Source organism: Nematolebias whitei, chromosome 22, assembly GCF_014905685.2.
Source record: "Nematolebias whitei isolate Nwh7 chromosome 22, NemWhi1, whole genome shotgun sequence".
NCBI classification, from domain to species: Eukaryota; Metazoa; Chordata; class Actinopteri; order Cyprinodontiformes; family Rivulidae; genus Nematolebias; species Nematolebias whitei.
The window spans coordinates 8,402,284-8,474,372 of NC_056519.1; the positions used below are offsets into that span (position 1 = coordinate 8,402,284).

Here is a 72,089-nt window from a genome sequence, read left to right on the forward strand (position 1 = left end):
TAGCCGATAGCACAACTTGTTGAGTGAGTTTTACCACAGACACTTGGACGTTGTGTTAGCTCCGTTAGCATCATTGGTCTTACGTCACAATGGATAGACAAAAACTTTGAACTTAAAAAGTCTGTCCTTCATGCACAGGAGTGCAGAGGATCCCACACTGCAGCTAGGAACCCGCAACAAGCCTCCACAAGTGAAACAGCATTGCAGGTGACTAATGCTAATAAATAACGTTTAACACTTTTCATTTAATATAAGTTAAAGTGCTATGCGTATCATATGGCTGTTACTGAATATATGTCACCAGCTCTTACAGCTGTTGCACAATTTTTATAGCAAATAAGCCTAAACAAGAGGGCTATGTTCTGACAAAGGAACGTATATAAAATATCTGTATCGCATCAGATATCGGCTAAAAAATTCCAATAGCGTGCAGCCCTAATTTCCATCCCATGTGGTACATGAGGTGGAACGAAATCATGTACTCAGGATCACAATTGCACTCAAGAATAGCAAAAATATAAAGTATAAAAAGAAACAGTATATAAAGATCTAAAATATACTCTAAGATATACGCTAAATGAATGCCAAATGGTATGATAAAAGATCTAAGATATATGCTAAACGCCAATAATGTAAAACAATATGGCGTAACAACAGCAGCCCGAACATGAGTCTGTGGTGAGCAGATGGGTATGAATGAACACAGAATCACCTTCTGGATCACCTTCCCCCCTTTGGAAACATAGGACTCTCCCTCCTCTCCAACGCCATCTATGAAACAACCACAAATAAAGATTGCCTGCAAACAAGTTCCATTATTCAAGAATTCAGAAAATTACAAATACTCACGTTGTCCCTCTTTCCCTTTCAACTTATTTTGACAGCAAGGTGACACGTAGCTCCTGGACCTGTGTTGTAAACCCTGTTCCTGTTAGCATCTATGCTAACTGCTTTTTATATTAACTAACCTGGAGTCATTCAGAGCAACGGGAGTCCTGCTACATCATTGCTGACTGGCTTAAAATAAATTACAAAGTTTATTTTTTATTACTGCTTTCTTGTGTTCCTCTCTTTTCTTTTTCTTTTCTGCGGTCTTGTTTTTTTTTTTTTTTTTTAAACATTACAACACGGAATCACTGAAGCCCCGCCCCCAAGCACTGACCACTGACCAATGAAAACTAAGCACAAGTTAAATGACAGGAGCCCCAACAAATCAAAACTCTTCTCAGTGGTGCGCGCTTCTTTTGAAATATGTACAATTAAAATACATTAATTTATTTTAAACAATATGATTGTTAAACAGTTTCCCAGCATTCTTTTTACTGTGTTTGTTTTTTATGTTTTATTTGTATGAGCGTTAAGATTATGTGTTATGCCGTTGTGAATAAAGAGCATGTCGTTTTATGGATTTTCTGTAAATTATACAGATTTTTCCCAATTTTTCATGACTATACATGTACAATGAAAGTCTTGCGGATTTTTCAAAACTAGTTTTAAATTTATTTTATATCTCAGAGCCAGCCGGTAAGCAAATGCTAAGGTCTTCCTCCTCTCCCGCAACTTTGGCTGTTGCCTCTTATCACCACATTCTGTGCCATGTTTCATTTTGAAGCTAATCTTAATAGAAAATCTGTGTGTGTACTACACAACTTTGTTAGATGTAGTTTATTTAGTAACAGAACTACTTACATATGTTCCTCAAGCATCTTTTGGTCAGGGCACGTGTTGTACTCAATAAGAAAATTATACTATTAAAAAAATAACATTTTATCTGGGTATAGTTGATTTCGTCTGTAGTCACTGGTTTACTTGGGTTTGTGAAAGCAACTTGTTAGATTTGTCAGGATAGCCTGCTTTGTTACTATATGTGGTTTTATGGTGCAGAGGACATTTTGTGATAAAAGTACAGAATGATGCAATCAAGACAAACTCGTCTAACGGTCTTGTATTCATTAAACATTGTCGCTTTATCATGATGAATTCACACAAACAAGTGGTGTAAAGAATAGAATAGAATAGAATAGAATAGAATAGAATAGAATAGAAACAGCCTTCATTGTCCCACGGATGGGAAATTCAAGAGTGTAACAGCAGCAACAGATAAAAAAGATTTCACACAAAAGTTCCTAAATGTTAATAAACAATACAATATATAAAGAAATAAGATAAACAATATCAATAATAATGTTCAATATGTGTTTGAACATTGATAAGGACAGACTATTTACAATCCAGTATTATAGGCAGAGTGTGTGTTTTAGCAGAGGTCAGCATGTATTTAATCCTTATTGAGTTTGTTGGGAGCAGTGATGGTTGTACAGTGTAACAGCTGCTGGGAGGAAGGACCTGCAGTAACGCTCGTTTGTGCATGTGAACTAACTGGATGTCTGATTCTATATTTATCCTCGAATCTCAGGTAATTCCGCAATAGAGAGACTTTGTTCAGAACAAATTCTCGTGCTTTCACACACCAAAAGTCATTGTTTGAGTGTTTTTACAACCATGATTGTTGAATACAACCAGGATCACCTAGCGAGGTGTTTTCTGGATTGTGCTGTGAATAGTTCAGATGTATAGATCTACATTCAACATAATATTTATGTTGTTGTAAATAAAGTTTGTCGTCTGAGAGTACTAAGGCTTTTTTGTGTGAATTTTAAGGATTTCTGAAGGTAGACATCCAAAGGGGTTGCCATGTTTAATGTGGCATGAGTGAGAATCCATACATGGTTATTGACCCCTTCGAAATTCCATTGGGTTTTCTCTCAGTCAATGATGGACCTGTTCCAACACATTTGGGACTCTCAGCTACTACAACACCAATTGTTATAAAAATATCTGTAAAATTCACTGGCTAGTAGCTATTTTTGTGAAGGATACAGTTGTTTAGTTGTGGTGGCCATCTTAAATTGGGTTGACTTCAAAATGTAAATCAGTTGCAGTTGTTCAGCCAGTGATTACTTTCTTGGGCGTTTCAATTAAACCTATCCACAGATTCATGAGGTACTTTGCTAGTCATCTGGTAAGTAACTGTTCAGCATGACAGGTAGTAATTGTCCACAGAAATGCACATCTGCAGAAAAAAACAAAAATGGTGCACTCACTTATGCTTCTGTGCCAGTGTGTGTTGGAGTAAGGTTGGACTCAGCTTATCCACAAAGGCTTTAGAAGGGGTTGACTGTTTTATTGCCTAATCCAGTTTAGGAGATGAATCCAGCTCATAATCTAATATTCTTATAAATGATTTTGGCTGTATACATGAATCCCTGACCTTAGCTTTTGCCTTTAGCTTGCAGGCTACAGCAAAGAAAAACAAAGAACGCTTTCACTACATCTTGTTGCTCATATGTGCCAAATGGTTATCGCCCTTCGCCGAAGGTGATGTTTTCATGCATCAGTGGACAGAATTTATCGAAACTCAGAAAGTAACCACTGGATGTGCATCTAAAATTAAATAAGTGGAACCAACCCCATTCAGGACGACTGCTAATGCTAAAATAGTTGTAACTCAAGTCAGTTTTACAGTTATTACGTGAACAGTTGCTGTAGTAGTAGCTGAGACTTATTAAGAAAATATACTCTGAGATAGTAACAACCAACTACAACCTGGAGCAGCTGATTAACATCTCAAAGCTCAACTATCTCAACTAAAGCCCCAAATCCCAAATGAGTTGAAAAGGAGGCACCGTGAATGAATTCCCGTCAACCTGGTGGCGGTGCTCGAGTACCTGACTCAGCTCGTGACAACAGGAGGACCGGGATCATCTGGCACCTTCAGCTGTCCGACGAGGAGCTCGGCAGACTGCTGGGAGGAGAGACCATCGCTCAGGGAGGAATTCTGCCGGGCATTCGGGCAGTCCTGCTGCCCAGGATCGAGACGCCCGCCGGATCTGATAGCAAGCTGGATCCTGGTGGATGGATCGGTATCTGTGGCCAGACTTTACAGATTCGCTGCAGGAGATCTTTCCTGCACACAGCCATCAGCATCTATAACAACTCTTGAATGAAACCAGGATGATGAGCTACGACAACACAATTTCCCTTTGGGATTAATAAAGTATTTTTGAATTGAATTTAGTCAAGACCAAGACCAAACTACGAGGAATGCAAGACCATTAAACATGTCAAAGTTAAAACCTTTACTGGTTGTATTTGAAAGCGGCCAGAAGCTGCAGTAAAAATGGACGTTACTGTAGCTGTAGTCGACTGGTCTTGATAAAATATAATAAAAATCCTGAGTCTAAGACTGAGCAAAAATCAATCTCGAGAAAAGACCGAGTGCTACAACACACTCTGTGCTCCACACTACAAATAAAACTGTCAGCCTGTTAGCAAAATATCACAAACAGCTAGAGATTTTAGTGATACTCTGACAGCACTCATAGACTGTACTTGTAAAACTCATTTCACATTTAGAGTTAATAGACTTTAAGATGGCCATTACAGCTAATCAACATTAGCTAATTATTATTTTTTTTACAAAGATTGAGCTTAAATTTGGTGTTGTAGTTGGACAACACATACTTTGAGCATGACATCTTGCAATATTGCAAAAAAGTCAGATGTTTTTTTTATTCAAGTTTGACTAAAACAGCTCAAAAGCCATCAAATTTCAGCAAACATTAGTCTAAAACTCTGGCTAGAAATTCCAAGATTGATTTATTTTCCTGTGTTATTTGAAATGAATAAAACGCTGTTGTTATATCAGTTTTTTATTTTATTTATTAAAGCTTTGTTCTGCCATTTTAAGACTTTGGAAACTAAGATAAACATTTTTAAAGGCAGCATTGAGATGCAGGAACAAAACATATAAAATACTCCAAAACGAAGATAAACAAAAAAGTTTTTACATTCATTGCACTAACACAAAGTATTGCGAGTTTTGATAATGAATTATTTGAAGTGAACTCAGCATGGACGATACGAATGACTAGAAAAATCCAACCGAACTGAATTTAAACAGAACAACTTTTGGTTGGATTTATGGTAAACAAACAGAATTAGGCACATTACAGCCAATGGCACTTGGTGTTGCAACATATGTGTATACAAACACTAAATATGACAAGATCCATTAAACCAAACCAGTTGAAATAGTTTGTTAGAAGGCTTTAGAATGACTTAACAGCTTTGGTCAGGCTTAAAATATGCACATTTCTAAACAGTGGATGCAAAGAAAACCGCAAAATGATCCAAAATCCTTCAAGGCAATATATTATAAATAATGACACATACAACTTTTCCCAAAAATGTAAATAGTTTTTTTTTTTTTTGACTGACAAACAACGAAGGAAATAAGGCTAGAAACAATAGTAGCGATTAAAAGATATAACTCCCTGCTCCTAATTATCATTTTTGATTGACTGCAACCTTTTACCAAAACAATTTGTTGGAATAAATGTTTTGAATGATAAAACAAAAACAGACTAAGGCAGCCCTTTTCTATGATCATCGGCACAATGTCTTATAAACTTAACAAAAGAAAAATTAATCACGAGTTTGAAGACAAAACATTTTTATCCGATCTTCTTGATCAGAAGATTTTACTCTCTAAACATATTAGAGAGTAGAAGTATATAAACTGTTTATATAAACACTTTGTACCCACAAAAATGTAGCTACTGTATGTATCTGACACCTTCCCACGCTGCCTATGAGTGTACTAGTTTAATACCCTGTCCGGTGTCCAGTACAGCTGGAGGAAACCAAGATAATTTACACCTCCTGAAGCAACGCAAGAAGATGCTACACAACCAGAACAGGTTGAGGCCACAGCACCAGTTGGACAGGTAAACTAAAGGATAGGTAGCTTTGGGAAAGTGGGTCTTCCAGTGCTTGGCCACGTCACTTCCTGTGGGAAGATGAAGAGTGTAGTCACTCCATCTTTTAGACACACCGTACATCGCCATCACTGTCCTTCCCTTGTCAGACCATAGGGTGTCACAGTTAGGGTTGCAGTTAAACTCTACCCACTCAGAGGTAAAGTCGCCAAGCAAGGGCCCTTCTCCTGCCTCTGGGTCAAGCCTAGAGGCCGACAGCTCAGCCCCTTGCACCGCCATGTAGACGTTATCCACCCGACGCACATCTTTGACCCAAGGGAGCGAGTTCTCCGTGTCCAGGATGATGATGAGTCGGGAACCATGGCCGGCATTTTTCTCCTTCCACATCTCCAGCAACTGAGCCAGTTGGAGACTTTCGCCTCCTGAAACCGAAGAGTTTGGTTTGTGAGTAAAAGGTGCATGTAAAGACATAAAGATTAAATCCCATTTCATCCGTTCTGCCTAGCCTTACGTTTTGTGCTTTCTGACTTGAGCTTGGAGTCAGAATGTCTATTAATGTTATGAAAACATACTTATTTGTGAAGTAATTTTGTGTCCTTGTTTTGGAATAAAAGATAAAGTAATATACCTATGATTGCTGCTACTACAGTAGTCCCTCGACAGTTTGTGGTTTGACTTTTGTGGACTCACTCTTTCACGTGTTTTCAACGCAAGATTGTACATGACACACGATTGGAGATGGGGGAAGACAGACCCCACCCCCGCGCCTCCTTTCTCTTTCTCTGTTGTGACAGCCTCAGAAAGAGAAAGGAGGGGGTGGGGGTGGGGCGGGGTCTGTCTTTCCCCATCGCTACTGCTCAGGGATCAGGGATAAACAGATGAGATGAACAAATGAAGAATATTGGAAAAAATGCTTAGGTGGAAAAATAAAGAGTGAATCAGTTTTTTAAAAAGATAGAGTGGCTGAGCACGGTTCACTCGGGTATAAGACAGACCCACCTTCCCGCCCCCTCCTTTCTCTTTCCAAGGCTGTCTGTCACAGCGAAGAAAAAGAAAGGAGGGAGCAGGAGGTGGGGTTTGTCTTTCCCCATCGCGTCCCAGAGACAAACAACAGGCGGGCGTGCAACAGTCTCAGAAAAAGAAAGGAGGGGGCGGGGTGTGTGTGTCTGTCTTATACGTGAATAAGCCGCACTCAGTCACGCTAACTCTTTTTAAAAACTTTTTTGCTCTTTCACTGTGCTCTTTTAAAGCATTTAGATATTAGAACCTTGTTAAGAACATTGCAAGGGTTTAGAAAGCCTTAAAATACATATAAACACTAAAATAAATATAATGTCCATACTTCGCAGATTTTCACCTATCGCGGTGGTGAATGGAAAGTAACCCCCACGATAAGTAAGGGACTACTGTATCTTGAAGAAAGCTCCAGACAGCAAGACTGAAACTACGCAGTACTGCATTATAATTGTACAAATTAGTCTCAGCTGTCAGTCTTAGAGTCTAGCACGTAAAATATCCAAAAGCACTACACCGTGGGACTTCAAATTATGGGCTGAGGGGTAGAGGTACGGCTGACACCAAGAAATGGGACTCAGACAAAAAGTAAACAAGATTTAAGAACAAGCTATAGTACATAAAAGCCAACTCTTGTCATATGTCTTCATTTTTCTAAACAAAACAACAGTTTGGAAACAGTTTTGCTGTATCACTTCGAGTATTGTGCATCAGTTGTGGTCACTTGAATATAGTATACACTCTGCTTCTTTAAGAGATCACTACATCATTTAGCGATGGACAACACTAATGCAGTGTCTACATAAAAAGTCAAAATCAATTCCAATCTGGATTTTTGCCCAAACAGCCTCGCATTTTCAAAAACGTACACAATTTTTTTTAGTTTGAAAGCAACCCTTCAGAAAGATGACTCAGAAGTCTTTTTAGGGATTTTTTTTTTTCCCCGCAAGTGCAGCCACACAGAAAGAGTTCGACACGATCTTAACCTGCTGCGATTCTCCTTTCATATGGGGGAGGACTGCTAGCTGTTCAAATGATTTTCCCTGTATCCTTCCTCCTGGAATCAATTTTTATTTTTATTTATTTATTTGCAGAGTTGTTCGAAGTAATTTCCACTCTGTCATGCTTGTCTGATCTGTGATTGACTGAGAATAAAAATGAAAGAGATGGAAATCAGACTGAAATGCAAATAAGTTGTCTGTCACAATATGATGTCTACTTTCTGCTGTCAAAAACAATAACTCTGCTTGATTTCTGCTGGGCTTAGGACGTTTTTTCAACTCTGATTTGTGTCTTTGGTAATTATAGGCAATTACTTAAGAGAAAATCTTTTTACATGGTAAAGATAATGTTTTGTTTTTTACAAGAATAAGAAAAAGACATTATGTATGAAGTGACATGTATCTGGGGAAAAGAAAAAATAAATACTCCCTTGCCCTCCACTTTCATCCAAGAATTCTGGGACAACTATAACCCTCTGTGGCTGCATAAAATGTAGGTATAGGGCTAAGAGGAAGGGGTTAACAAGTATACGACCTCTTATATTTATAGCATGCTCACACAAGGTGCTGAGGGTAGAAAGGTATTTGAACCTTCAATCAAAGTCTTTTCAGGGGTACATTTCAAACAAAGTGTAAATATTTTCTGCATTCTAAGTATTTTATAGCCACAACAACCATTGTAATTTGATGTACTCCAATCTATTACAGTGACAGACTTAATGGTTTCATTGCTAATCTTCTATAGCAAACATTAAAATAACATCTATAGTGAAGTTTGTTGCAAGCTAGCTATCTAGTTACACAGAATACATTGGCATATAGACATTAAGTTGATTTATGGAAAAGTGTAGCACCAAAAATGTTTGTGTACCATTTTGTTTTATCTGTGGAGAAATACTTTAACCACTTTTCCTTGTAACTTCAAATTAAGGGCCAAGAGGTTAGAAAAGACCTCCAGGAAATGAAACTAGGGTTAAAAGGTAGAGGCAAAAGGATACAATCAATTAGAACAGATTCAATAATCAAGATAAAGCATCAACATATAAAATAAAACAGCAATGAGTATGTGACACTCACCAGCCAGAACCCAGGAACCAGACGCTTTCTGTGTATGTCCACTGTAGAAAATCAAATACGTATCATGGCGTGGCCCGTCTGCAGTCCGAAGCTCCAGAAAGCTTCGCAGCTTGTTCTGAATGGCCTCTAACGTTATGCCGCTAGTCGAGTAGTCACATCCAAAAGTCTGGACCATGTGGTGGGAGAAGAGACGCTGCACGTTGTTCAGCATACCTGTGGAGCGAAGGTTCAACTCCTGCACGTGGTCAGGTGGTAAAAGAGTGGGCTGACCACTGGCACTGGGCAAAAAAACATAAAAAGAAAAAGTGATATTAGACAATCAGGGACAGGGACGAAACAAAGAAGGTAAAGGTCAGATTAGATCAGAGAAGACGTAGAATCAAGACTGGAGATATCTGGACTTGAGTGTTTGGATGCATTTGGAATCAAAACCCAACTCAAAGGTGGAAAGATACAAACAGCAAGTCAAGGCTCAGCCATTCAGAGTATATTTTTCTCTTTATCTCTAGGTTCCATGTTATTCAAGACCAAATAAAAGGCAAAGCCAAACTCAACATAGGCATCTTCAAAGATCCCTTCATATTATACCTCAGACCTCTACAGTCACCTCTAACCCCACCCTAAAACTGTGCATAAACCCCGTGCATGACTTGGCAAGTTTACCGGTTTCCAAAACCAATTTAATCATCATAGATCTCTTGTGCCCACCGAAGTAAAAGCTTAAAGTTTGAGAATAGGACTACAACTTTCTCTGTGACATGGTCTCTTTCATCCTTAAAAAAAACCTGTCCTTCTTCAAAGCTCTATCAGGGCTCATCTCCTCTCTTTTTTGACACCTCTTCGTTCTTTTCTTTGTCCCTTGCTTCGCTCTACCCGTTTGTCCATCCTTTCATCCCTTTTTCCCCACCTCTTTGATCTCCCTCAGGGGGGGTTTTGTCGTTGCAAAAACACAATCTGAAGCCATCAAACGAGTGATTATTCATTGACGTATTCTTATCATGATCTCAGTTTTCCCTTTGGGTCCTGCGTACAGAATGTTTAAAGTTCCAACAGAACTCAGACTTGCAATGAAAAACACCAGAGAATTTAGGCAATAGTAAAACTTTCATGTCTTTTAAATAGAAATCTTTTACCAAAGCTGTATACAATTGCAAGAACTAACTACTGCATACCTGACAGTCTATACCTGGTAGATACCTTCTACTCTTTCACTTGGCAGTTTCTAATTTGGTTTGCTACAATTTCCTTGCTGGAGGCACGAGCAGTTATAGCTAACTGCTTAGTATTCTGCTGAGGAAACACTGGAGAGACCCCTCAAGGGTCCAAACATTAACGCCATGTTTATGCGTAGTTATCAGCTTATTTATCCTGGAGGGGTTTGTGTTAACTGAGGAGAAAGCTGGAAAGACTAATAATGTTTACACTAGCAAAAAAAGATGTAGACACAGTCCAAACTCACTTGTACATATCCATATGTATTTATACTACAACTAGCTATGGTGTGTGATCATTTTAATTGGCAAGCAACCAGACAGACTTTAATAGGAAGAATTATAAAGGTCTAAAATAGAAAGGAAATATTTTTTAGCAAGCTCATAGTAAAGTTAAAACAATTTTTGGGGGATAACTATACAGTTTAGTTTAGTCTTTTTTAACCATGACATCCAGATGTTGATGGAGGCTGTAACTTTTTTGGAGATGGCAAGTTTTAGATCAATGGTTTCTAACCAGGGGTCAATTGAAGACCTACCGGTATGTAAAACGGAAATACTTCCAATACTTTTGGTGTGCAATGTGTGTCCATATCACTAAAATTAACATTTTGATAAGTAAAAATGCCTCTAGTAATTTTTAAAATAGGCTAGTTTTTTAAACTATGTTTGCCATATTTCTAAATATTTTCATTTAAGTTCACAAGTCTTTATGAAATAAACATACTACCTTAAAGCCAGCATATTATGGATACTTTAGGACAGAAAATATTTTCTTTAGATAGTCTTGGTACTACACATAGCCAAAAAAGTGCTATTTTGGATTTGGCAGTAAATTATTAGCGGTACCATCCTTCTCAAGCTAATAACTATTGCGACTCTGATTTTTGTACAACCAGGCTTAAAATAAGCAGAAAACATTTATCTTTAAAATAAAATATGTTGTAGCTTTAATTACTCGGCACACATTAAGTTGGTTTTGAACCAACTTGAAGTTGGTCACTCAGCTTATGCCTCCGTTAAGGGTGGGTTAATAAAGATCACATGGGGTTCAAGAGGCTTTCTCTACATTTAAATTGCAAAAGTTGATTTACATGTGTACAAAATTATAACCCATTACTAAAATATGCCAATAGAATTGGACATGTCAGCACTAACATGAGCTAGGTTGGTTTTAAATGGCTATGCATGTAACAAAAACAAATAAATAAATAAATCTTGAAAGCATGCCTTTACAATTGTGTAAACTACCTAATGTGTTTTATAGTAAAATAAACCTTGCAGAAAAGTTATGCAATAAAAGCAAGTGTGTATAGGGTAATGAGTTGGTGATGTTGTGGTGCAACGATGCAAATTACAGACAATTAGCAAATGGAGTTAGAAAATTGTCAAATAAGAAGTCTCAAGACTTTCTATTAAAACTGAGACATCTCAGTGGGACTCTGTCGTAGAACACAATTTTACTCTTCGTGAATGGGAGAAATTTTAATCTCATTTTACCAATACTGACAGGTATTTCAGCTTTAAAGACACTGGATGTGAGCAATTAACATACAAGAAAATAAATCAAATGTCCCTGCCTCTCCTATACACAGACATAGTGTTACATGGTCATTCTTTAAAGCACGCAATAAATAATTAGAGCTAAACACGTCAGAAAAATTAATATTTGAACATAAAGTAAGAACTACAAGAATCAACAACTGAAAAAAGGTGAGGTGAGGTGTACAGTATTTTAATTTAAATAATTGCATTGTGTTGCTTTTATGTTAGGGGGGTAGATTTGAAACTTATATTGGGATCATTCTGCAGGGATGCTGGACCCGCTCCAATTTCAACTTCTGAGTTCCTATTTGGTGTCCAGTATTTTCTTATACGATGATGATGTGAACATTTACATTGGTTGTAAAAATGAACAAACTCATTACAGGTGGCTCAGGGTCAAAGAAAATTTCCACGTGGATGGGTAAAAATATTTATTTGGAGATGGTCAAAACAGACTGGGTTTCATCTCTGGTGTAATATTAAAAACTAGAGATGCACGATATTATCGGCATGGTATCGGCATCGGCCGATATTAGCGATAAAGTTAAATATCGGACAACGGCAATTCCATAAAATAAAAAAATAAAATAAAAAAACTCAGTTAGAAAAGGCTTCTGTTTTAAGTTCATTTTTAATTTAAGAAACTGTCAAGTAGATCTATTAATGCAATACTACTTATCGGTATGTGCTTTTTACTTGACGCTTGTGAACAGGTTGAGTTTAGATATGTGAAAATTTACAAATTTGCACTGTTTGAGTGTTGTCATTGTGTTAGAGAGAGTAAATGTCATTAATAAATTTGACATTACACATAAGCCAAGTTGAAATGTTACATCATTTTCAGCCTCCTTTTTGGCACCTGCATTTGGTAGCAGGTCAAATTGGCAAAGACCATGCAAAATAATGTAGTATTTTAATTCCACAGTAGAGAAAGCTTTGCAGTTTCTGTAAGTAGGTCCAGGGGGAGAAATGGTATTGGTATCGGTTATCGGCCAAATAAGTTTTAACATATCGACATATCGGATATCGGCCAAAAATCCAATATTATGCATCCCTATTAAAAATATACAGTTAACTTGACCGTTACAAACCTCACATAAGACACATGTTCATCTGATGGGTGGTATATTAGAGCTTGAGAAGACATTTAATTTAATTATCAGGAAATCATTGGTTTAAAATGTACCTTATTCTTTTGCTGTGTGCATTTTACATGCATGTCTGATAAAAGAATAAGTGGTGCAAAATATTCAAACGGAAGGCTTCAAGAAAAAGAAAAAGACAGTTTTCCCTCTACAATTTTGACATTGTTTTCTATCAACCAATATTTAACAACAAAAGAATATTTGCAACTCACTGAGACACTAAAAAGAAGCATTTCTTGGGTATTTTTGGTACCTTGACCTTTAAATAAAAGAAGGAAAAAGAAAAATGCATGCCGCCATGTAGCAACCTTGAACCAAAGGCGCATTTTCTGGTATTTGTTAACAACTACGTCAATCTAAAAGTGTATCCACACTGTCCAATCAAAAGTTACAACAACAAAAGGTTTAATTCTGTAAAAGCAGCTCAAACAGTACCTGCAGTAACTTGTAGGTATGACCAGTGCGTAGCCAGCACAAGTTCCCCCCAGGCAGCTGCCCAGCTCATGGAACAAGCCGTGGGCAAGAGACTCCAAGGGCAGCACCACCAGCAGAGCGCTGAGAAAGAGCCCATTGGACGGCTGCAAAAATCCAAAACAATCAGTCACTTTCATTCACCGCTTGCAGTCCGTACCGAGATAATCAGACTCACTTAACTGTTGCAGACACAGAGGGAGACAGCTGCACAATATGGCACTGCTATCATCACAGCACAAGACATGACAGGCACTAACTAAACGGAAACGATGTCGGGTTAGACAGAAGGCGAATAAACACGCCACCAAGCAGGCCATCAGTCCAAAACTGAGGATCTGCCTGTGTACTCCAGTGGAACTGGCTCCGCTGGAAATATTACATTTATAGTCTCGCCGCCATTATTTAATCTTTACCTTTAACTTTTGCTACTGCAAGTACCGGTAGCAAACGCAATAAGATAAAACACATATCAAACAAACTATGCAAATCGTTAGCTCGTTTGGATTTGGCGCTTAAATATAAAACCCAAAAAACGTTTTCAGCATCGATCCTACGCTGGCTGAACTACTTCAATTTTGGAGAATCTAAAATAAATGTTATTCAACGCTTGTATAAACTGCTAATAATCAGGTACTAGAGATAGTTTATTGGTATAAAATTGATTGGCAGTTTTACTCTTTAAGGAGCTGGTAGTTTTCCACAAAGTACACCATGTCAATAGATTTTAACATTTATTACGTTGTCAGTGTTGGGAGTAAAAACAGCTCTTCAAATGTACACGTTTTACAGATAAAATGTGAATAAATGTGGTGGTTTGATATGTGAATCTGAAAGTTGTTTTACTTTAATGGTTCTACTATTACAATGATTAACCACTCATAAACTGATGTTCTTTTCCAAAAGATAAATACAGAAAAAACACATTTTTTTAACTTATATATGTGTGGGTTAAGATGCATCTTATTTACACTGATATTTAAAAAATAAATTTTAAACATTATCATAACCAATTACATAAAACAACAGCTATATATTTTTAAACTTTGTAAACATTTATTTATAGTGACCCATACCTGCATGTGTTTACCCATTTGGCTCCTTACAGTTTATTTTCCAATTTACAGAAAACCTGTAAGCATCAAAAGTGCGTATTTTTCCAACGATGCTTGTGATTTATTCGTTTCTTCATGGTTTTGTCACACTTTAACAATCAGACTGGTGTTGGTAAATTTATCATATCAATAAAATATCTTTATTCCATCATTTTCCAACACGGTTTGAACACACATTAAACAACATAAAAACTGTTTAAAAATGTGTACAATCTTTTAAAACGAGCTAAACAGTGGCGTGCTGCACCTTGTAGCCTGTTCACCTAAAAGCTGAGGGCTACAGCTAATAACTGGAGTCCATTTCATACAACACCACCTCTCAGGGGACATGTCTATTATCTGAAACAATATAAAGGCGGGATATGTTATTGGATCTTGCAGGCTAGGGTGGACAACAAATTGTAAATAGCAGAAACTCTGAGTGTTGAACTAGTTTACTATTTTTGATTAGACATTATGTTTTCTAAATAACAAAAGCATGAGGTGTGTCTGATCTTGAGTTTCAGGGTGCAGCACATCTGGATATTGTTTCCATAAATTATAACCAGAACTAATGCAGCCGTTTCATAAAGTGGAAAAAATGATTTTCTCGTTATCAAGGGACAGATGTTAAACAGAAGTTGGATAAATAATATTATATATAACTGACCCAATTTCTAATAGTAATTTAAAAATATATATATTTTTAAAAGTTTGGCGGATTGTCCATTAAATATTATTGTTTAGTACTTGTAAGATAAAAAAAAATAAAATAAACAAAGTATAATTTGAAATGTGTTTTAGTAGACGTTCTTTTTTATAGAATGCATAACTGCTGTATCTGAACCATAACACAGAAGAAAGGTGTTGTATCAATATGTACTGCAGTCCAGTGGTGGTTCTCGCAGGCTGACTGATGATGTGAAATAGAACGAAGCTGCGAGAAGGTCGTTCACGAGCACCTCTGCATTTCAAAAGCTGACTTCTGAACAAGGAAATCACTCTTGTTCAGTCTCGGAAAATCAATAATCGGCTTTTTCTTCAATCCACGCTTTCAAACACATTTTCACACAGTCTTAAAAGAAAAACCTACGGCTCACAAAATATAAAAAAATATATATATTATATTCTCAAAGGTTTTAATTCTTCTGAAAACAGCGATGAATCTGGCATCTCATAATAAGGCCTTGAACATCTGCATTAGGTCGAGTCTGTGCATCTCTAAGAACTCAAATTCACTAAAAAAATTATTTATTGCTAAGACTTCAAAATATACCGTACTTTTCGCTGTATAAGTCGCACCTTTTTACATAGATGTGCATGCCCTGCGACTTATACGGCAAAGCGACTAATAAATGTTTGTTCCCCATATTTGTAACAATTTTTTTGTTCTGAGATGGAAAAAATTGAACACTACCATTTTCAACCACTAGAGGGCCCTCGACTAATATGGCAAGCCAAGTGTCTCATTAATATGTAAAAGTGGCTATTAATGAGACACGTGACTTGCCATACCAAACCACCTTTGTCTCGCTCCAGAACTCCTGGAGCAAACGTCAAATCAGCTGAATTTCACCTGGAAATGCAGCTGATTTGACCGTTAAAGTGCATTTATTAAGGAAAGTTAAACTGAGACACACCTTTGCTATAATATCGAGGAAACAAATAATTGTTTTTAAGTGTTAATCTTGTTAAATTCTTGTAAAAGTCCTCCCGTGCACGCTCCCACAGCCCTCAATTGGCAGCCAATCGATATTTGGCACAACACCGGCCCATGTTTCCAGGTTGACAGCGGTGACGCATAATAGATGCGACGTATACGGCGAAGCAACGCATTTGTGTTTTTTTCCACTTTATTAGACACATTTGGACTGATGCGACTTATACGGCGGTGCAACATGTACAGCGGCAGGTACGGTACTAAAATTTCCATAATTTCCTTTTGTATAAATGTATCGCAGTTGAACAAATTCATTACGTTTACTGTAATCCAACTGAACTGGAAAACAAAGGGCTGAAACACAGCAAAAAACGCACGTCCCGTAGCTCTCGCCATCTCTGACAAACCTGCAACCAGCAGCAACAACGTGCACATCTTAAATCAGGCCTGTCTGATTCTTGCCAGGTGAAGTTAAATTTGTTTTATGAGGGAAGAGGCGTCACCATTAACTGCACACTGCTACCAGTAAATGTGACAAAACGATATCCCTTTCATCTTAACTACTTAAATGAAAACACTATGATGACACTATATCAAGCAGTAGCTGATGCAGGTGTTTTCTCATAGATCTTACCTGCCAGGACACAGCTCCCAGTATCACTGTTGACAGCACGGTGAAGAACACCAGGCGTTCTGAAATGAGGCAGAAGTGCCGGATGCCTCGAGAGGCCATGACTTGGTCCAGGCTCCGTCTGCCTGACTGATGGGCCCGCCAGGCCTTCTGGCAGTCGCTCAGCTTGGTGTGGAAGCCCCAAGTTGTGATCAGTAAAATTATATGGCAGATGGCCCAGAAGAGGCCAAACAGGCAGAAGCCTGGGATGACCAGATACCACAGCTCCAAGTGTCCAAGCTGCGCAAGACATGATAACAAATATTATATACAACCAGAACGCAGGGAAAAGTTGATCAAATTAAGGTAATTTTGAATTTGATGGCAGTGTCACATCTTTAAAAGTTGGGCCAGTGTCATGTTTTTAACAAAAATTTGTAAAATCTAAGAACTATTGGGAGTTTTTCCTGCATGGGAGCAAATGTTGGTCTAAATCCTGTATATACTTTTCTCCATTGATGGTGCATTTCCAAATGTGAAAGCTGCCCATGCCAAGAGGTACTAATGCACCCCCATACCATAAGAGAGGCGGGCTTTTGAACTTTGCACTAACAGGCCAGATGGTCCCCATTGTCTTTAGTAAAGGATGTGACATCTGAAGATTTAAAAAATAATTTCTAATTTTGATATGTCTGACCACAGAACAGCTTTCCACTTTGCCTCAGTCCATTTCAAAGCATCTTTGACCCAGAGAAGACGGCAACTTTTGGTGCTCATGTATGGATTCATCTTTGCACGATGGAGCTTTAACCAGCATTTGTGGATGATGAATGAATCAGTTTTTCCATTTCTTTTTATTGAGGAACAATATTCTGAAATTGTTTCACTATTTTAGACAGTGGTTTCTTCAGACTGATGAACCTCTGCCCATCTTTAAAATGCTATTTTTATACTCAGTGCTCTTACTGATATGTTGCCATTTAAGCTAATTGGTTTCAAAAAGCTCCACCAACTGTTCAATATATTATCACTTACTTTTACAACTTTTATTTGATCCATCTTTTTTTAAGATGTGTTGCCACCATCAAATTCAAAAATACCTTTTATTTAAAATTTAAAAAATGTACAGTATCTTTTATGCTCCACTGTTAATAAAGGAGTTTTATATTAGAAAAGTGTTGCATTCTGCTTTGCATTCTACACATCACAGTGTTGGACAGTGATTCGTGCAGAGTGATGAATGTACCTTCAAGGCAGCGAGGACAAAGAATGCCAGCTCCATCACACACAGAGGAAACAGAGACAGTCTCCTCCACACCTTCCCAAGGGAGAGCACTGGCATCCAGCGCTCACTTGGTCCCAGCGCACTAAAGTACACGTCTAAGACAGGCTCACAGAGCAGCCTGGCCAGGTAGCAGCCTAAGGCATAAGGGTTGGCTGAGATGTTTATGGCCTGGAAAAACACGAGAGATGTAATCAACGCAAAACTGATCAGGTTAGGCAAAGCCAGGAGGGATTTCATCCTCAGGTCCACAATCAGAGCCCCCAGAGCTACTACCAGGCCTATTATGGCCACCGACTTTTGAAAAAACATACTAGTGCTGGCAATGCCAAATCCTAGGAGCTCCAGCCACTCAGCTGAGGTTAACAAGGTGGGTTTGTAATGAACAGAGCTACATATACGCTCAAAAATGACCCATATGGCTTTCATAACCGCACTGGCTATGAGGAGGTAGTTGGCAACCACTTCTTTGACATCCAACGCAAATTCAGGGCTGTTGAGGAAGCACAGGAGTCCGAGCAGAAAGCCAAACCACAAATGGAACAAGCTCAGGCTGGCTTTCTCCATAGCAAAGTAGTAGTGAAGGATGCCTGCAATCGCCAGCATAAAGAGGCCCAGGATGAAGATGACCAGAATCATGGGCTCATTCATCACCTCCCAGCGGACGTACATGCCGACAGACACTGCGACAAAGAGGTTGACCCTAGACAAGTAGGCCAGGCAGCACATGGGTGTGCACACATCCACCCCCTTCGGCGATCCTTTGGCCATCAGCTTCTCTTCCTCCTCCTCCTGATCCATCATGGCTGACAGGAAATCAACTCATCCAAACTCACTGGAATCACTACTGGAGGACAACGCTCCTGCATCTGTTAGCAAATCAACCCCTGGAAACAAATCAAACCACACCAAGTTAAAAAACAGCTGTCATGTTTAGATTTATGCACAGCAAATGTGTAAACACTCATGTTTTGACTCTTTTCTTACACTCTTGTCCATTTACTACACAGAATATTAAGTCCTAAATGTCATCATTTCAGCTAATGACAGTATTTATGTTCACTCTATCGTTTGTTATATTTAAATAAATCCTATTTTCTTAACATTGGTGTAAGAAATAACTTCCAGTTTGAGCTTTATTTATAAGATTCTAGTCTAAATCAACTCTTTCTAAGATTAGTTTTCCTACACAAAACTTACAGAACAAATAAAACCAAACATGAAACAATAATAAGCATAAAAATGGAGGAAAAATACGTTTCATGAAAAAAGAATCAGATAGTGAGTGAGGTCAGTAGTTTTGACGATGATGTGGCACTGACTCAGATGCTAACTACATTAGCCGCTTCAGCTAAGTCGTCGCGCAACTTTTAACAAAGCTCATAACTGTCAAAAGAACAAACAAAAGTCTTCTGACAAAAGATGAAACGTCAATAGTTCAAACAAACTATGTAAAAAAATGTTTTAATCTTTACAGTGTTGCTTACATGTTGTTTTGGCTGTCAGCAACTGCGCTTCCGGGTTTCAAACTACGGCGCCTCGAGAGGGTCATAACGCCCTCGCGTTGCTTTTCAGCCTGCAGAAATCTCAACGCAGAAAGGTCTTTGTCTTTACTTTAGGCTTTATTCCGCTTTTTTACTTTTTCCTCCACAAATTAAGCTTATATTTGAATGTATATTGACAAAATATGTTACAAATTAAATTAATTTAAAACTACATATATTTGTAAAGATGTTGTATTGCCATGCAACTGACATGCTTTGTCTTTTCAGGACATAAATAAAGTACAATATAAATGTAAGAGCTTGTATTCCCTGAAGGAATGCATATCAAAATGTTCTAGCCTTTCATGCCAGATTAATTTTACTCTGTTAAAAAATGCTGACGTTATTTTGGTCAAACATTGAAAATAAAATTGTGTTGTGCAAGATTCATTCTCAAATATATGTTTTAAATGATTGTCAGCTACTACCACATCAACTTTTAGCTTAGTATCTGTAAAAATGACTGAGTCGTGATCATTTTAGTGTTTTCCAGGGTCAGTTGCCCTAAAAATAAATTGACAACATACGCCTCTCGGCAGCGGACGATGATGATCTGATGTCATAGAAACACAAATAACATGTAAAACTTACACTTTGCTCGATCATTTGTCAATTAAAAAAAAAAATCGTTTGGCAGTGAACATGCAAAAATCCAAATTATCCATCGGCATTTTAGATATAAGCCAAAACAATCTGCTGGTTTCCTGGGATAAATGTTTCAAATTCATTTAGGATTTTCTATCAGAAGATCACAAGAGCATAAAAATCATGTAACAGTTGCAGATTTGTATATTTGTATACCTGTATGTGAAATAAAGAGCTTGAGTAAGCATGTAAGCGTGGAAACAACATGCAAACAAAAAAGTGATGCAAAGAAAAAGTTTTAGGATTTCTTTGATCAGAAAAAAATAACAAATGATTTTAAATTGAGAATAATCTTTAAATTACAACAAGAGGACTTTAGAAACAATCACCAGGTTATGACACTGAAAACAGCATCAATCATCTATTTAAAATGCCAAATCTCTGCAGGAAAGCCGTTTATTCAGCTTTTTTTTTCATGTGGAGGACTTTGATAAATAAGTTTGACCAAAAACTTTACCACAACAACTTCAGCCTACAAGTGCAGTTAATTTTCTTTTTTTGTGCTCATTTCTGCTTAATTAAACCAAATTCACCAAATATGTGTTCCTTCTGCTTTCTTCTGCTAATTTAGGCTCATTCTTCCATATCAGCTTCATTTCAGCATATTTTTAGCTGATTTCAGCTGTTTTTCCAGCAAGTTCTTCAGCAATAAGCATTCACACTGCATTTTCACAGGAAACACAATTTCTCTAGTTGATATTTCTTTTATAAAAATGCGCGTGTTAAAATAGAAAAATAATCTTGAAGTTGGAGATGCAAAGATCTTAGATCCAAAAACAGAAAAAGTCATGACTTTCATTACATTAAAGCCTTTTTTCTCATTTATAATTGAACAATCTGATGATCAAAAATCTTTCCCAAACCTGAAGCAGGTGTACAGGTCAGACATATTTACCTTTATATGGAGCCCCGAGGCCTGGGTCCATGGAGGCGGATGTGCGTTTTAGATCATCCATAAATAGCTTCAAAAACTAACCAACATGTCCTTTTGCTTTCTAATTATGCACAAAGTTTACCCAGATCTGAGCAGAAGACATACATTTTCAAGGAATGCATGCCCATCCCCCCTTAGACTCCTATATCGAAAGTTCATATCAGTTTCTGCAAGCTTCATTAAAAACTTCTCAGTGATGCATGAGATATTTTGCTAACGGTGCAGACAAAGAGACACACGCCGATATGGCAAAACCGTTATCGCTCCACCCTCGCCGTCAGCTTCAGCTGTTGGTTATAAAAAATAAACTGAAAACTTGATTTTAAAGCTATAGGATGCTTAAAAAACTGTCTAACGTAAAATAAACGTCTAAATTAGTCTTGCACTGAAGCTGAGTTGATCAATATTAACAGTATTAATCTTATCACTTATAGAAAAACATCTAAGTTAGGATGTAAATACTCGTTTGACTGTCAGAGCAGTTTTCAACACCGAGAGCCATAACTGCACCGGCTTCAGCTGTAACCCTCACTGCAGAGTTTTATCATTCAAGTGCAGAAATTCCTGAGCTTTGATTCGAAAAGCTTCAAAAGACGGCACAACAAGACATATAAAAAAAATCTATTTCAGCTTGCTGACTCACTGGGGATTCTATCTTTCAGACTTTGAAAGGATCGCTGTGCAAATGTCTGAAATGTTGTCATTTAATTACAGACTGCCTTCATATTTCCTCTGAACAGTGTGAAAGAAAGAAAGTGAAACCAGGATAATTTTATATGATCGTTTCATCTTCAAATTGGCCAGGTAAGGTGCGCACAGTACGAGGAATGCACAAAGAGGCTGTCAGCTGTTAAATAAGAATTCAATCTGCACAGAAATCGATAAAATGGAGTGTTGCACCCAAACTGGATGTGAGAGGAGTCAGCCTGAATCCAGAGTTGAATCCATTCTTTTGTTTATTCTTTAAGGTTTAAATGAATTTTAGCAAGTAAGACGTGTATGATTTCACTTTGCACGGAGGAAATGGTTTGGCAGGTTGATGAGGGAGAAATGGAGAGAAACAGGCCGATGTCCAGCGCTGTAGGCAGGCTGGTTGGAGGAACCAAAGTGATCTACTGAAAAAGAACAAACTGGATTAAAACGGAAATGACTTACTAACAGAAAAAGCAAAGAAGTGGCATGAAAATGACAAGTATCTGATACGTCTCTTGTCAACTTGTGTAACAAAACTCATGACTTTCAGCTACTACAATGCCATATTTAAGTCAAATATTGGTAAATTAACTGAAAATAATACTTAGTCGTAGCTGATTTAGATAACCACTACAAGGCAAATAATGTACTCTGCAAGAACTGGCAAAATAAGATAGAAATGGGGCTTCCAAAATGCAAATAAAACAAAAACAGCAGAAGAGTAAAAGTTCAGATGATGATAAATACAAAAAAAAAAAAAAAAACAGCTTAAAAATGATAGACATCACCAAATCTGTGAAGAAATGGTCGCAACCTTCGTAATGTCTAGTTTAATGTATTCTGGTATAACACACATTTAGTATATCACCATATTTTTTGGTGTATAAGTCACAGTTTTTTTGCATAATTTGTCAGTCCTGCGACTTATACGCTGAAGCAACTTATATACATTTTTTCCATAATCATAATTCCATTTTTGATTGACGCTTTAAATTTCGAAGAACTTCAACAGTGAGTCCTACTGTGCGCGCTCGCTTCACGCAGTTGGTGCATGCGGAGGAAATTGGAGAGCTAGCGGCTCCAGTCGCGATGGATGGACGGCGCTGTGCTCTCTAGGTGAAATGAAGCAGTTTTGACCATTAAATAAATGCATAATAAACGCGACGGGTCAGCGGTGACATAATCCATCCATCCATCCATTATCTTTACCCGTTTATTCCATTTTGGGTCACGGGGGGCGCTGGTGCCCATGTCCAGCAATCACTGTGCGAGGGGCGGGGTACACCCTGGACGGGTCGCAAGTTCATCACAGGGCCACATAGAGACAAACGAGACAAACAACCATTCACTCTCTCACTCACACCTAGGGACAATTTAGAGTCACCAGTCAGCCTAACATGCATGTTTTTGGTCTGTGGGAGGAAACCGGAGCACCCAGAGAAAACCCACGCATGCACGGAGAGAACATGCAAACTCCACCCAGAAAGGCCCCTGGACCGGGGTTTGAACCAAGGACCTGCTCATTGAGAGGCAGCAGCTCTACCAGTTGCGCCACCGTGCTGCCCCGGTGACATAATAAATGTGGCATATGTTTTTTTCCTCTTCATGATGCTTTATTTGACTGATGCGACTTATACTCCGGAGCGACTTATACGCTGGAAAATACAATAGTTGAGCTTTAAATCACTCCTTGGTCTGCTGCCTTCATGTATCTCCTCCTACATGTCACGTCGTCAGTGCGCTCTGAAGACATCATTACCTGCAGCGTCCCTTCAGTGCATACTGAACTTGGCAAAAAGGCCTTTTCTTCCTCTGCTCCTGTAACCTGGAAAACCTCGCAACAAAAACCTGAAGCTGTCGACTTTGATCTCTTTAAAGGATTTTAAACAATTGTTAAGTTGTTTAAAACTTAACAACTTTAAGTTGTTTTTTAACTTAAGTTTAAGTTGATTTAAGTTAATCAGTGCTCCTGTTTTTAGTATTTGACCTTGTTTTATAATGTAGATCGATTTTTTTTTTTTTTTTTGTAACCCTACTTTTATTTACTTTGTAATTGTATATGCATTTAACGGCTGTTTATTGTTGTATGTACCTTATCTGTGGTTTTGTCTAAAACAGGTATTTTGAAAAATGGGTCCTCGTGACTCAATGAGACTAACCTGTATAAATAAAGGTTGCATGACTTGAAAAAATTTTTCCTAAAAAGCAATTAAAACATGTGTTGCAAGCTTGAAAACCAGTTAAATGGGCAGAGTTTACATAGAAAGATTAGCTTCTTAAAGTGTGTCCCATTCATGTAAAGGAATATTGTAACGCTGCTAATCATGACTTCTAATGAAAAAGAGAGTCTGGTTGTTTTTGAAGTGATGTTCTATCAATTTTTTCATCAATAATTATTATTTTAGATCAGTCATAAAGCACAGAGTGTGGTTAAAAAAAAAAAGCAGAAGTCTTCAACCAGGCTAAGCTAATGGCTAGCCAAACACGGGTCTGTTTCATATTGTTTCTCAGGCTTATAAGTCTTTCAAACCATGCTACATAAGCTAAATATAAACCTCTATGCATTTGCTTGACACTGTTTGTTTAGTTTGTTGCTGTTTTACAGGCTATCGTTTGGCTAACCCTTAGCTTAGCCCAGGGCTTGATTTGTAAACTGATCGATGCCGGAACGCTAATAGTGGGCGGGCCAGCCGGGGTGAGGTGAGGGAGTCTGGGGTGCTCCCCCAGAAAATTTTGAATAAAGTAGATCCGATTTCCTGCATTTTTGGTGTATTTTAATGGGTTATTAAACATCTACGTTTACCTATTTGTAAACACTCTGCTTCTGTCAAGCATCCACCCCCCCCCTTACTTGACATTTCTGCGCCCGACTCTTCTCTGCTGAATTCATTTTCCGACTCCACATGTAAAACCTCCAGGCGCCTCCTCCGTCTCTTCATGGCGGCTGCCTGTGGCCTCCCGCCTGCGTACGACTGCCTGGTTAGCTCGGTACTCACCCCCAACACTCTTTTAGGGGCAAAGATTTTTTTTTTTTAAGGGTAGAAATTAGAAATGCTACTTGAAGAGGCAGCTTGTATATAAAGAAGTCATAAGTGGCTGTTGTGTTTAAAATTAGTGTTTATGTACCAGTAATTATTTTCAGTTTACATATCCAATATAAGTTTTATTCATTCAAGGCTGTCATATTCGTTCATAACTTTATTATCAGTAAGCCTGAGAGTTACTGGATCCAAGCAAACATTTACCGGAGTGCATCCTGTCAAAATGAAAGTGTTCCTGGATACTGTTCCGGCAGGATCCGGCTCAAATTAAGCACCGACTTAGTCTGAACAAAGACTTCTGCCCTTTTCTCCATACCCTGTGTTCTTTATGGCTGATAAGATACTAACTGACAACAATTTGACAAATCACCTCCAAAGTCAAAAACTGAGGTAGGTACCGGTACATGGCTAATGCTAGAACTTGAGATAGGCAGGAAGAAATGCATTAGCGACTAACCTTAAAGTTTTATTTTTTTTATTGTTGTTTTTTACATTTTTCATACGTCACTCAACAAAACATGACAGGTCATACATTTTCTAAGCATGGTCAGTTTTATTGCTTTATCCTAGATAAAGACTGAGTTAAGACACATGGCAAACAAATGTAGCTAAACATGGGGTTCTTGGACAAAAGTTTTACAACCCCCATCCAGCTCTGTCATCCTCGTGGACTTGTTGACTCGGCCGACTTTTCTTATCTCATTAACAACTTTCCTAAGGTCTTGTGGTCTCGTAGATGAGAGGCACATACAACTCTGCACACAAAGGATATAAAAAATAATCCCACTTTTGTGTTGATTAATTCTGAGAGGAAGCAAAATTCCCCATCAGTAGTGACTTTCGGAGTGAAAAGGCGACTCATCTTTACGAGACAAGGACAATGCCTCATCTGCCAAGAAGCGTCACTTCTCTGGGATCAATTCAAACTGCTACAGTGTTGCTTCACCCCCTGTCAACCTCACTGACAAGAGGCTATAGTCCTGGAGATGAGACTCTCGCAAAAGACGTCCTTCAAGTTTAAGATGAGCAGGATGTTTAGATCAAACGGGGTTTCAAAGGAAAAGTGTTTGAGAAGATTCATAAGAGAAAGAGCCCCAAGTGGATTTGTTGACATTTCTCAGGTTAATACCTTTTACCAGGGGAGTACAAAGACTCTACGTTTATGGGGACATAAACCCTGATTAGAACTACCAGTTGAGGGCAATAATACTTTCCAATTTCATCCTTTGCCTGAGATCACTGAGCGAAGCGGCGATGGCTTTTTAATAACCCGACCTGTTCAGTCCCACTGAGCTGTGACGATGAAAAGTCTGATTCATTAATTCTACCAGCAGGCAGAAACAAAAATGCTTCAAATAATGAATCTGTATGTAGTGCCGTGAGAAATCCCTTAAAGTCCACCATGCAGCTCAGCAGATTTTATTGTGTGATCAACAGAGCTGACGACGAAGGCATTGTTCATTAAACACGAGCCGTTTCACAAATGAAGGATTCGGCTCTTCTCTCTGTCACTGAGCTTTAAACTGAGCGTAATCGTCACGGATCAGTCAAGTTTGTCAAAAGCGAAGACTTTTCAGAGCTTTACCAGAAAGAATAAAATAACAGAAAAGTACCGAAGTTCGTGCTCCATAATCCAGGTGAAAATCCAGCAATGTTCAGTCAGATCATCTGGATGGTTTATTTAGTCGCTGAGACGTTTCGGCCTTCATCCAAAGGACTTCTTCAATCTGAGGAGCCACCAAAAGACTGAGTCCCACAAGCACGACACTCCCACAATGGACCAACCAGTTTGCTGGTGATAAGATAGTTTCTGGGGCCGCTCTGTCCACCGTCGACTCCTCTGAGGCAGCCACAGTGGTTCAGAACATCAAAGTTCATGCTCAATAATCCAGGTAAAATGCACAATCATGTGCTGACTCGATTTTTTTGTGGCTCCTCGGACTGATGAAGTTCTTTGGATGAAGGACGAAATGTCTCAATAAAAAAAAAAGAAACCATCCAGATGACCTGACTGAGTTTTGTTGGATTTTTTTTAAACCTGGATTATTGAGCATGAACTTTGGTGTTTTGAACCACTTTAGCTGTGGCTGCCTGGGAGGAGTCGATGGGGGAGAGGGCGAGCCCCAGAAACCATCTTATCACAAGCAAACTGGTAGGTCCATTATGGCAGTGTGCTGCTTGTGGGACACAGTTTGTTTGTGGCTCCTCAGACTGATGAAGTCCTTTGGATGAAGGACCTAATGTCTCTCAAAAAAAATTAAATAAAATAAATAAACCATCCAGATGACCTGACTGAACTTTGTTGGATTTTTTTACCTGGATTACTGAGCATGAACTTTGATATTCTAATAATTCACTTGTCATCAACTTTAAATTGCCACAATCTTTAATAGACGGGTCAATCTTGAAAAGATTATTCTCTACGGTGAGTACAGTTTGTTTTATTTCTAGACACCCCTTGTGGAAAACGTTTTAAAGGCTGCGCACAGGTATAAACTGTTTTGACTGTTATCTGGCACAGTAATGTTATTATGGCACAGTTGCTTTATGTCCTAGCTGTTGGTATTTGCATAATTATTGCATTAATGATGAACCGACAGCAATAGCAGGGCGGTTTGTATAAATAGCTACTAAGCCATCCCTGAGTGCAACTTTAAAAGTCTTTGTGTGGAAGCCTTTTAATCTTATACATCTATGCCGTGCCTTGCCATTCAGAGATGTAAATAAAAGCTATGGCTGAATAGTCCAAGGTTGAAGGTATCTTTAATAACTAAAAAACCCTTATAATATCACAGTGCCGTTTCTTTTTCCAGTTGAATCTTTTAAAAAGGTAGAAAGATTGCACAAAAAACTGCCTTTCAGGCATGCTGCTTCCTCGTCAACCAGAGGGTGACTGAACTCGGCGCGTCTGAACGATCCTTCAGTTTGTGGTGTGGTAAAATTTCTCAAATGGATCAGAATGCCTGAATTATACATTTTTTAGTGCAACACCTCGTATTAAAGGGATTAAAGATGAAACTTCAAGATAAAACAACAATGAAAGGTCATAAAAGGATAATAAAGGTGCAGTTGCATAAAGTTTAACGCATCGGGTTGGGATCTTGCGTTCCTTTGAGGGTTCATTTTCTTTCAGGGCTCTAGTATTAAAACTGTTGCAGAGTCTGGAGGTGCAGACCTTAATAGACCCTCAGTATCTCCCAGAAGGCAGCAGAGTCAATACTGGCTAATCTAGGCAAAATGGAGACTGTTTTAGTATTTTATTTCATTCTGCAGGGAATTATTTCTCTATATACACAAGTGAGTAAGAATAGTTTGTTAATGTTGTGTACAGCAGCAGATTTCTCCTTCATTGTAAACTTTTATTTTGCTGGGGTTTGCCACATTGAACAGTTTGAACCCAGGAATGCAGACAACTCAAGAAGCTTTAAAAAAATTAAACTAACATATTTTCTCGTGTATAAGTTGCAGTTTTTTTGCATGAATTAGCATGCCTGCGACTTATACAGTGAAGCAACGTATTTATGTTTTCCCCCATATCTATAACCCAATTTTTGGCTGAGATCTCATAATTTCATTCATTCTGACATGGAAAATATTGAACACTAACATTTTCAACCACTAGAGGGTGCTTGAGTAGTATGGCAAGCCAAGTGTCTCATTAATAGGTAAAAGTGGCTATTAATGAGACACTTGGCTTGCCATACAGGGCCACCTTCGTCTTACTCAGGAACTCCTGGAGCAAAAGTCAAATCAGCTGCATTTCGCTGCGCCGCCCAGGCGAAATGCAGCTGATTTGACCATTAAGGTGCATTCATTAAGGAAAAGTTCAATTGAGACACACCTTTACTATAATTCTGAGCAAAAAAATAATTGTTTTTAGGTGTTTATCTTGTTAAATTTCCAAGTAATGTACAGCGACTCGTCCCTCTGCACGTGCCCACTTCTGCATATCGGATTTTGAAATGCAGCCGATTTTAACGTCAAAGTGCATTTATTAAGAAAAAGTTCAACAGAGACATACCTTTACTATAGTTTTGAGCAAACAAATAATTGTTTTTAAGACTTAATCTTGTTAAATTCTTGTTAAAATCCTCCTCTGCACACTCCTGCGGCCACCATTTGGCAGGCAATCAATTTTTGGCACAACACCGGCCCACATTTCCTGGTTGTCAGCGGTGTTAGCTTCATTTCAGTTCATTTTACAGACACCGAGCTAAAATCTGGCGTGGTAGTAGCTGAGAGTGGCAAGCTTAAAAACTATAGCAATAACTGTAGGAGTCAGTCTTGTCTGTCTGTTTGCAAAATATCTTATTAGCCACTGGGCGCCTTTTATGGAAACTGAAAAAATAATTGGATCTCCACCTACAACTTATTAACTTTTGAACTCAGCCCAATTCAAGCTAGCTGCTACAACTAATAAACAATCAAACAAAAACTGCTACAACATGTTTTAACAGACAATAAGATAATGCTGTTGTGGTACCTTCAAGTCTTTCCAACTATATACCGTATTTTTTGGACTATAAGGCGCACTTGATTTTAAGGCTCACTGTCGATTATTGAGAACATTTAAGGATTTTAAGTGCGCCTTATGGTCTGAAAAATACGGTACTCTGTTTTGATTGATCTTTTTCTCGTAAATAATAAACAACTAACTATAAGCCGTCAACCTTTTACTAATTTACTACCAATTACAACAAGCAAAGGCCGACACAGACTCATTCACGATTTCTCATTTGTGGTAATGGTGTACACACACATACACACCGGTGTGACATTTAGCTCATAATAAGCCATTAAGGTAAATGTATCTTAGAAGTCATTTTCACGCCAATCAGGCATCTCCACGGACAGCCGCTTCCGAGCTGTTATCGCTGCTCTAATGATGCATGAAAGTGCTTAACTTACTCACCTTGACACTGCGTGAGCAAACCTGCGTGCGTGCGAGAGAGACCGAGCCGTATGAACGGCGTGGAGACGAAGCGAACGCCTCGAAATGTGAAACGCAGGTGAGACGAGGAGCGACACCAGAACGACCCGAGCGAAGGAGGGAGTGAATGATGGGGAAAGACAGGGCGATGATGATGGTGCGGCTTCATCTCTGAGACGTGACTCGCGCGCTAAAAGCACAGAAGGTGTCCTAATCCTCGTGTTTTCTCAAGTAGTGGATGACAAATTCACCACTGAATTGTCAAAAACCGACAACGTGCTCCGTCTTCAGCGGTAAATATTCATTGTTTTGGTGGTTTGTTCACAGATTATGTGTTCCAGCGGGGAGCTCTGTTCAGACATACAGTAAGCACGTTCACCAGCAGCCCTGAAAATGACACCGGCCTCTTCAAAGCGTGACAAATCCTGCCTGTGTGCTGACACTTGTCAATCGTGTATCTCTGAACCTGACTCACTCGTTGGTAAACGGCGTCTGCTGCCAAGGCTTGTGTCGCACTGGGAAGGAAAGAAAAACACGAAAGTTTGACAAGTGACCTTACATGATGACACTTTTCATCACCCAGCACCAAGTGTGCACAGTAGTCCCTCGCCACTTCGTGGTTTGTTTATCGCGGACGCGCTCTATCGCGGTTTTTCAAATTAAGATTGGACATGACACACAATTGGCTGATTGATGGATGAGCCGCACAATCGGCATGGAATTTTTATTTAAAACAAATTATTTTAAATGATTGAGCACCTGCTGCACCTGTGTGCAGCCCACAGCTGCAGCTTCTCCTGCAGCTGTGTCAAATCTCCGCTTTGCAGTAGAGAAGTGGGCGTGGCCAAGAGCACTGGCAGAGAGCAGCCAGGGGCAGAGAGTGGAGATCATGACATTATGTGCTCTTTAAGACTGTGGGAAGGGTTTGAAATACTAATATATATATATATATATATATATATATATATATATATATATATATATATATATATATATATACCTATATATGCTACAATGTTCCTAATTTTTATCATTTTGCTACATTCAGGTTTTAACTTGCTATAAAAAGTTTTCGCTTTTAGCTACAGTTTTGCTTATTTTAGATTTTAGTTAATGTTTTGCTTTTTATTTTTACCTATCGTTTTGATTTTTATTGTTTTAATTAAGGGTTTAGATCATTTCAGCTTTAGCCTATAAATTCGCTATAATTTTTTTGGGAATTTCAAGGTTTTGCTAAGATTTTGTTAATTTCAGCTTTTAATTACCGTTTTGTTAAATTTAGCTTGCGATTTCCATTTTGCAATTTTTATTTTTACGCTTTGTTAAAAAAACAACAACAAAAAAAAAACAGATCAGATTGACCTTTAAGCTGTTTAGCTTTTTTCACTTTAATTCAGAATATAGCTCAATTTAAATTAATGATATAGTTTTGCCATTTTTTAGCTGCATTTGTTATTTTTAGCTTTTAGCAAAGTTTTTGCTTTCCACAACCGTTTTGCTCATTTTAGCCTGTGCTTTTTGTTTTTCTTATTTAAATTTTAGATACAGTTTTACATTTTTCAAGGATTTATCTAATTTAAGCTTTTAGCTACAGTATTCCAAATTTCAACTTTTAGCTTTGGTTTTGCTCATTATTATGTTTTGCTTTAATTTTAACATTTCAGTCAGTTTCTTTAACACACTTCAGCCGTCATTCAGCTGTCAAACTGTCTAAAAATGCAGTTCTTTCCATTTGTTTAACTCGGGGACTTGTGAGAAGCTTAGATAATTTTTACGTGATGTTTAAGAACAAATATGTTGGTGAAGCGTATGTCCCTTAATGTTAGCTCACCGTTAATAACAAGGTTTTATAGCATCATAAATTACAAACTGCTCCAACTTTCCAGCTGACAGACCAGCAAACGACGGCTTTTAACAACAAGATTAATGCTGCTTGACTGATTTGAAAAGGGTTCAATCGGCTTTGCCGTTTCAAAATATTCCACCACGAACATATACGGCATCATTTTCCACTTTGTGTGAAAACTCATTATGAAGATCAAGACCAAAATGCTCATGGGCCGCCCTTACATCACCAAGATTCATACAGAATGCTAAATAAGCTAATTAAGCTTGGTAAAGCGCAGAATCATGGCACACGAGGGTTCAGGAGCTAAAATGGACAAATTAATAAACGATGAGAGCCTTATTAGGCGGTTGTCATTTGTGAACAATAAGTATAATCATTTGTAAAAGAAAGAGCAAGCGTTCCTTGAAAGAATACCGATCGTCTGCCGCTTTTCATGCCAGACGTTTAAGCTGTTACACCATTATAGCTGTTTTGGTTAAACTTTGTTACGGGCATTTGTGCACAATCTTGTGCGATATTGTAAGATCTTAAGAGAAATGTGCACAAAATTTGTTGTGGATAACTTTCAGCTACTACCACACCAAATTTCAGCACAATAGCTGTAACATTAGCTGAGTTATAGCAATATTTGTACTAGTTAAGTTTGGTTAGGTGTGGAGGCCATCTTGAATTGAATTGATTCCAAAGATTAAACAATTATAGATGTATAATCAGTGATTCTTACCTGAGAGTTTCATTACAATCAGTTCAGAGGTTCATGAGATATTTTACTAACAGACAAACACAGTTGGCTACAAGAGTTAATTACAATTTTTTTAAACAGTTTTTGAGCCACCAATTTGCTCTTTGACTCTGCCATGGGGATGATTCTCAGCTACTATCACACCAAACTTTAGCTCAATAACTGGAACAGTGGCTGAGTTATAGCAATCTTTGTGCTTCCTAAGGTCGGTTAGCTGTGGTGGCCATCTTGAAATGAATCGATTCCAAAGGCTAATCAGTTGTAGATGTATAACCAGTGATTCTTCCCTGAAAGTTTCATTATAATCAGTTCAGATGTTCATTAGATATTTTGCCAACAGAAAAACACAGTTGGCTACAAGAGTTAACTACAAGTTTTCTAAAACAGTTTTTGAGTCACCAGTTTGCACTTTGACTATGTCATGGGGATGACTCTCATCTACTACCACACCAAATGTCATCTCATTATCTGCCAAATTGACTGAGTTGCAGCCACTTTAGTGTTAGCAGAGCCACTTAAAAGTAAAAAATAAAATAAAATCCTGAGTCATTCCCTGTTTGAAGCGTTTGAGTGGCGTTCGAAAAAGCACGCCAATCATCAGAGCGACTCGACGAGGAGAGGCAGATCGAGTGAGCGTCGTGTCGAGCTGTCGCTACGGCAACCGACTCTCAGAAAACCTTCCCACAACAGCTGTTGTGAGCCTGTGCGATTAGGCATGTGTTTTAGTCGTCGTGATCACTCAGCCTAATAACAAGAGGTGAAGGGAAGGAGGAAAAACAAAAAGGCAGAAAAAGGAGGAGAAGACGGCATCACACTTGGAAAAAAAAAAAAAAAAGAGGAACCGGGATGAATAGAATGTGGGCGATCTGAAAAGCAAAGAAACAAAAAGAAAAAAACATGACAAACCCTGCAGCTACATGAGGATTCATTACAACGCTGCCGAGCAAATAAAGAGCAGCTCAAACAGAATGCTGGATGCATCACCTCAGACGTTTACCGTACTTTGAATATTACATTTTATTGCCAAGTCAGAGTGTTCAGGGAGGAAAGAAAATATTTGTGTTCATAAAAAACCACTGCGAAGGAGAAATGGCTTCCACAGCTGATTGTAAAAAGCCCTTCCTGGAAAGGTTAGAGGGTGAAACAGTTAAATCGTCTTATTAGTCTGCGCTACATCACTATCACTGGTTTCCTTCGTCTGCTGCCAGGTTCTTGGCAATAAAGCATGTTTACTCAGAACAACAGTCAGTTTTTATGTGGAGCTACCTTTCTGTATAATGAAGCAGCCACAGCTTTATTGGGGAAAAAAAAGGATCATATTCAAACACAATACGTGCTCTGTTGGAAAAACATCTTTCTATAACAGGATGAACGAAATGATTCAAATCTTTTGGTGCAAAACCTCTACAGTCCGCCACAAAAACAACCAAGTTGGGACATATTTTCAATAAAGTTCGCATAGATTCATTTTTTAGAGGGTATGGACAAAAATTAACTTTTCAAAATGTTAAAAAGTTTGAAATACCTGCACACAGAAATAATGTCGAAAGGCATTTAGAGTAACTGAAGGAATCTTTCCAAATATTGTTCACAATCTCATGCCGCGTTTCGCAGGATGTTGCTCATTGTATGTGTTGGGTATGACTTTTAGCTACTACCACATCAGCTTTAGCTTAATATCTGTAAATATGACTGAATTATAGCCATTCTTGGGCTGTGCTAAGGTTGCTAACACACACACTGGGAGTTTACTCCAAGAGCTATTGGCAAGGTTTTAAGCAAGATCACATGGGGATGACTTGCAGCTCTCGCTAAGCCCAATTTTAGCTCAATATCTGTTGCAATGACTGAATTATACCATTTTTTGTTTATGCTAAGTTGGTTAGCTGTGGCTGCTGCAGATTAGCTACCACAACAAACACACGGAGTCATCATCGCCTGTTTGCATTTGGCTAAAAGTCCTGATTTGCAGCTTGAAGGCTTTGGAATGAGACACATAAGGTTGAATGTCTGCGTTCACCTTTCATCAAACCCAGTTCTTTCCAAGTATTGCTGGATGTTGCTTCTTAAACACTTTATTGTAAAGAAAACTTTTTTTCATGAACAAACTGGGAATGAGACACTTAAACCGAGTCAGAATAGCATTTACAGATGGTCCCCCATTCAAGGCTTGGATCCTCCTCCCAGAACAAAGTTCTTCTAATTGTCTACAAACTGTAAAATATGAAAGTCATACGTTAGCAGAGTGAACAGGAGGGGACTCAACACACAGCCCTGAGGGGAGCCAATGTGAGGATTATGGTGGAGGAGGAGAAGTTGTGGATCCTCACAGACTGTGGCCTCTTGGTTAAGAAATTCAGGATCCAGTTGCATAGGGAGAGGCTTAGTCCTAGTGCGAGTCAGGGTTTGGGGATTCAAGGTGTTGAAGGCGGATGTGAAGTCCACAAAGAGCATACGGACATAGGAGTCCTTCTGCTCCAGGTGGGTGAGAGCAGTGTGGACCACAGAGGAGATGGCGTCCTCTGTTGATCAGATGATCCCCCATCCAAGCCTTGGATCCTCCTCCCAGAACACAACATTCTAATGGATCAGAAGCTCTGTAAAACACTCCCAGAAAAGCTCAGGATAATTTAATCAATGAGTGTTCTTTAAGTGCCGACACCCTTAGACCAAAGGTTAAAGAAATGGATTTCTGTGCTTTAACAGAGCAGCAGAGGCCTTAACAGCTAAATGAGCAAATGATAAAGGCATCCATATCTGGACCTCATCAGCTAGTGTAACAAACACCATCAGTGCATGAATACAAATATTAATAATTTGTAATGTGTTGTGTGCAATTACCTTTAGATCAAGTTTGTATAGCCTTAGCTCAGGTTTATGCTGTAAAATCTGGGTTTAGAGAACACTCTGAAACAGAACTGCCAGGATTAAAGACATGGTACAAAAAGGGGACATTTGCTACCTATTTAGAGATCAAGCCAGGAGGTATTGATTCCAATAATTTTATGGTAAAAAGGGAGATCATTGGATGAGTCATGAAACACAGTCAGCTCTAAAGTATCCATCCATCTATTATCTTTCTCTTGTTCCAGAGTTGGGTCGCGGGGGTAACAACTTGAGCAGGGAGCCTCAGATATCTCCATGACCACCCCTTCCACCTCTTCTGGGTCTCTCCAGTACATCCTGAGTCTTGACAGGGACACGCCTGGAAAACCTTCCTAGGGAGGCATCCAGGGAATGTCCTTACCAGATGGCCAAGCCACTAAAATATACATTTATGTGTTAGATTACTGTGGATGACGACTGCATTTGGGCTCTCCAAGCCAAACTGTGGTAAGTTTACAGTTTTTAACTAAACACAGACTCCTCGCCCTCCTTCTGTGCCTTTTCATCTTTCCCTCTGCCGTCTCCTCCTCCACCATCCTTCATCCTTAGTTTGTACTCTCCTACCCTGGTCTGTCCCTCAGCTCGTCTTCACAGCCAGAAGGCCGCTGTTTGATAATAACGTGTCAATCTGTAATGTACTCCGGTCATGACTCACCCGCAGATGGCTTGGAGAAATACACTTTTTGCTCCCCCCGCAGTGCCCCAGTTATCAATGAAGAAGTGTCTGAGGCAGTCCAACTGTGAGCTTTCTGGCGCTGCGTTGGTGAAATTAGGTGATTTGGATTCTGTGGAGCTGGGCTGCTTGAAATTCTCACTTGCATTTTCAAACTTTGGGGGCTTTGGATATGATTAAATGTAGCTCCCTGGGAAAACAAAACATGGTAGATATTAGATGTCCTGCTGGTATTCAGACATCAGAGCTTGTCAGGTTGCAGGGTTAGAGTATTTAAGCCTTAAAATTTAAGATTCCTTCCTCTCAACCAGGCTGGTTGTTTCTATTTATTGAAAAAAAAAAAGATTTTTTTCCACATTCCTATACATGAAGTGGTACTTCTTGCTCTGAGGACTGAAGGGGTAAAGGGAGGTAGTGATGGCAGTGGGAGTCTGCTGCAGAAGCCTGCATTAAATCGAGCTCGAGGCGAGCACTCTGCAGTGATGTACTGAAGCAGACCGTTGCAGGCATGCAAACAAATGACTGTCTGAATTTAGAAGCCAGACCTCTTAAGTCTGACAGCCAGAAGTTCTCCCTTCGTGGACACATTTAGCTTTGGGCTCCGCCGCAGCTCCATCATGACGGCCTGTTTTCTCGTCGCACATTTTAAAAGCTGATATTTTGGAGCAAACAGAAAGGTTTGCAGAAGGCGCAGGCTGACAGCATTAATTGGTGGATACCCGTTTGTGCATGGGATCGCCCATGATTATGGAAGTGTGAACAAAAATGACGAGAGGGAAGAAGGTGGGAGTTGGGGGGAGGCAGAGACAAAAGCATGTGTCACAGTTTTTGTCCCGTGTTGACTGATAAGCAGGTTTTAGGTGCCAGACCTCAGAGACAACAGAAAATCTCCAAGAGACAAAAGATTGGTTTTCTGTTGACGGCACGCTCGTTTATGTCAAAATTTGGGTTTGTCGTTTTTTTAATGTTTGAGCGAAGTCGCTTTAAAGCAAGAAGAAAATTATCACACTTTTACGAGTGACACGTTTTTAGAAAAGAAACAAAAGGCTCTAAATTGGCAGAAGACCCCAGAACTGAGAACAGTTGAAGATATGAGTCATTGTTGTCCTCCTACTATGATGTTATATTAAATAAATGGAAGTTAAACCAGTTATTAATTTATACACGGTATTTCAAGCTATCCATTAGCACTCAGAATACATGTTGTGAATGACTTTCAGCTGCTACCACCCAAATTTTAGCTTTGTATCTGTAAAATGGGCCAAATTGTAGCCATTTTTGTGTTACCATACCATACCATTTTATTTATAAAGCACTTAAAACAGCAGCAAGGCCAACCAAAGTGCTGTACAGCAAAATTTAAAAAAAGGACACAGGATAAAATACACACAATTCACAGAGGCAAATATAATAAACTACAAGACTAATATAATAAGAACCCACTGACGTTAAAATCAACTCACACTGGATCAAAAGCTCGGGAATAAAAGTGTGATCCCAAATGAGACTTAAAAAAAAAAACAGGGAGAGAGGGAGCCTGCCTGACATGAAGTGGTAACTCAACAACCATACAACTCTCCTTGAATCACCACCAAATTGTGGTGGAGGAGTTTGTGTACCTGTCCAGGTGACACATCCACGTTTCACTCTCTGACTGCTGGACACAGACACCAGCTCCTTGTCATTGGGTAATTGACAGAAAGATGAATGTTGGTTGGATGATTGATGTTTGATGGTTGGATGATGGTTGAATGAACATCTGAGTGTTGGATGATGGTTGGATGGATGTTTTATAATGGCTGGATGGATGTCTGATGTTGGATAAGGGTTGCATGGATGAAGGATGGATGGATGTTTGATGGTTGGATGGATGTAGGTTCAATGGATGGTGATTGGATGGATATTTGATAGCTGGATGATTTTGGATGATGTCTGATGGTTGGATGAAGGTTGGATCTATGTTTGATGGTTGGATGAAGGTTGGATCTATGTTTGATGGTTGGATGTTCAATGGTTGGCTGATGGATGGATGTTTGATGGTTGGATGGACATCTGAGTGTTGGATAATGGTTGTATGGATGTCTGATGTTGGATGATGGTTGGATGGATGTGATGTTGGTTAAGTTCAATTACCTGTGGTAGCCGTCTTGTACTGGGTGACTCCAAACATTAATCAGTACATCTATCTAAAAGTTACTTTGAGAGTTTCATACACATCTGTTGAACATTTGAAACATTTTGAAAGATATTTGGCTAGACTGCCATACACAACACCATGTTACTTCAAGTAAGACCTGGAAAAATCCAAATTAACTCTTTAGGACACTTGCCACTTTAGACAACCCTCCATATTCCCAATCTAACCTGGAAGCAGAAGGCATATTGTTAAAACTTGCCTTAAAATCATTTATTTCTGTTGACAAGTATTTCATAGACCTGAATGGTAACGTTGAACTGGATTACCACGACTATGAGTCAGACCATACTCTGGGTCAGTAACGGTGATGCAGAGATCATCTTCCCTTTTGCTTCCTGTCTTTGAGCGTACACATTATGCAGGAACGCCACGGCGATAATCTCTGCCGCTGCCACGTACCTGCCAGAGACAGAAAGGTAAATAACTTGAACAAAAACCCATTTCATTTGCATGTGTAAATTGAACGGCTCGGAGTGCTGGCAGCAGTGAAAATATGTTCATTTCTTCTTCGGTCTCCTGTCACCTGTTTGATTTGTTTTTCCAAACAGAAGCCGTCGTTGATGCCTACATTAACTCCTCCACTGGAAATAATCAATCTAATGAGACTTTGGATGGAGGCTTGGGACGTGGTTTGCATATGCGCATGTGTTTTGGTATGTTCACTCATGCGCAGATTGCCTCAGTGTCGGTATCTGTGGGGAATGGCCAGGCCTGATGCTCTGCCAGTTAGTGGCTTTGACTACAAGAAAAAAATTTCTACAAGCAACTGGTTTGGGGCACAGAACCATCTATGAATCCCTGCATTAAAATATGCACTATTACTGTGTGATAAGGAGAAAATGGAGTGTTGGTACTCTTGATGTGACTACCTCACATGTGCAGCCGCAATAAAAGCAATAAATACAACAGAATCATAAAGACAATAGAGACATACTGGGCCCCAATTTATTGAGACAATAAAAAGCAAGTTCAAGTCAACTCAGTGTGACAAAGCAAGCCGAGGTGTACCTTCTCACTATGGAGGATGCCTATAAAGCATACCATAAATAATCTATGTGCATGTCAGCAAACTGGAACTGTCATGTGACAGTTGTCTTGCACCTGCCAATCCAACATGATTGGGTGGATTTTTGGATTTTGCGCTACAGATACAATACATGATATACTGTATGTGCTTGGATTCTGTGGTTCTGGTTCCCTCTCCTGTCCTGCAGCTCATATTGGTAGGCAGTGCTTAATCTCAGCCGTCGCTGCTGATAACACTACTTAAGACTGAGTGAATCCATGATTCCACTGGATGGTTGATTGCCATTTGGTGATTTCTGTTGAAGCCCTCATGTAGCAAACCTTTTTCCAGAAAGATATTAATCATCTTGTTTTTCACATGTGTATTCACAGCTTCCCCTTTGGCTCTTTGGTATTACCTCTCTTGAGAACCTCCACCTACTTGGAACTCAGCTTCACCTGTATGGAACAAAGAAACAAGGTTCCTCGCACTTAATCTTCTCAGTCGACCTGCCTAACGTCACACTCTGGATCTCCACCTCATCTGGAAAGCATCCCCTGAGCACATAACCCCAAGTCCTTTCAGTCACCCCTCAAACCTGGGGACCAAAACAGAAGGATTCTTAACTTGTCTTTTACCAAACCATCATCCCTTAAGTACCTGAACTCACATTAGCGGTCCTCCACAGACCCTGGATGATTGAGGATGAACTTTGTCCACAGACCCTCCTGTCCCTGGTTTCCTGACTAGAGCTGTAATTTCTAACCCGGGCCATGATAATGTGATAATGTGTGTGATGGGCAGGCCGGGTCGGTGGCAGTCTTTTGATTGGGTCAGCGGATTAGCCGTGATCCAATTATATGAATTGGAAACATAGCTTGCCATAAAATCCAATTATATAACATGGCTTGCCATACAATCACCAGCCGCACGCAGCCATTTCACCATGAACTGACCGACCTTGAAAGATGTAAAATAAAGTTCAGTTAAGCTTAAGATGGGACTATACTGCCAGACAGCGATCCATCGCCCAAATGAACCTTCATTTAGCCGCTGCACCCAATGGACGCACGCGGCCGATGACCCAAACAGCGAGATTCCAAAGCAGACATGTCAGAGCGGTCCATGTCTGAATAAATCAGAATGCAGGCAGAAACAGGGTTTTAATGCTCTTTGACGACCATGAAAGGACAAACACCCCCTCAGCTCCGATCTTCTGACCCTTTTATTCAGCCGCGTGTCATCGCGGTAAAGTTAGTTTTACGTTGGACGTTCGAGCTCCGTGGCTTCAGCGGTGTGTTCCTCTCGTTCGATCCTAAGCAGGCTGTCTGAGTTCGGTCAGCTGAACTCTAAGGAGAGGAAGACACCGCTGAAGCCACGGAGCTCAAATGTCCAACGTAAAACTAACTTTACCACGGTCCGCGCATCCACCGACCGTTAAGCAGTCAAAGCTTAATAAAAAATGTTTTTTTTTCAGGTTCGGACCTGTAATTACTGTTAATTCGTCAGGTTGGGTGGGGTTCGGAAATGATGGCTACGAGCTGGGGCCAGGTTGGATTTTTTTGGACCCGAATGCAACTCTAGTCCTGACCCTTTGTAAATAAACCTACTCATCTTTTTACTTGTGTCTCCTGGCTCTCTTTCCAATCGTAGTACTCTAACGACTTGTTTAAAGTGACTACTTGTCAATTACAAAAGAACAAAATGTGCGGAGAAATAAAGGTGGGTTCACTTTGGCCACAGTTCCTGGTTTGTTTGTTTTTAATCCCAGTTTATGGTCAATGCATTTATGATGCGATTTAAATGGCATCGTAGAAAAGGGGGGAAGGTTTAGATCAGTTTGTTTATGCAAATTCATGATGTCATACGAGTTTAGCAACATTTTTTATGGTCTTCTATGGTGCCATTTGTTTTGGTTTTAAATTATTCATGTTCAACTTCTATGTTTAGTTTTTTTTTTACGTTCTAATAAAATAAAACCGAGTGTTACCAGTTTTGAAAAATTAAAGCCACGGTCTTCCATCCATCACCACTTTTCAGGGATTTGAGCTAAAATCACTGAAAAATATGTTAAATATCATTTTGTTTTCCGGCTATTTGAGAAATAAACGCATTTTAAAAATGTTAGCTTTTCTTTCCCCTTAGATTTGATCCTTTTTATCTTTTTTTAATCCAGTGCTGAATTTGAGCTATACTCGTTTTTTTATTTGATAAGGCAATTTAAATGACGAATGAAATAATAATTCTATAGTTCACATGTTTTGAAAAGCTGCATCTTCAGGTAGAAAAAGAAAACAGCTCATGTAATGATTTAATAAGTCACAGCTTTAAACAGGTAAATTAATTCCTCTCATGATTTGATGGATGTAAAAGAAAATAAAGTATCCATTTCCTCTGTAAAACAAACGTTTGCCTTGAGGTATTCCAAAGATCCTTTGAGGTTACAAAGTAAGATGTTTTGAAGCAACTTCTGACCTAGTTTGAGGTTTCTTTAAACCTTGCTGTCGGTGCGGCTGTTCGCAGTTCTTGCGTTTATCTTCTGGTGAATCACGGCGGTTACAGATATTGGGGCTGACATTGTTCAAAAGCTTTGTTCTGAATAATTATGGAGATGATTTATGTGTCAGACAATCCCACACGCATATGGACACTCTGAAAGACACGGGCAGTCACAATCACAGAAAATCACATCGGAGGGAGCTTTACACAAAGATGAAAGGAGTAACAAACAAAAAAAATTGAGGTTGTTTATCTTTTAAGGCTCCGCCTCTTTAGAAACAGCGCAGCATCACCTCCCACCAGGCTCTGGGGAGGAAGACTTGCAGCAGATGGATGGGCTGATGCTGGAGGGATCTGGTTCAAACGATGGCTTTGTATATGCAAGAGGAGAATATAGGTCAATAACACATTTACGCTCCTTTGTAATGTGGCGCTTCTTCAGCAGGCGTTCCAAATTATGACTCCCGCTCTCCCACCTCGATCGCTTTGTGGCCAAGCTGATGAATCATTAAGAAAAGAAACCAAACACCAAACCAATGAAACACCCCTTCCAGGATGTTCAGTAGGGTTTAGATCTTTGGACTAGTCAAACGTTTATATCTTATGACATCCTTGGGTGTTTAGTTGCGCTTTTTGTTCATTTTCCAAGCTTTTACACTGAACAGCACATTTTTGCTCCAAAAGGCCTTGATAATCTTGAGATTTAATTGTAATTGCAGCCCCAGTACGCACCCCAAACTCTTCTTTGTTTCACTGTAGATGTGCTCTTTTACCATTTTTGGGTCTTTGAACATGGAGCTGATGGGACTTTTCCACAAAGCTCCAGTTTTGTCTCATCTGTCCAGAGGACAATATCCCAGAAGCTTTGCATCTTGTCAGTGCACATTTAGCTTTTTTACGATTTTCGTTCAACACTGGCATCTCCCTGGTCATCTGTAGTTAACCCCACCTTGGTTCAAACAGACAGATGAAACTTGTGTAATCACTGGATCTACAGCTGCAAAGTAAAATGTCTCCAACTCTGAATTTTACAAATGTTGAGTTAATATTTGGTGTGGTAGTTGTTCTGGGAAACTATCTGGCTGCTGCTCCTCTCTGCTGATCAGTGAGCAGGACCAGGTGGAACCAATCTACTAGGCAATCAAAGAGTGCAGGTATTTCTTGGGTGAGAGATCTGTCACTCTTGTTTGGACTGAGACTGCATCATGAAGGGCTTGTAGCACATCTGAAATCAAAACTGTGCAAACAGAAAGTCTACTACAATCTGCGAAGGATGGCCGGTAAGCGCCGTATTGCTGATTGATTGTCAAATTTACCAGAGTAGTGCACGGACTCTTAATAGAGACTCTGATTTTTATGTTGAGCAGTTTTAATGTTTCATGTAATCAAATTAGTTAGTACAAAGGAAAAAAGAAAAAGAATTACACTTGGAGTTTAATGTTTATGGTTTAGTAGAGAGATATTTGATAAAAACACTAGGTAATTTGTCTAGGAAAAATATTTAACTAAAAATGTATTTAAAATGGAGTTGTTGAAATTATCCCTATGAATAGGTTTATTTATGATTTAGAAATATTGACTAAAATGCTTTGCCTATGAAAATACAATGAACATTTTTTTGGTAAAATATGCTAATTATTTGGTTAAAAATGCTGGAAATTATGTCACGATGTGTTTATTTAAGCAAGTAATAGCTGTATTTGTATTTTCCTTTTGAGGTTTTTCAGCTAACTGCCTACAAATACCCTCAAAACTTCAATAAATGTGGATCAACTAAATTTAAGGCTACTCAGTGAGTGAAATCCAGTTGAAAACGTCAATATAGAGGCTATCCCTTTCAAGTGGGGAATTGCACAAACAAACAAACAACTTGACAGTAGTAGCTGGCAGTCATTCACAAAACCTACTCAAAGCACTAACAAATCATGCAAGATCGTGTCCCTGAAGTTATTTTCGAGGTTTGACCAAAATGGCTACATCTCCATAATAATAATAATTTGTATGTATTGTCATTATTGTATGTTCCCATACAATGGCGCAATTGGCTCTCTGCATTTAACCCATCCACCACCAGGTGGAGCAGTGGGCAACTATTGAAAGTGCCCGGGGAGCAACTGGGGATAGGGTGTCCTGCTCAGACACCATGAGATGTGCAATGACTGGGGATTGAACTCGGGACCTTCGGGTCCCAAGTCGGCTGCCCTGCCCCTACACCATTTTGTAACAAAGATATATCACAAACCCAGAGAGAATCAGACTGAGGGGAAACACACTCAAGCTCATAATAAAAAAAAGTGGTCTATTTATAGTGATGTGATATTTACAATGCATATTACAAGGGAACCTGGGAAAACCTGGGGAAGGAGGGATTGTGAGTCCAAGATAAAGGAGGAATAACTGGTTAATCTCAGGTTGTTTAGTTCTTACCCGGAGGTGGAGATCTTGACATGTCGAGAGGAGGGTAGATAATTCCAGGTAGAGATAAGTTGCAGGGCTGGTGGTGGAACGGTGGCTGAGCAGCTGAAGGTAAGTATAGATGATTTGCAGGCACAAGGAAGTAGATGAGGAGGCAAACAAGGTAAGTAACGACATTTTAAGTTCAAGAACCACAAGGAGGCCGATGGCTTCTACTATTTGGTATGTAATCCTCCAACAGAGAAAGGAGCTCTTCTGCAGCCTTTTATATTCCCGGAGCTCGTTAGGGAAATGAACCACAGCTGCTGCTCATTGGCGCCGCCCAGGAACCTCAAGAGCTGAAACCCTACAAGATATGCATTCCTTCAAGTGCCCACATGAGTGAACAGGCTGTAGGGATTTCATGAAAAATACAAAGAGAAAGGGGTCATGGCAGAGGAGGTAACGTCAAGGAGTCAAAAGCGAAACGATGGAGAGGCTCGTGTGTTTTGGCAGGGATGCTTCAAGCGAACAAACAAAATACTGATCTGATAAAGGTAATATTTTCCCTTCATGTTCAAAAAATAGGTCGGAAATGGGAGAGTGCACGCCTGAGGGGTTGGTGCACTGCTGCTGCGTAATGCCCCCTGACCTGCAAGAAGCCACCTGGATCAGAGTGTGGCGGTAATAACACAGAGGGCAGGATGTGCCGGGTTTCCCTCCAGCATCACACCCTCCTCTGTTCGTTCTATCCGCCTTTCTGTTCCCTTATCTGCAACACTTTTACTTTGAAATTAGCAGAAAAAAGTATTCTCTTGTTTGTATTAGTCGATACATCGTTCCCCAATTCAAATCTCACTTTGCTTCTTTCTTTCTTCTCATCTCTTTTACGCTCGTCTACTTACACTTTCTTATCACGCTTGTACGTTTTCTCCCCACTCTACATAAATACAGCTTTAGAAAAAAAAAGAATGAGCTGCAGCCGGTAGACATTAATAATTTAAAGGGCAGCCATTGCAGCATGAAAACGGAAATTAAACACAGGTTTGAACTCGTGTGAAGGATGGCAGGAAGACAGTCGTGTGAGGAAAGGTGGGGGAAAATTAACACAACTGCACACCTTTTATTATAAAACAAGACACAGGTTTGACTGCTGGACCTCAAAAGTTGCTGCACTGTTAGAAAACATGCAAATATTCGTACAAGAAAGAAGCAGAGCGCAAAACCCTAAAATAATATTAGGAGTTTTAATTTTCTGAAGTTTGTTTAATGCTTTTAAAAGGGTACTTTAGCTGCCTAAAGATCCTGAAGTCACATGAACAAACTGGAGGACGGCCATACTTTAGGTAGGAATTTATTTACAGATTTACATTGTGTACAGTTCTTAGAATGAGTTAAATATTAATAGTTTCAGTAAACTTATGGCAAAAGGGTGTTTAAATTGCTGTATCTTTGGAAACTGAATGGACGGGGGTGTTGCGTTGAAAAATAAGCAAACAGAAAGGAACATCACTACTCGTGAAAAGGGATTCGCCTGGTTAAATAAAAATAAATAAATAAAAGAAAGCCTTATTGCATATTAGCTACCTCTGCATGCTTTGTGGTATTATATAAATTGTTTTATTTTATTTTCATAAATCAAAACGTTGAGCTCATTGAGGAGGAGGAGGGAACTATAATTTATAACTTTTGTAAGTTTAATTTTTCGATATTGAGGGATTAAAAGAAAATCATCTGCTTCAATATACTTGTTTTGTTTGTGTTTTTATGCAACCTTTGGATTTTAGCAAGTTTTACTACTTTCAGCCAATTAGCATTTTGCTACGTTAAGCTTTTAGCCAGCTATTGCTAATTTTCTTAGCTATTTTTTTGGTTGCTTTTTGCTACTTTTGCCATACTTTTAGCTTGGCTTTGGTTATTTTTAGCTGTTTGTTATTTTAGCTTTTAACTGATTTCAAGTAGCCTTTTTCTATAGCATTTAGCCATCTTTTAGCTAGAGAGTGGCTATTTTTAGCTTTTCGGTAGCTTTTTGTTTTTAGCATCATGCTGTTTTTTGCTACTTTTCATTTCTAGTTACCATTTGCCATTTTTAACCAGCTTTTTAAACATTTTTTTAAATTAGCATTAGCTACTTTTAGCTAGCATTTAACTTTTAGGTAGTGTTTTGCTCCGTTTAGTGTTCCGCTTTTTATTTCTTTTAGCTTTATCCACTCAGTTTTAGCATATTCGTCAGATTTTGTCAGTCATTCGTCCCTCGGCGTTCATTCTGATGAACCTTGTGTTACGGCCTTAACTATATCACAACTGTACATTTTAATATTTGATAAGACCAGAGCTGATAAAAAGATTTTCTTGTAGAGATGGACCAAAAAATGCACATTAAACATAGGGACTTTGAGTAAAACCTATAATATTTCAAATACAGTTGGTTTGACATCAAACGATACAAACTAATAACTCAAGGAGACTGGAAGGAACACCAGACTGGGCACCGAAGCCACAATGCCCGACAGCAGATTAAATGGACTGAGGCTGATGACACTGGAAACAGGTGGTTTGATGACAATGGGAGCAGGTGATAGGTGGGTGTAAAGGGTGATTATGGAAAACAAACACACAATTAATCGTTAAATCTGAAATCTAAACCCTGAAATGCACACCGATCATAACACAGTAATTGCGTCATCTTGAAAGAAAGCCATAAAAATTTAGGGAAATTTCCCCCCATATTTATAACATTCATTCAACAAGATTTCTGGAGCACATCAAGCCCACACACATCTTTGCGTTTCCTCCGGGAAGCGAAAACCTCTGAGTTTTTCAAAAAACTTAACATCAGAAGGAAAGGAGCGTGAAGTTGAAGGCTCGGAGGCTGGCTGCTGCATGACACATGCGGAGGCAGACACAACGGCACACTTAGGAATGGAATTCCTCGCCACCCTTCACCGCTCATCTCCCCATCCAGCCTGACTCGCACGGTAAACCTTCCGGTTGAAGCTCCGCAAATCCGGAGGAAGTTTCACCGCCGTCAGCTAAACAAATCAAACACGAATCCCTCCAGGAGAAGCAACAGAGAACTTATTTAGCATTTCCTGCCTCGTTGCTGGTTCCCATCAGCTCGGTGCGATGTCACGTCAATACCCCCCCCCCCCCCCCCACACACACACATACTTACACAACAATAAACAGCCCACGGTAAAATAAACACAGCATTATCAAGTTCAACACGTGGGTAATTTATCAGAATCAAATCACGAGACGGCGTTCACCGTGAGCGTGTTAAACAGGGTTAAATTGAGCCTGGTTGATATGTTTCATGGCAGGCTGCCTCCACAGGAAGGGCTGAATTAATCAGAAGCAGGGAATTTGCACCTCCTGAGTGTGTCAACCACTTCCTGTCTGTAGAAGAAGACGCAGGGAGACGGACGAGCCCCTCGTCTCTCTCCGGCGGGGATCACACACGATGCAAATGGACATTTCTGTGGGTTTAATTGAGTCGAAGATGAAAAACTCGTGGCTCCTGAGCTGCTGTAACTCAGCAAGGAATGTTTGGTACATCATGTGAAGGTTCCTTTGTTGCACATTTATACAGCATTAAAATACTTTATTTTCACTGTATAAGTCGCACCTTTTTGCATAAATTATCATGTCCTGTGACTTATACAGTGGAGCGACTCTTCCCCCCCCCACACCATATTTATAACCCAATTTTTGGCAGAGATCTGACAATTTCATTCATTCTAACATGGAAAATATTGAACACTACCATTTGCAGCCACTAGAGGGCCCTCGATCAATACGGCAAGCCGAGTGTCTCATTAATAGGTAAAAGTGGCTATAATTGAGACATTTGGCTTGTCATATCAAACCATCTTTGTAGGCCTGTCGCGATAAACAATAAATCAATTAATCGCATGATGAATAAAAATTATCAACCTCATTTTCATTCACCGGTTTTATCGCTTCTTCGTGTCTCTCTCTTTCTACGGAAGACACTGGATAACAAAAAAGGCTCAATTCCGGTGCTCTTCACTGACCTCTCCCTTTCTCTTTAAAATCTGTTTTAACAGTCCAAAATAGCGTTTTTGGATCGTTAAAAGCAGCTAAGCTGAGAAGCTAAGCTAACAGGACGACCTCGGGAATAAACCTCCATCTTGTCAACCTCCAAAATTCACAGTTGAAACCAGTGCCTTCGTGTAAAAAGTAGTTTCTCTGCAAAAAGAAGCTGAGAACTTGTTTACTGATTTTTTTTATTAAAAGTTTGTTTGAAAAATGCTATGCTAAAAAGCTCAAATTGTCAAGTGTCTATCATGTCACCATGTCAGCCCATGTCATGTCAAGAGGCCTCCCTCCCATTTTTCTTAGAGACACCTGCTCAACTATCCATCCTTTGGTTCAAACGGTCTTATACTGCCATCAGGTGGTCAAAAAATGTACTACACTCGAAACAAATCAATTTTTTTTCTAAAATTTGACAATTATTGTCAAATTTCAAACAATATTATCGTTTATCACAATAATTTCTGAGTCAGTTAATCGCCCAGCAAAATTTGTTATCGTGACAGGCCTACAACTTTGTCTCGCTCCAGAACTCCTGGAGCAAACGTCAAATCAGCTGCATTTCGCCCAGGCGAAATGCAGCTGATTTGACCATTAAAGTGCATTTATTAAGGAAAAGTTCAACTGAGACACACCTGTACTATAATGTCGAGCAAATAAATAATTAAGTGTTAAATTTTGTTAAATTCTTGTTAGCATCCTCCCGTGCACGTTCCCGAGGCGGCCATTTGGCAGCCAGTCAAGTTTTGGCACAACACAGCCCAAGTTTCCGGGTGGTCATTAGTGACTCATAACAAACATGATGTGTCAGCAGTGATGCATGCATAAAGATGCGACTTATACGGCAAAGCGACTTATTTGTTTTTTTTCCCACTTTATTAGACATATTTGGACTGATGAAACTAATACGACGGTGCGACGTGTACGGCGGAAAGTAAGGTAAACTTTATTTTTACATTTATCAATGTTGCTGTTAAATGTGTATTTCTTTCAACGTGCTACACTGAGCTAAAACTCTTTGTTAGCACTTTCCTTTAATTGACCCAGGTGTTTTATTATGTTTGTATTGACAATATTTTAAATATCTATTTATACGTTTTTTTTATCAACTTTACACGCTGAGCTTGGTTGTATGTTTTGCGCTGATCATTGATCTGCTTACGCATTAAAAAAGGTCATTTTACCTTCCTATAAAATATAAAATCCTTTGCGTTAAAGTAAAATGCAAAATACGGTCAATTTCTGTTGTTTTTTTAATGTGCTGTAGAAATAATTTGCATTATTTACGCAAAGTAAATTAGTGCAGTGAGCACACACCTGATGTGTGAAGTTTACCTGATCAGGTTTATGGATAAAATTAAAAGAATAAAAACAAAACAACCTATCTTAGGATTATGACCTGCAACCTATTTGGTTAGGTTGAGGAAACAAGGAAGTGCTATAGTTGGCTAATAGCAAATAACCACAGAATTCTGGGTACAAACAATAAAATACCAAACTGATGGCAGGATATAGGTTCAAAAAACGTTTCCATGAGCTGCTAATAGCAGCAATTTTATTTGTTCAAGCTAACCGTTAACACGTCAGCCTGATTACAACTAAGCATCGTTTCTCTAAACTATGGTTGTTTTATTGTCATTTGCATCACATGCGTTACATGAGGTGGAATGAAATTATGTACGCAGGGTCCAAGTTACACCCAAAAATAGCAAAGAAACAGTATGTAAGGATCTAAGCTATACGCTAAACTACGGGTGTCCAAAGTATGGCTCGGGGGCCATTTGTGGCCCCTGGAGTGATTTTATGCGGCCCACAACTGCAGTTCAAAAGTTGTATAATTCTGGCCAACAGGCATAAGAGGTCAATGCAGACTTTCTGCAAATTGTTGGTAATCTTTTTTTTATATATACAATGTTTAGGTTTAAACATGAGTCCTTTCATCTTGATAGTTTTGGCCCACATATGAAAAAGTTTGGACACCCCTGCACTAAATGAACGCCAAACGGTACGCTAAAAGATCTAAGATATACACTAAACAATAACACAGTAAAACAATGCGGCTTTGTTAAATAGCCTTTTATTAAAAGGCTATCTACAACAGGTAAGATATTAACTGTTTAGAACGTAAAAAAAAACACTTTACAAGATCTGAACTTTAACTTTCTGAAGACGCAATGGGACATCAATTGTACACCGTCTATGCAGATGTACCAATAATCAATACAGTTAACTTGAACGTGGAGTCTGACATTTTTAACTTAAAGATTTAACAATTTGCGTGTTCTGAACTGAACTTCTTGGGTTCATGAAGCCAACTACCGAGACAAGAACGCAGTTTAAACGGAATAGTTGGGCTTTAGGCAAACGTTAGGAATCAACACAAAGTGGTGTCCTTTTCAACGTGCATGCAGCCAAAAAAATGTTTTGTAATTGTGTATCTCCTATCATTTGAGAAAACTGTGCTTTCTAGTTTTTAAATAGCTTAAAATGATAATTTCCTTAAATGACCACCATTGGCCACCCTTTGACTCCGCCATTGCACCTGGTGGTGGATGAACTTGCTCCCTCCGCTCTTCAGCATCCGTCACTCTAAAAAAAACCAACATACCTCTGTTCTTATAAGTAATGTAACTCCTATCCATTTAAATATCTTGCACCAAAAACATTAAGGTTTACAAGCATCCCCAGTTCAATTCCAGTCTGAAAAACACTCATTTTAAAAACTACAAACATTCAATATTCAAATCCTTCAGCGACAGAGACATTAGTACATGCAAATTTATACTCTGTGACAAGTGCAAAACATTAAATGTGCACCTCAGATTTTAGTCGAGCTTCTTTTTTTTAATGCACCATCGTTAACGGGAAGCACCATTTTACACATCATAGACTTATAAGCTAAATAACTTAAGTGCAACTTTCTTAGTTTGTAGCGTGACTGAATCCTGACACCTTGTTCTGGTGTTGTGTGTGACATGTATGGGTGCGTGTTCGCGCCGTCAACAGTTAACCCACGCACTGGGGTACAAGTGAGAAGCTCTCTTCCCGTTTCCCCCGTTTTATTTCAAGAGGTGTAGTTTCGTTTTGCACGAGGCGCTCCATCCTGACTCGGTGAGCCATCTGCACATATTTGTTTTGAAGGAACCTACATGTCGGATAACAACAGCAGCGCAAATAAAAAGGTGTGAATAAATAATGCAAAACGTGTGTATTAGTCGGAGCCAATTCGCTGTTGTTGTGTTGCTGCTTTTTTCCGGCGGGGGCAAATTTGCCTGCAAAAATCCACTGATGCTGAGTCACTGATTTTATTGTGTGCACAGCAGTTGGTTTAGGGGAATTTAAAGCAGCTAACGTGCTACAAAGCATATATATAATAAAATGACGACTCCATCTTTAATATGTTGACTTCATGAGCTCCCTACAAACATTTAATATTTCATGAGGTTCAAACAGCTCTCTCTGGTTCTTTTAATTGAGCTGCATCATCCACAAAGCAAAGCATGCAGCTAAGTCTATTAGACTTCCCTTCTTCTTCCTAGGAGGGCCTATTAAAGTTAACAAGAACTCATAACCTGCACAATTTCTTCCTCTAGAAGTCTCATTGTTTAACATTCATGGGGATGGAAGCCTCATTCCATCTCTCCTCGGGTCTTTCCTTGGCCTTGCTCCTTTTTGTCAGTTGTATGAGGATAATACACGCTTGGCTTCATTTCATAATTCATTTTAGCGAGGAAAACGGGTGTCTGGCTTTGTGTTCGCCCTCTCTGCAATGAGGTGGCTGCTACCTGCAGACAGAGCCGTCACCCCTCGGTCGCACCTCTCTAACGCGTCAAAGCAAACATACTCTCGTAGAAATGTGGTGGATGTGTGATTTATACACGGCTCTGCTGTGGTGCTGCCTCACATTGGTATGGGGTGCTGTTTGTAAAGTTACACAATCAAAAATTAACAGCAATATTTTGGTTTATTTAGCCTTTCATAAGAATTTTTATTTTTTCAGTCATATTTTCACCATGTTATTCTTACATTAATAAATGTCATAGTTCCAAGCTAAATATTTAATTTACAAACTAAATGTTAATGTCCAAGCAAAATGTTTAATTTACAAACTAAATATTTAACATGCAAGTTAAATATTTAGGTCCGAGCTAAATATTTAGTTGGCAAATGATTTTTTTGGGGGGGAATTAAATATTTAGCTTGGAAAATAAATATTTAGGTCAGAGCTAAATAGTTAGCAAATTAAATATTTTGTTTAGGAATTAAACGTTTAGCTTAAAAATGAAATGTTTAGTTTGGAAAATAAATATTTAGTTTTGAAAATAAATTTAATTTACACCTAAATATTTAGTTCACTAACTAAATATTTAACTTGCAAGTTAAATATTTAGGTCTGAGCCAAATATTTAGTTAGCAAATTGAAATATTAATTTTAGAAATTAAACGATTAGTTCAGAAAATAAATATTTAGCCAGAGCTAAATATTTATTTAGCAAATTAAAAATTTAGTTTAGGAATAAAAAAATTCTTAGAAATTAAATGTTTAGTTTGAAAATAATATTTAGTTTTGAAAATAAATATTTAGCTTTGAAATTAAATATTTAATTTTCACCTTAATATTTAGTTCACTGAATATTTAACTTGCAAGTTAAATATTTAGTTTGTAAATTAAACATTTAGCTTGGACATAAATATTTAGTTTTTAAACTAAATATTTAGTGTGGAGCTAAGTATTTAGTTTGCTAACTAAATATTAAACTTGTGAATTAAATATTTAGTTTGGAACTATGACATTTATAAATGTATGAATAACATGGTGAAAATAAGACTGGAAAAAAAAACTACATTTTTCTTATGAAAATGTAGGGTTTTTTTTTCCCAGTCTTATTTTAAACCAAAATATTGCTGTTAATTTTTGACTGTGTAACTTTACAAATGGCACCCCATGGTTTGACAGAAAGTGTAAAAACTATTTATTTCCTGGGCTTCTGCCACTTTTACGTAAATGCATTTACGATAACCAAGAAAATAAATTTAAGATTACAATTTAAAGTGATAGTTGAGTTCTTTTGAGAAGGGGTTTACCTTGGAAGGCTCAGTTTCTTTTACAGGTTTCCGAGGAGGAGGAAGAAGAGTCCATGTGTCCTAACATAATGGTGAAGCAGATGTAGAGTGGGTCAGGCATGTGAAAATGTAGGTATATTTGCTTGATCCAAGAACAAACCATCAGTCCTTTTATCCAGCCTTCTCTTTGACGGTACGATCCAGCAAAGAGTTGCGGTCTGAGATGGTCTTATGTAGCAGAGCAGATGAATAAGATGATGGTGATTGGGAGCAGGTGTGACTGCTGGAACAGGAAGTGAGTGGGAACAAGAAGACCAGAGACCCACAGCTCCACCTAGGGAAAAAACAAACCTCTGGAGCAGGCAGGATGCCCTCAGTATTTGACCAAACCTCTATCACTTTTGGAAATTTGAAAAATTCAAGATGGCAGCAAGTCCCATTACCCTGCTTGGTCTAGTTCATCAGTATGATCAGAATTAACTGAGGTCATTCAAACAGCTATTTCAAACATTAACACCTTAAATACCAAGGTTCAAGGGGACTTGATTGTCATTCCAAGCCCAGACATATCTTGATATGGCCGCCACAATGGCCATATCAAATATTTAGGATATCAAATATCCCAGCTGTAGTATAATCTACACATTTTCAAACATACAAGTAATCAAATGCACATATATCTGATGGAAAGCACATTTCATTGAGAATAAATGAAAACCCTTTAAAGAGCGAGGAGGTGAACATGTATTTTGTCTCCATGCGTTCAACAGTATGTGATTCTGTGGAGCCATTTCTTCTGCTCTTCAGTGAAGATGCGCAACTGTTTGAAACAACATCTCACTATAGCGACCAGATACACCCCCAAGGACACACTGGCTAGGACACTTTCTGATTTTAAACAATGGTGAGGTGACATTGGGGGTCGTCTCAACAATCCTCTTGATCTTTGTTTCCATCAATCAAAGCAAAAAAGTTAGTTGGCAAGAATGCTGGGATTAAAGAGCGCTGAGGAAAAGGCACCTAGATAACATCGAAATAGCCTTTAACCAGCCGAACAAAGAGAAGTCGGAACGCCGCTGTCAGGTTTTACCCTTTGAGGGAAGAAAATGAGGCGGTGTGGAAGGTTCGCACTGACACTGAACATGAAAATCCTGCGAAAAGACAAAGCTCAGGGTGAGTATTGGAAGCAAGCTCCTCCAGATCCATTTGAACGCCCACTCAGACGCCCACGGGTTGGCTCATCCATAGCCACGTCAGGTCCCACACTCAATCCATTACCTGCTGCTCGGGATGGATGGTGACAGATTCCCGAGCTGAGGGTGCCAACGTAAAAGAGGAATGGAGGTAAAAAGGACAGAGGAGAGATGAAGGGATAAACAAAAGAGTGGCCTGGGTTTAAGGGATGTCAGCGAGGGAACCCGGAGAAAGAAGACAGAATGAGAAAACACCAAAAAAACAGGAATTATGGGGAACAAATGTCCCAAAAAAAGAGCTGTTTTTAAATTCATTGCCCCTGCTGAAGGCAGATGATGGTTTTGCCTGTAGGTTTGTGTATTCCTGTGTATCTCATGTGCCACTTATGTTTGTCATTCACAAGATGATATTGTCTGTGGTTATGAATGATCATGGAAACACAATGGCTTCAGTGTGAGTCTATTTCACTGTCATCTTTCTGCTAAAGAGGAGCGTGGTGTAAACCCTAAAGCACATGGAAAGTGTTGCAGACCTTGTTCTGACAGCTATTTTTTTTAAGTCTTATCACCTGTTGCCTTGCATGAAAAAGCTTTAAAAAAATGGAAGACCAAAACTTTAATGCTAGGAGTGGCACATGGCTAATGGCGCATATAAATGAATGAAACATTTCTGTTTATAGAACCTGGTACCTATGGACCATATCTTTTGACAATTTTCATAACCTATATGCACTATATGTCTTTACAAAAAGAAGTGTCCTTGTTTACTCCTTGTTTACTCTAATTGTGCATCTTTCAAGGCTACGTGTGGTGGCCTATCAATCAACTGGGGTGGCACATGGGGTGGCCAGTCAGATTCTAGGGGCCACCGCTAGCCACCCCTCTGGTTTAGCCCCTGCTTTAAACAAATATTTCATGTGATTTGTTATCCCTTAGAGTATGTGTTGGGTAAAGCCCTCAACTACTATCACACCACATTTTAGCTCTACATTTGTAATATTGACTGATTTTTTAATATTTTTATGGTTTGCAGAGAACGATGAGCTGTGGCGCCCATCTTAACCTTCTGAGACTTGGCACCCTCTCATTGAGGACGTTAGTTTTAGACCGGATGTCCTTTTTTCAGGAGGACTACAAGTTTTATTTTTAATTTAAAATAAAATACAGTAGTCCCTTTTTTATCACGGAGGATCCGTACCCTAAAGCCCCGTGATTAGTCAAAAACCGCGAAGTAAGGATAGTAGTACAAGTAGTAGTTTATTTTAGTGTGTGTATGTATATATATATATATATATATATATATATATATATATATACATACATCATAATAATGCATTTTAAGCCCTTCCCACACTCTTGCAATATTCTAAATAATGTTTCTAAACATTAAATGCTCTAAAAGAGCACAGCATGTCATGATCTCGGCTCTCCCCCACAGCTGCACTCTGCGCTTTTGGCCACGCCCACTTCTCTGCTGCAGAACGGAGGAGGAAGTCTCTCCTGCAGTGTGGGCTGCAAGCAGGTGCTAAATAATTTAAAATAATTCATTTTAAATAAAAATACCATGCCGATCGTGCAGCTCATCCATCAATCAGCCAATTGTGTGTCATGTCCAATCTTATTTAGAAAAACCGCGATAGAGCAAGTCCGCGAAAAACGAAACGTGAACTAGCGACGGACTGCTGTACATCTAAACAGTGAGGTGGAAATTAAAAATGCACACCAAGCAAAAAGGACTTAAGAGGTTAAACCAGGCTGACCCCAGAAGTTAATCTGTGGTAGACGTACGTCCAATGACTACTTGGTTACAATAAAATGCATTTACTGGTTCTTGATATTTTTTGCTAACATGCAAACTGTGAAACATCTGTATACACAGACATGATCAGTGCTCTTATGATGGCAAGCAATAAAGACAGAATTGAGTTATATTGCTACATATAATTTCACTTTTTGCAAGTTTTGCATTTATTGTGCAGCTCTAAAGGGGACCGAATGAAACGAACGAAGTCACAGCTGCAGCAGAGTCGATCCACTGCTCCTTTTCCACCCTCTCAGACTCAGGAAGCCTTTCTGACGACGCTATAATTGGGTGTGTTTGGTTGACTCTGACACAACTGTCTCTCCGAAAGCCATAAACAGGAGAAGTCTTTCTTTTGGTCCCTCTCAGAGTTGTCATCTTCTGCCTTTTTTTTTCCTCTGAGCTCATGAATTTTTTTTCCGTTGACTGCCCACGTCACATGGAATCATGGCCACATTTACTGCTGGATGTTTTTGTCACAGAAAGACACCGAAGTTGCAGACAAAAAAAAAAAAACAGAAGCCACATTTTGTTTTTTACAGCTTAATGGTTGAACTTGAATTAGATTTTATGATATAATTGTTCACTTTGTGATTATAGCATGAAGAAAAAAGTGTGTGGGGGGCCTTTGGACACGACGATGATTCTGGGAAAAGAATGAGTTCTCTTTTCCAGGAAATTTGGGTCACTGTGAAAAATGCAGATTAATTAAAGCAACATGCAAGGATGAGCAAATCGCTCCAACATTTTATTTAATTAACAATAAAAGCATAAAACACGATACTATATAGTTAAAACTGATTCTTTCGTCAGTTTTACTGTCCGCTTATTTGAAAGTCTAAGTCAGCGACATGTTTATGACATCGTGCATCACCTTGTCTTCTAATAAACAGAGGTGCTTCCTGTATAAACATGTTTTTCTTTCTTTAAATATGCTTTTTTATATAATCGGAATGTGATGTAACATTGTGGTACCACTGAAATAACCATAGTTTTTCTTTGCAAGGACCAGTCAATGAAGGGATGTTCTGTCTAATAGCAGAACCTTATCAGACATCAGTCATAGAGCTAAGAATATGGAGAAAACAGCCGAAATCTTCATCCAGGCTAGGCTAATAGCTAGCCAAACAAGGGCTTGTTTTATATTTCCATCCATCCATTATCTTCTGCATGTTCTAAAGATGAGTCACGGGGGCAGCAGCTCGAACAGGGAGGTCCAGACATCTCTCTCCACAGCCACCTCTTCCAGCTCTTCTTGGAGGACCCCAAGGCGTTCCCAGGCCAACAGAGAGACAGTCTCTCCAGCGTGTCCTGGATCTTCCCTGGGGTCTCCTCTCAGTCGGACATGCCCGAAGGGATCATCCTTACCAGGTGGCCGAACCACCTCAACTGGCTCATTTCGATGTGGAGGAGCAGCGGTTCTACTGAGTCTCTCCTGGATAACTGAACTTTTCACCCCATCTCTAAGGGAGACTCCAGCTACCCTGTAGAGGAAACTCATTTAAACCACCTGATCTCATTCTTTTGGTTTCTACCCAGAGCTCATGACCATAGGTGAAGGTAGGAACGTAGACCAACCGGTAAACGGAGAGCTTTGCTTTACAGCTCAGCTCCCTCTTCACCACAATGGACCGGCACAGAGTCCGCAATACTGTAGATGCTGCACTAATCCATCTGTCAATGTCACGCTTCATTCTTCCCTCACTTGTGAACAAAACCCCGAAATACTTGAACTCGACCCGGAGAGAGCAGTCCACCCTTTCCCTATGCTTATAAACGAGTCTTTCCCCAAACTGTCGTTTGACGATTTTTCACAGCTGAGCAGAGCCTGAAAGTGACTAAAGACTGAACACAGACAGACACCGAATCAGAAAAAGGTAAACTGAAACAAACGACAAAAGGAGAAAGTCAAATATCATCTTTCTGTCACTGCTCTTGGATTTATCTCTTATGGACAGAAGACGTTTATTTAGGGAGATGAGTTCATTTTTCTGCTGTTCTTGTTCAACAAAAATAATAAATGCTAGCTTCTGCGTGCCAAAAATGTGAAAATCCATCCAGTTCTTCTGAGTGAACTGTGAAATAAACAGAGTTTAGGGTATTATTCAGGTGCCATATGACATGACTTTTATTTACATGTTCACATAACTAAGAATGCTACAGATAACTTGCAAATAAATGTTTTATTACAACAAGATACTCAGATTTTCTTGCTGAAGGCAACAGCAGAGCAGAAATATTTTTGCCTGTGCATGTTGGTCTGTACTGTTAGCAAAATAGCTCTAGAATCACTTAATGGCCACAGCTAATCAACATTAGCCAGCACAAAAATGCCTATAATCCATTCAATTTAACAGATATTGAGCTAAAATCAGGTAGAGTAGTAATTGAGGGTCACTCATAACACAGCGTCAGAGCACACATTCTGACCATGGCTACAACTGTGTCATTTCTTAATATAAGATGATTTTTGCCTAAACATCAAAGTTCAATAATCCAGGTAGAAAATCCAACAAAGTTCAGTCTGGTCATCTGGACGGTTTCTTTTTTTTTTTTTTGAGATGTTTCGTCCTTCTTCCAAAGAACTTCATCAGTCCCACAAGCAGCAAACCATGCACATAGTGGACCAACCAGTTTGCTGATGATAAGATGGTTTCTGGGGTCTTCCCTCTCCCCTGTTGACTCCTCTGAGGCAGCCATAGCCAAAGTGGTTCAAAACGTCAAAGATAATCATCTTTGATGTTTTGAACCACTTTGGCTATGGCTGCCTCAGAGGAGTCGACAGGGGGAGAGACTGGGCCCCAGAAACCATCTTATCACCAGCAAACTGGTTGGTCCACTATGTGGGTTTTCTGCTTGTTGTGACTCCTCAGACTGATGAAGTCCTTTGGATGAAGGACTAAACGTCTCGACAAAAAAGAAACCGTCCAGATGACCTGACTGAACTTTGGATCTTTGCCTAAAACTCTGGAAAGCCGGCGGCTGATGTGCATTCCTTCAATTAATTCTACACTAATTTATTACGATTTTTCAATTTCTGAGTAATTTTAAGAATCCTCTGTGATTCCAGATGCACAGGTTGTGTCCCACCCTGCTCATAAATTGCCTCTCGTCTCATGTATAAACTCATGAGATCTGAATATATGCTGTGAAAGGCGGAAAACTGGAGGCCAAGCCCTTAGCTTGTACAGGCCAATTCAATTACTGCGGGCCATTGTCTAATGAAGAATGAACTAAGCAGGCGAGGGGGTTACTTTGGGATGGCTGTGCTGACTGCTGCCTCTTGTCTACATGATCTAATTTACTAAGACACACAATTATTGATTGGCTCCCGCATGCCAGCAGAGGAAAACCTTTTCAGATGCTCTTCTGCTGAACGCTATCTGGCGGTGGCCTAATAAAATGCTGCAGGTGAGGATGCATGGGCGTTCTGAGCGTGCACGAGCGTGTTTGCAAGCAGATGTACACAAGGTAATTTCCTTATCTCCGTAAGCCAGGATGACCAAATAAGCTGCGGCTTAAACTGCACGGGTCAATAAGTGCGATCAATCGGGAGAAAAGCAGGAGGGGGAAACATTTCCAGACTTCTATAACTTCCTCTTCTTTTATCTATGATTGAATAAGAAGGTCAAAGGTCAAAGACGAGCGGCGAACCTTATCAACGGCGCGCCTTGCCTCAACCATATTCTGCTGCTCTTCCCTCCGTCCTGTTTCCTTCCTCCCTCATAGCTGTGGACACAACAGTCTTATCTAACGCTGCCTTGCTGTCAGTGAGAGTGGTCTATTTCAGGCTTTATCTTGAGCGAGGGCTGGGTCCGAGCATTAGGTCTGAAGCCGAGCTGGTGCTCCAAGAGATAAGGTCGACAGGGACGGTGTAACCTGCGTGTCTGCGGTCAGGGTGGGAACGGATGGAGCCCGCTCCGCAACCTAACAGCTTCCTCCTGGCGCTCAATGGATCGGATCAGGATCACACGGCTGTGGAGGCATCTGCACAGTTTGCTTTAAAGCCCTGGATTGTTCGAGTAAAGGCCGATCTCTGAGGCGCCGAGATATGGTCCGCCACAGCAGGGTTTGTTAGCAGGGAGGACTTAAAGCCAAGACCTGGATGCTGGAAACTCTAAAAACCCAAGAAACACTCACATCTTTATGAGAGCAGAGACTTTCAAAAGCTAAAGACCTTGCATTGCTTTGCTAACACCAAAAACACAGAGATGTTATTGTGTGAATGTTTATGAAGCATTCACAATATTGTCATCCATTGTTCTTCCGTACATTTTGGCCCAATTCTCGTCCCGCAGTTTTTAAGCTATTTCAACAAATCGTAAATCAAAATGTTCAGCTGTTTCAGGACAATCCTGCTATGACTTTTGGTATTGGTTCAACTTTAGCTGTTTGAAATATTTAGCTTTTCTGCCACTTTTTTCCTCATGGAAAATGAATTGAGCACATTTGAGATCCTTCAAATCTTTAGATCTGTTTACAACCTTTGACTGCTCCGTTCACATTTTGTTCTGCTTCAGCTTCTTTCAGCTTCCCTGTGCAAATTTAAACATTTGTTCAGCTACTTTCAGCCATTTTGTGCTTCTTCTAACTTCTTTCTGCGAATTTCAGCTTGTTATGCTCCTTTCAGTTTATTTCTGTAAGTTTCAGCTTTTTTTGCTATTTCAGCTACTATTTAGCTGTTTTATGCTAATTTTAGGTTTTTCAGCTAATTCCACATTTTTTTGCAATCATTTAAGCTTTTTCCAGACTAATTCAAGTGAAATGTGCTCTCTCCACTTCCTTCTGGTAATTTAAGCTTTTTTCTGCCTTTTTAGTCACTTCTCAGCTGTTTTTTTTGGTGCCAATTTCAGCTTTTTTTTTTTTTTTTTAGCTAATATCTACTTATTTGTGCTAATTTCTGCTTTTTTAAGCCTAATAGGGCAAACGTGTTCTTTCTGCTTTCTTCTACTAATTTAAGCTTGTTCTACCCTTTTAGCTACCTTTTATTTATTTATTTATTTTTAGCATTTTTAGCTAATTTCAGCTGTTTTCAGATAAATTAAAGTTTTTCATGGTAATCATGGTTACTTTCAGCCTAATTAACTTATTTGTGATAATTTTAGCTTGTTGTGCTCCTTTTAGCTTTTTTTTGCTAGTTTCAGCTTTTTCTGCTATTTCAGCTATTATTTAGCTGTTTAATGCTAATTTTAGCCTTTTGAGTTGATTCCACTTTTTTTTAGCTCATTTCAGCTCTTTCTGCTTTCTTTTGGTAGTTTAAGCTTCTTTCTTTTTCAGCTACTTTTCAGCTATATATTGCTAGTTTCAACTTTTTTTAGCTAATTTCCTAATTTTTGTGTGCATTTCTGCTAATTTATACCCAATTGAGCAAAAATGTGCTTTGTTTTCTTCTGGTAATTAAGACTTGTTCTTTCATTTCAGCTATAATTCAGCATGTTTTTTAAGTCAATTTCAGCTGTTTCTCTTAAAGTTCTTTAGCAATAAGCATTCACACTGCACTTTTGCAGGAAATGCAATTTCTCTAGTTGCGTTTGACTTTAGGATCATAAAGAAATAGCCAAACCCTAAAAATTCCAAAATCACAAACCAGGAAGTCATGACAGTATCCCCCCCTCCAGGGTGTTTCACAGGGAAAAGTCCACAGCAACACTAAGGCAGACATACTGTTTATATAATCTGCAGTACGATGCAGTTAAATCACAAATAAGAGCATGCCTGTCGGGAGGAGCACTCATAGGGAAAGATAAAAGGAAAGAAACCTGATGAGACTAGTCAGAAATGCTTGAGCTTTCTCTCAGTGATCGACACACTTCCTCCGCCTGACGGTTTCATTTTCAAAGCCATTGTGTCCCAACGTGCCAATGCGCTTTATCAGCCACAGCCCGTTTGAGTATAAACTCCTCTTTCTTAATGAAATCCTGTCAGCACAGAAAATGGAATACCGTGCCTGCAGCTTTTCAGATTCCCATATTTACTTAAACACTGCTCTGCTTCCTTTAATTACCTGGCCCTGGGACTAAATTGTCACTAACATCACTCATGCTGTGCTACCCAAATTTTTTTTTTTTTTTTTTTCAAAAGCTAGAGTTCCCATTACCTAAGCCTACACAGCTCCCATTGTTCATGCTCTGTGATTACATTCATATTACCTTGGAGAATGTTTTTGCATCAACACGGTTGTGGTATTTCAGTCCAGATGAGTCAATTATGCATGAGCTTGCTTTACTTTCAGCATTTGTTTTCAGGGTTCAAGTAAGGATAGAGTGACTGCAATCAGAAAGCATACAATGAACTGACTGTACTGATGTCTCACTCCTGTGTTCCCAGAAAACTACCTTAGAAAAAATAAGGAGACAAAACCCTCTGAGGGAAAATTTTACCCCCGTTAAGCCTTGATTTCATTATCTTTTATATCAGTTGACATCATAAAGTACATCACGATGTTGCACACTTTCGTGCCCTTACTAGCCAGCAGCACCAAGGAGGCGCTATATGTGGTGCAGTAAAAACCAACACGGCAGCTGTTAATGAAGACGAACTGAAAAATCTCATTTATTACCCCCTTACACAAATTAGAACGAACCATTACAGTGTGGCAATTTAAAAAAAATTAATCTCAGATGACTTTCACTCAGAAGAGGCATTGGTTCAAGAGGTTTCTGGACTCAAACACTACTCTCATGTTTCCTGAAACTTGTAAAAACTTTATTTTGGTTTTATTATTCCCGCTCAAGGCTAAAATTTATGTTTTAGCTGTGTCTGTCTTTGCATTAGCAAAATACCTCAAGAACCACTTAATGGATTTTAATGAAACTCGTTTGAAGTGATCCCTGGGTGCACGTATACAGCTGATTAACGCTTGGAGCCGACCCTATTTAAGATGGCTGCCACAGCTAAGCAACCTCAATACATCCTAAAAAATGGCTTTAACACATCCAGTTTTACATAAATTGAGCTAAACTTTGGTGTGCTAGTAGCTGAGAGCTGTCCGCAACACACACTCTGAGCACTAAAAGTTCACATGAGAGCCGATCTTTAACTTTGCCATTAACTATTGGAGTTAACTGTCTGTTAGCAAAATATCTAACAAAACAATTAACGGATTTCATTGAAACGCACAGAAACAAACAACTGAATATACATCTATAGCGGATTACCTTTTGGAGTCGACCCCATTCAAAATGGCCACCACAGCTAAGCAACCTTAGCAAACACAAAAAAAGAATATAATTCAGCCAGTTTGTCAAACACTGAGCTAAAATTTAGAGTTTTAGTAGCTGAGAATAATCTCCAACACATAATCCAAGGACTTTACATCGCACAATAATTTCGATTAAAACATTGCCTTTAACTGTTGCTGTATATCTCGTCTGTTAGCAAAGTAACTCATGAACCACTTGATCAATTTTAATGAAACTCTTCAAAAGTAATCATTCAATGTTAATCTATAAACTGTAATCTTGTGGAGTCAACCCAATTCAAAATGACCACCACATCTAGGCAACCTTATCAAACACAAAAAAGGCTACAATTCAGTCAATTCTACAAATATTGCGCTTCAATTTGGTGTGGTAGTAGCTGAGAGTACTCCACCACACATACAATGAGTGCTAAAACATCGCATAAAATCCAAGGGAAGAAACTGCTCACAGTTTGACTAAAGCAGCTTTAACTGCATCACTTCTGAGCATATTCTGCCATGAAAGGTGGTGGACAATGCACATTCCTTCAAATAATCAACTATTTTATTCAGATTTTAATCCCATCACAATCACAGGGGGGCTCTAAAAAGTACTATGCAGTGATAGTGTTTTGTGCCACAATGTGCTCCTTTGACATCAGATCACCAAGGACATGCTGCTTAATTTGAGCGAAGCCAAAGGCCATGCTTATGCATATTTATATTTGGAAGCTTCCCAGTCGAGCTGCAGTCGTGTCGTGTTAGGCACCGAACACTCGGACAATCGAGCTGCACACCAATGAGAAATCCGTCTCTTCGGATCTGACCTCTTTACTTCACGTTTGTAATGAAAATGACTCATTTTGTGTGCGCTTCCACCGATGCGTGGTGTTTGGAGGGTAAAAATATTTCAAATTACAGTAAAATAAATGATGTGACACGATGGTTTTCAATTGTTGCTAAGCAACATTAGGAGTCAAAACCAGCGCTTTTACTTTCTGGCGTTGGGGCCTCTTGTGAAAAACATCTTGTGTGCGCTGCTTTGTTAAAACAACAGTTTCTTAAAAAATAATCACTTCTTTGACAGGTATCGAAACAAGATAATTTAAAAAATGCTTTCTTTTTTGTTCTGCTTTTGTGTTTTGTGCTGTTGGAGCATTAAGGTCCCTAAAAGGAAAAAAAAATAATAATTACAATTTTTTATTTAGAGCTAAAATCAACAAGTCAAGCGCGATCTTTAAGTACTCAAAGTCCATGCTGGGGATGATCCTCAGTTACTACCATACCCGCTTGTTTTAGCGAGAATTACTGTGAATATTTTAAGGAGCTTGACAGACACGTTCAGACTAACTAAAAAAAATGAATCCACGTTTGGGGGAAGCAAATGAATTTCAGGAGTACTTTAGGTTAATTTCATATGCAACATATTTCCACTACAGACGCCAGAGCTATATCTCCAGAAGCGTCCTGCCTTGCATGTATTTTCATCCATGTCAGGGAACAATGAGATCAGAGGCCTGGATGAGTAGGTAATCATATCAGTGACAACGCAGCCCTCAGCTGCCACGCAAGCTGCTGATGATACTGATTATATTAACTCTACTGTACAATCCTTCCAATACGTTATTTCTTTTCATATTTCCAACTTATCTCTCAGAGATGCTTTTGTTTTAAGTCAAATTTCCACAGATTGTCTTCTCTATCTAATGAAGCTGCAGTCTAAGAAGAAGAGCAAAGTCCTGATAAACTGGATGTTCTGACCACATGATCTAACAGATACTATCTCAAAGAACCCCCACTTCTGGGATGTTTTGCCAGTTTCTGGGTGTCAAATAAAGTTAGATGAACAGACGGAGTGACTGAACCAGGAGGTGAAGACCAAGTTCCAAGGTCGGGGCTTTGATGGTTGCTCTTTGTGGTTACAGAATCTCCCCTTGAATGAGTGAGCAGGTCCTCAATTCTCCAACCTCTGTTGCCAAGGGACTCTATACCTTTCATGTCATGCATTAGCTTCCAAACACATGTCCCTGGTTTGTTCCCTTTGATCAGGTACCAAAGGGAACAAATATCCAAATAAGAGGACAATATCCTCAAGATATGCAAGAAATCCATGGCCACTCATCTCTGGACCTCTGCCATCCACTTCAGGTCAACCAATCATCATTGTTCTGCAGACTTCTTTTGTTAGAAGACTGGTTCACCACCAAGGATAATCCCTTCATCTGTAGAACAGAAAGTTGCCCTCATGGTTTTATTGGACTTTATTCCATCTAAAAATAATAGACTGTGTTGATCGGGGTAAAACGTCCCGGCACAGTCAAAATTCACCCCACTTTTGACGTGTTTAACATCAACCCTGTTCCTTCTTCCAGGCTGGACATTCATGGCTCCCCCTCCTATTCTATGTCTTGCCTGTTGCGCTCCAGATGTTTGCTTCAGTACCTTGTGGACTGGGAGGCACTCGAGGGGCAGGGTGTTAATGACATGGTCTTCATAGGTTTTAACCATATGCTTTACATTTTTTAGACCATGGTATGAACAGAGCTCTATGAGATCATTAAATCTTACAATATTATTTTAAAAGCTAACACTGCTTTAAAAATCCCAATTTATCCCAGTTTGGTGTGTTCCTTGGTCTTCATGATGCTGTTTGAGGACTAATTCTGTAGCTTTATAGAACAGCCATAATTATACCAAGTTCAACCTACACACATGTGGACTCTATTTACGAATTAGGTGACTTCTGGAGGTAGTTGGTTGACCTGGATTAAAGTTTGGGGATTAAAAATGCCCCTCGCACTTTTCAGATTAGTAAAAAAATTTCAACCACATCTCATTTTTCTTCTACTTCATAGTTATGCCCTACCTTCTGTTGCTCAATCACATAAAACCCCAATAAGTACTTTGAAGATTGTGGTTGTAAAATGACAAAATGTGGAAAAGTTCTAAGGTTTTGAATACATTTTCTAGACACTGTGTCCAAAATAACCATCCATATGTTTCTTACATCCAAAACATTTAGACAGCCAAACAAAATGGTGATCATCTTTCTTATTAAACGGTGAATTTCTGTGTTTGAAACCAGATGGAATAAACCCAGTATTTACCTTACCAGAACAAGAACTGAACGAACCAAAAGACCGTCCTTAGTGATTGTTTGTGCCATTTCTACAACAGATAAATTAATTGAAGACAACAGAATTTGTTTACAGCAAGCTTTTCGTGCATAACTTTTTTACTTTTTCCAATCAGCTGTACCTCTGTTCTTCGTTCTGGCGCTACCCACTCCAACATGTAAACCATCCGCTAGTTGCTCGATCTCGAGTGACCCAAAGTGAACTGAAATAAATTGTTGCAAACGATTAGACTTTCTGATCCAAATTGGTGATGGCCATCTCTTGAAGATGGATGTGCTGCTTTGTCCTTGTAGACGTCTATAAATAAAACTGATCTAAGAAAAAGCTACTGATTTAGTTGCTTCAAAAAGAAAAAAAAAAACAGTTAAGGTTATTTAAGTGCATAAAATGGGCACAAAGGAGCAAACACAAGCCCGAGAGGACGGCACTGAAGGGTACTCGTGCACGTTTGAGTGATTTCCCTCAAACAGTCTGGATCTCACGGATTTACTTTGATCTTAGTTGAAAGGCTCCGGCTGTCAGAGATCGGCAACATTTCCTGTTATACATGATGCTCAGATGTATGAAGCCAAATTGCTACACTTCGGCTTTAAAGAGGTTGATGGATATTCATTGTCAAGACATGAACCTCCTTGACATTATGACTCTATTAGACAGGATACGCTCAAGAAGAAATTCAATTTGGCTGTAGCAACAGTGGGGAAAAAAAAAGACTTGTTCAGCTTAGACACTTTGAAAGAATTGGCGATATTCACTGATTTGTCTAAATCGCATCACGAATCTGACGTAACTGAATAACCGTAGCTGAAACAAATAGACAGCAGGAGACGCTGACAGCGACCTGATCCGATCATCTGGCGGTGGTCGATAACGACGGAGACCACATAGAGAAGAGAAGGGCACGAACAAGAGAGGAAGAAGATGGTAAAGTTCTTGCATACCTCTTGAAAAACTGGGAAAAATCAGTTGAGATGTGAGAAGGGGAGAATACTCTCTCGGGTTTGCTTGGGATCAGAAGCTACGTCACGTCAGAGCTCTTTATTAAATAATCGTTATAAATGTTTATCTTCTTACAAATGACTAAATGCGTATTGCCTCATGGCACCTACAACCCTGGGGCCACATGCCACTCTCGGGGCCAAGATACCAGAAAGATTCCCAGCCATTCCCATGTCGGCAAAACCCCCAATCCCTAATTGCTCCCCGGGTGCCTACATAGCTACCCACTGCTCCACCTGGGTATATCTCAGATGTGATGGGTTAAATTGCAGAGAACAAATTTCGCCATTGTATGGGAACATACAATGATGTCATCAACATACAACGATGACGACACGTAGCGCTTTACTTTACTTTTACTCTTTAGTCTCTCGCCTGTGGCTCTTTGAAGCTTTGACCAAAATTAAGAAATTTAATTTTGTTGTTGGATTTAGCTACTTTCTTTATCCAACTTTCATCCCTTACAGAGGAGTCTTTCTCACAAATCCCCCACAACGTCTTTGGAAAAGTTTCTTTGAAGAAATACGGTGACTCAATTTAATGACGATAGGAATTAGAAAAGTAAAACATTAAGTCAAAATATATTTTATAGTTCAATGAGTCACAATTCCATATCCCAAAAAATATGGCCTAATTTTTATACATCGTTTAAATTTATGCTGTATTACTTCAAATGGTGATAATTAATTTCTCCTTGGATGAAAGTCGGATTCGTAAAGGCCTGCAGAGGAAAAAAAGGTTCCACGGTCTTTAATTAAAATTTGGCCACTAACTATTTGGAGTAAACGCTGTCTGTCTGTTAGCAAAACATCTCATTAAACTATGGATGGAGTTTAACAAAACTTTTAGGAAATATTTTTTAGATATACGTTCATAGCTGATCAACTTTTTAAGACAGCCTGATTTAAAATGGCCACCACAGACAACAAACCTTATAAAACACAAACATAGAAGTAATTTAGTCATTTTTACAGAAATTGTTAGATTTTGGTGTGGTTGTAACTGAGAGCAACCCTCAAAACAAGCTCTAAGTGCTACTCATTGTACAAAGTCGTTGCTTGAGAAATTATCAATAAATGTTGCAGCCGACCTTGTTTGTCTGTTAGCACAATATTTCATAAACCACTGGTCAGATTGTAATTAAACTCTCAAAGTATTCATGGAATGTACAACTACAATTGTTTAGTTTTTCAAGTCAATCTAATTTAAGACGGCTGGCTTGGCTAATCCATATTAGCCAACACAAAAATGTCTGTAACTCAGTGAATTTAACAGATATTAGGATGAAATGCAATATGGTAGTAGCTGAGAGTAAGTCACATCACATTTTCTGAGCATATCTTGCAGCATCTTGTGTTGTGTTGACGAGGACTTAATATCACCTATCTAGTGATTGACACTTTTATTTACAGGCAGGTGTTGCAGATTATTCTTTAAGCCTCATCCCACAGCAGGGCAGATTAGATTTTTGGATTTAAAATAAATAGCATACAAGAATAGAATAAAAGTATTTTAAAACATGTTCTGTATATAGATACTGTGCATACTGGATGCTTCTTTTTAGCATTTATAAATCATTTAAAAAAGCGGCGTACCGTTACAAACTTGTGTGAATGCTCACACTATTGTGATCCTGTTTATATTTATTATCATTACTACTTTATCTATTCTGAAATATTTAGCCTTTTCTGACATTTTCCCATAGAAAATGAATTGAGCTCATTTTACATCCTTCATATCTTTAGATCTGTTTAAAACTTTTTACCGCTCCTTTCACATTTTGTTCCAGTTAAAACTACTTTCAGCTTCCTTGTGCAAAAAAATAATAATAATGATCATCTACTTTCAGCTGTTTTTCTAGCTGTTTTGTGCTCCTTTCAGCTTTATTCTGCTAACCATAACATTTTTGTGCGTCTGCTAACTTCTTTCTGCTAATTTCAGCTTGACGTGCTCCTTTCAGCTTTTTTCTGCAAGTTTCAGCTATTTCAGCTACCATTTAGCTGTTTTTATGCAAATTTGAGCTTTTTCAGCAAATTCCACATTTTTTGGCACTCATTTAAACTTTTTTCAGCCTAAGTCAGCAAAATTGTGCTCTCTCCACTTCTTTTTGGTTATTTAACCTTCTTTCTGCCTTTTTTTTTTAGCTACTACAGTATTCAGCTGTTTATTGGTTGTTGGTTTTTTTGTGTGCAAATTTCTACTTTTTTCAGATAATTCCCACTTTTTTGTGCTCATGTTCGCTTCTTTCAGCTTAATTGGGCACAGTTGTGCTCTCTCCACTTTCTTCTGGTAATTTAAGCCTCTTTCTGCTGTTTCAGCTATTTTTCAGCTTTTCTTGCTAATTTCAACTTTTTTAGCTAATTTACACATTTTTGTGCTCAATTCTGTTTATTTAAACCAAATACAGCAAATATGTGTTCTTTCTGCTTTCTTCTGCTAACTTAATCTTGTTTTTACATTTCGGTTACATTTCAGCAATTTTTCAGCAGGTTCTAAAGCAATACGCGTTCACACTGCATTTTTGCAGAAAATGCAATTTCTCAAGTTTCTACTGCCATTTTTGCATAAAGTTACAAACATCCATCCAAGGTTGAGGTGATTTACTGAGTTCCTGCAGCTCATGAAGGGTGTGAGAGTATTTTCATCGTGATATTGTTTGTTTCTCAAGCACAATCGTGGCTTTTTGCCATTTTATTAAAGGCATTTCAATTTCAAAGCTTTTGTTTTATGTTCAGTTTTCCCTGAGCATGAAACAAAGATGCAAATTGTATCAGAAGAGCACGTCGGTGCGAAACGCCAAGCCGAAACTAATGGTAATTATTGTGCCATGAGTACAAACACAGGGTTTGGGTGCGAATGAAGCACGTCTGAAATCAAAGGTATATCGTGTGGAATGTTGTAAAACAGTGACTATAAAGCTTGTGTTACTTGTGAACGTGCCATGAGCTTATAAACGACACAAATAACAACAGCATAATCAGCCGGTGGGACCAGAGTTATTATATCTGTGGAGCAAATACAATTCCTCAAGAGGAAAATTGAATTCTTTGAACACCGACGGTAGAAAATGGCTTTTTCAGCGTGGTGACCGTGTTCTCCCGTAGAAGGAACGCCTTTTTCAGATGAGCTGCTCGGCTATTTTGTTCTGACACGTCATTTGTAAGCTCGTGGTTATTGTTGAGAAGCCTTAAAACTTTAAAATGCATGTTGTTTTTTATCTAAAGAATGTGTTGAGAGTACAATCTGATACTATGAACTTTATTGTTTTGCTGGGGAAATTTGCTTTGAGACAATTTACTCTCTGCTGCCATGAAAGGCCTCCAATAACGTATTTGCTTAGGTCTGACTGTTAGCAAAATATCTCAAGAATCACTGGGTAGATTTTAATGAAACTTTCAGAAAGCTTTCATCTGATGTACATTACCACTTTTTACCATGTAGAGTAAACCAGATTCAATATGGCTGCCCAAACTAATTTAAATCAGTTTACACATTATTGGCTATAACTCAATCAGTTTTACAGATATTGATTTAAAATTTGGTGTGATAATAGCAGAAACTCATCCCTATCATATACTTTTGGATCTAATAATACAAACTCTGTGTGGAACACATAAGTAATGTTTGCTGGAGTGAATCCTATCAGTCTGTTAACAAAATATCTTTTGAAGTACAGGACATATTTTAATGAAACCCACAATATTTAATCAATAGATGCATTTCTAAAACTGATTAAGTTATGGAGTCAAAATAATAGAAGACGGTCGCGACACATAAATGAATTTTGAGAACACAAAAAAGGCTATAATTCAATCACTGTTAAAGATGTTGAGCTAAACTTTGGTGTGGTAGTAGCTGAGAGTGATCACCAAAATTTGAGGGCCAACAAACTGCACAAGATTTTAGTTAATAACATTAGCCGTAATTGTTGGAGTAAACATCTATATTACAATTTTTGTGTAAATTATATGTGTCAGGGCAAGTCATGTTTCTAGAATTAGTAGAAAAGAAACGATGTGATAAAACGATCTGTCCAAGGGAGTTGCTTAATCCTGCATTCAGATCTGAAGCTGTGTCAGCAGGATGCTTAAAGTCCATGTTGTAGTTGCCATGGCAACATCATTTAGCTGATTTTCCGGGATGTGACTCGTCTTATGTGTGAGAAATCTCTAGCAAGAAGTGAGACTGCATTGCAAACATGCTAATTAGACCATTCCTCTACAGCCACAGTGATTATATATATATCCAGTCAGAAATTGCTGCCTGTCACCTTTTTAACCAATTATAAGAGCAAAAGAGGCAGACATGTCCATCCATTACCTGTCAACTATGTAAATATGGCGAATTAATGTCTCACAAAACCTTCATTTGTCCCCTCTGCCAATCTCTGATCAAGTGAGATAGTTTTTCTCCTCTCGCTCGACTCTCTTGATGTTTAAATATCATAAACAGCGGCGAGAGAGAGATGAAAGAGGAGGAGGAGGAGGGAGCTCGCTAGACTGAGCCTTTGTGACTCACGAGAATGAGATGTTTCCAAAAATAAAGGGGGGAGGAGGGAAGGATGGATGGATGGAGGAAGAAGGAGAATGACAGAAAGTGCTGAACAGGCTCGAACACAAGAAGACGAGTGGATTAACTCCCCCCATGCCTTTTTTTCTGAAGCCCTTGGATTCATCTCAAAACACGCTGAATTAGTCAGAAAAACATTATCTGTATAAACATTAAACCACACG

At 39.0% G+C, this 72,089-nt stretch overlaps 1 protein-coding gene across 1 annotated transcript; it reads right to left on the reverse strand.

Moving 5' to 3' along the window:
* Positions 1 to 5,245: 5,245 nt before the first annotated feature.
* tmem168a (transmembrane protein 168a) lies at positions 5,246 to 19,411 on the reverse strand. Its single transcript, XM_037695650.1, has 6 exons — positions 19,378 to 19,411; positions 17,855 to 18,777; positions 16,633 to 16,908; positions 13,209 to 13,351; positions 8,873 to 9,150; positions 5,246 to 6,202 (listed from the first exon to the last, which is right to left on the reverse strand). Exons 2-6 carry the CDS (start codon positions 18,692 to 18,694, stop codon positions 5,652 to 5,654), a joined length of 2,088 nt encoding a protein of 695 aa, XP_037551578.1. The 5' UTR covers positions 18,695 to 18,777; positions 19,378 to 19,411; the 3' UTR covers positions 5,246 to 5,651.
* Positions 19,412 to 72,089: the final 52,678 nt, after the last annotated feature.

Coding starts and splice junctions, on each gene's coding strand:
- tmem168a (XM_037695650.1), bottom strand. CDS start 18,694: ATGATGGATCAGGAGGAGGAGGAAGAGAAGCTGATGGCCAAAGGATCG. Junction 16,909..17,854: donor TTGTCCTCGCTGCCTTGAAG/GTACATTCATCA, acceptor TGTCTTGCGCAG/CTTGGACACTTGGAGCTGTG. Junction 9,151..13,208: donor ATACCTACAAGTTACTGCAG/GTACTGTTTGAG, acceptor TTTTTTGCCCAG/TGCCAGTGGTCAGCCCACTC.